Source organism: Diospyros lotus, chromosome 3, assembly GCF_014633365.1.
Source record: "Diospyros lotus cultivar Yz01 chromosome 3, ASM1463336v1, whole genome shotgun sequence".
Taxonomy (NCBI): Eukaryota; Viridiplantae; Streptophyta; class Magnoliopsida; order Ericales; family Ebenaceae; genus Diospyros; species Diospyros lotus.
In genome coordinates, this window is record NC_068340.1 from 19,526,015 (window position 1) to 19,593,242 (window position 67,228).

Here is a 67,228-nt window from a genome sequence, read left to right on the forward strand (position 1 = left end):
TTGATCGCTTATGCCTGTTGCTTACTACTCTATAATAGCGATTGTAAGTTTAAGCGTGACATCGATACCGACATCACGGTCCTCGACACCTCCAAGAGCTTCGGCCCTCACACCAACGAGATCCTCCTCGGCAAGGTCAATTACGCTTCGCTTTCTGTGGTTTTTTTATTTTTGATTGTTTTTTTGGGTTCTAGACGAATCAAATTCGAAATCGGAGCAAGTATGGCGATGGCGAGCTTGGCCAGACGGAAGGCTTCGCATCTCTTCTGCAATTCCTTCTCTTCCGACGTTTTCAAGTACTTCCTCTCTCTCACCTCCTTCTCCAGGGGATTCGTCGCCTCAGGATCTGATGACAACGACGTGGTCGTCGTCGGTGGCGACCCCAGCGGCTACGTCGCCGCCATCAAGGCGGCTCAGCTCAGCCTCAAGACCACCTGTATCAAGAAGCGAGGCGCGTTGGGCAGAACTTGCCTCAATGTTGATTGCATCCCTTCCAAGGTATTATTTGTTTATTTGTGTTCGATTTCTTTGGTTCCAATATGTGCTGTAGTTCTTTTTTTTCTTTTTTGTAGCTGCTTGTCAGATCTGGTGGTTCTATCTCTTAGTTTTATTGACTGGTAGATTTTTTTCGTGCATCTATTTGATTACATGCTTTTAGTCTTTTGGAAGATTCTTGAACTGCGTTATTCCTTTAATTGAAATATGTGTGTGTATTATTCATATGTTCGTTTACAAATCGAGATTATTGTTCATTTGTTTGGCTGCAAATTAGGATTTCCATGTGGGAGACTCCTATTTCGATGCCCAAGTATGTGAATTAATAAATAATGAGTTAGAAATGATATGAGTAATAAGCTCATGGAAATTGATGACATGACAATGATATAGGCATGGAAATTACTCTTGGTCTTGGAAAAAAGAAAAACATAATATCAGCACTTGAACCTTGATACTGAACCCTCGAAAATGAGATCACAACGTGTTATACTAAATGCATTATCTAACTTGACAGCTCACAGCTCATACAAGAAGTAACTGGTGCAAATAGGTCTATAAACCAAAACTTTTAGCTGCCATAGAATAAGTTGCTCTATAGTAATGCATTTTGGTGCAATCAGTTTATTACTAGTAATAAATAGTGGATTGTTGTAGTTAAAGTACTTATTTGTACCCTCAGAGTAAGAAAGGTTTCTCTTTTCATTCCTCTATTGGGTCTCATTTTATTGTGGATTTAAGTGGTCTTGTCATTGATATGCATTACTTGTAAACCATTTTGGTCACTAGTCCAAGGGTAAACTCCTAGGTATTGTGGAAATTACACACGTCTTGGGTTGTACTATCCTTTTATGGTCTTTATAACAAGTTCATCTGATTTTTTTTGCCTGAAGATCTCAAAGTTTTGCTTTATGTAGGAAATATATTAGATCAAATAAGGTCCCATAGTTTATGCGCATGTCATAAACTTGGTTGAATTTAATTGCATTTTATATCCATTGCCTCGACAATTTTCTGGGATGCGTGTCTTGAGGGATGCTAATAACAGTAAAACTACGATACTGTGGAGGGTCTCTGATATAAGTGTTTTTGTATACAATTGTATACAGTTATGAAATTTTGGACATGTTTTATGCAATTTCATAGTTAATGTACATACTTAAATAGATCTATTGTTTTTCAATGCAGATCGAAAAACTATGATATGCAATTTTTGTTGAAGAATGGCATGGTGGTGTCATCAAGGGTTATTTGAGGTCACTTGGACATGTTTTAGTTTAGGGTTGAGTTGTATGTGCTTTTGAATGGTATTGTGTAATGAGACGAGACAAGATCGATCTTTCTAAATGATCAAATGTGTTGTACTTAAATAGATTTATTGTATACAGTTGTTATACTTATTGTGTGTAGCAAGTGAATCTTTTAAAATTGTTGGTGGTTTTTTGTTATACAGGTTATTGATTGTTATATAAGTTATTATTGATTGTTGGTGGTTTTTTGTTATAATTGATTGTTATATAGGTTATTAATTGTTGTTATATAATTTTTAAAAATCTTGTTTCTCAAATTCCCGGCGATTTTTTGGAGTTTTGCCCACGGTTGACCTTTGTCGGTAGTTTCTAAAATTCGCTGGCAAAGTTATTAATTTGCCGGCGGTTAAGTTTTGACTTTTACCGGCAATTTTTTAACCGCTAGCAAATACTTTTCCTAGCGGTTTATAAAACGCCGGTAAAAGTAAAACCTTTACCGGCGGTTTTTTAAAACTGCAAGAAAAAACTATTATTACCGGCGATTTTTATAAACCCCCGGTAAATAGTTTTTTCTGGTTGTTTTCAACCGCCGACAAGCTTTTCCGACGGAGGTATTTCCGACGGTTATTAATACCGCTGGTAAAACTTTTACCAGCGGTTTTTTCACTGTCGGGAAAAAACGAAACTCTTGTAGTGGTAATTGCATGATAGTGAACTTCTTCAATTCTAGACAAGCATCTACCCTTTGATTATCCTTTCCTTTTTTATATTGAATAACATAATTGTACCCATTATCTTTGATAACCAATGTGCCTAGGTTGGAGTGGTGATGCACTATTTGTAACACCCCACTTTTCAAATACACGACGATGCTAAAACAAATTAATACCACACATAGGCGTTATGAAAATCCTTACTAACAGAAGCGAAGGTTCGAACCTAAAAGCTAACTGGTAGCTAAATATCAAGGATTTCGACTATGTATACATATATATTGTTATAAGTACAACCATGGTATACAATCTCATAGTAACGAAAACCCATAATAGTAACCTCTTTTGTTACAACGTCAAATTCTGAGAAATGACAGAAAACCCAACAATTTACAATAACTCTTTTACACAAAATTGTAATACACGAACAACAAAAGGTAAGCTAAGCTTCGACCATCTCTTTTCCTTTTCTCTTACTTGACTCTGGGGTACCTAGCACGTTTGATATACCTGGGACGTTAAATATCTCAGGGGTATGAAACACCAAAGTTAGATAATTACATCTAGATGAGCGATTCAGAAAATGAAAGTTCGTGTATGCAAAAGCAATACGCAACAAGCAAAAATAACAAAAAATCTCCCTTTGTCGCCATCATACCCATCGGTCATCACGTCAAACTCCATCCCTACACTCATGGGCACATGATCGCTCCCCAGGCCCACACTTATGGGCACGATCACCATGATGACCCATGCCTTAGTCCCTCTAGTCACCTCATCAAACTCCTACAAAATACTTGTTAATATGAGCCTTTAATAAACCATATCTAGAGGTATTATTTGTAAACTCGTCTATTTTCCAAAATCCAGTGTGTCGCTCAGGATCTTGGCTAGGGGTTTAATTCCACCAAATAATTAAAATACTTACCCGTACCCATTCTCATCCTACTCACTCATCGGATTCTGTTGACCATCCTCTAACATCGCCATGTGACCTATCATGCTACCATAAAACTCAAAGATTAGCATCACCCCGTACATATCATAAACGCCCCATATTACGTGTCTTATTCTCCATGATCCCAAAAGTAGCCATGTAACCCATCCTGTCATCAATGGACCTCAAAAGTTAGTAATATCAATTAGATGCCATAACCGTCACATACCACTATTTTATCCGTATTTGTACATGTGCATCTCATTTCACTATTTGTATTTGTACACTTATATAGACTCCTTATTTCTCTACTTTATACATAGGTACGTGTACATAACGTCCTATCTGGTTTGTATGTATTTACAAGTCCTTGCTCTTCCAACAAAATTTATTCTTTCTCATTCTCGAACCTGGATGGAGATGTAAGGGCTCATTTTTTGGGTAACTCTATGGGATCCACCATTCTATTGAGCATGTCTCCAATACCCTAGTTTTCCATAATATCTTAATCCACACCTGCCATAAATCTAGGAATCCTCAAAGTTAGTCTAATTAAAATCATAAACTTAAATAAACTTTGATACCAACTAAAACGCCCCTCTCACCGTAGACAAAATACAGGGTGTAAAGAGTATTTTATTGAAGGATCAAACCTATGGAGTATAATTATTTTTATTATTATTTTCTCTTTACATTTTTTTCCTTTTTGGTTAGGAGTCTTTGTCCTGTATTTCCTCTTATAGTTCAAATACAATTCATGGTTCAGATGTAATCCATACATAGTCCAAAAATTGTCCACATGGGCTCCAAATATAATCCATTTGGGGTCCAAATATAAGTCATAACTTCCATTTGTTCACATGAGGTACAATCATGCATTCATATTCAGTCCATATGGGATGATAAATTATCCAATAGTATACCCAAACCAAAGTAGATCCATCTTTCAGTTACATAGCATAAAGAGATAACGGAGGGGAAAGGGAATAGATTTTTAAATAAGAGAAACTTAAGAAATAAATTGATAAGGGCTAGCCACCTCCTTTCCTTTATCTTTGCCCGTGTTTGAGGTACCTGGCACGTTTGAATATGTTGTGGTTAGATATGAACATCTAAGTAAGTGGTCTTGTACTGGTTTCTGGAATATGCATATACAGACATAAAATTTGAAATGCAATATCCATAAAAATTAACACTGAGTTAGTAACCGTAAACCCCATCCGTTCACCATGTCCCACAACCAAATTTAGGCCAAATGATGTCCAACATCACCCATGGTGTGTATTATAACCGTTGGCTCAATATACCAAATTTTAATGCTAAAACAAAGAGATATGCTAGCCAAAAAGAAACATGAGATGCAAATCACCACAAATGATAGTCAAATATGGCCAAGATGCAAGTATGGACAAGAGAACCACTTACCTTTACTGAATGGCTTGACAGAAAGCAGTTAGGACTACCGAATTGCCCTTTTATGTATAAAACCAAGTGTTATTTGAGATGGTTTTTGGATTTTTCTTCCACAAAACACTAGATATTGTTTTATTGTATTTTTCTGTATTTATTTCCAGATTTTCTTACATGTTCAGGCACCCCCACATGCCTCGGGAATGGATCCCACTTGTGGCTCACGCGCTTGGCTGGTCAATGCGTGTACTACACGTGCATCTTCTTCCTCCTACTCCTTCGCCGGGGATCATGAGCGGCTCCAGTTTATTCGAATTTTCTCCTTCGTCCAAACTCTGTTTTGCCTCCCGTTTGAACCTATATCTTCCTCTCTCCCTCCTCTTCAGTTTTTGCTTTCGGACGGAGTTTCCAGTCACCCAATCCAGATTCTGGCCAGATGCAATGTGTTGGTCACTCACCTATATCTCTCTCATTTTAACACCAACTCTCTCTCCGTTTGTTGTAGAATCTTCCTCTCCCTATTGTGGTTCTATTCCTCACACGGGAATCCTTCAAATCAGCCTAGATTTCTCACAGTTTGGACTGGTTTCATGGTTTGTTCTTCATTCTCTAGATTTTTCTTCCATATTTATAAGCAACCTTGACCAATCAGATTTTACCAACATAGAAGACACCTGGGAGGCCACCTAAACCCCTTCATGATGACCTTCTAACCATCTTCCAACTTGGTTATCGCTGGTTCCTTCCTCCGACAAAGATGGTTGCAAGATTTATTCATTTTTACTTTGGTCCTCAACTTTGCATATTTATGATTAATCCCCTAACAGCTTGAATACATTATTTTTTTCCTTCCAATCTCTTTTTCCATGTCCCTATATGTGACGACCCACTCCCACCTACCAAGTGCCACGAGTGGATAATCGACCGAATTCTTCACCTATCAAGCCATTAATGAAGGAATGGACTATGTTTCAATGAGAAACGCCCTAAGTAGGCACTAGACTTCGTCCTTCCTTATTACAAGAAAAACACAATTTAGCAACGAAATTAGTGATGAAAAAAAATTCGACACTAATTAACAACAGGCCAGCAATGGAGTTGTCGTTGCAAAAATTTAGCTATGGATTAATCACAGAAAATGTTGTCGCAAATTTTTTTATAATTTAGCGACGGAAAGACCTGTCACTAAATGTTTTTTAATATTTTTTAAATTTAGCGACGAAAACTCCCGTCACTAAATAATTTTAGGGAATTTAATTTTAATTTAGCGATGGATTTTTCGTCACTAAAAGAAATTAAATTAATTAAATTTTTTAGCAATGGCAAAAATCAGTCACAAAAAATTAAAAAAAATAAAAATTAATATACAAATCTTTTAGCAATGGATTAGTTTCGTCGCTAAAATTAAATTATATTTTTTAGCGACAAAAGAGATCCGTCACTAAAAGATATTAAAATTAAAATTTAATTTTAATTTTTTTAGCGACAGAACTAAAAGATTTGAAAAAAAAATATAAATTAATATTAAAATATTTTAGTGACAGAATAATTTTGTTGCTAAAATTAATTATTTTAAAATTTAATTTTAATTTTTAGGGATGAAAAATTCCGTCACTAAAGTTAATTATTTAATTTCAATTTTTTTAGCTACGAAAAAATTCCGTTCGCTAAAAATGAAAACTTAAAAATTAAATAAATTCCCTTTTGGCAATGAATTTGTTCCGTCACTAAAATAAATTAAAATTTTAAATAAAAAATATATATTAATATGAAAATCTCTCATCTATAAAATAAAAAATTTAAAAATTAAATTATAAATTTTAGCGCTATGATACAAATAATTTATAATAACAAAAATTTAACTAAATTTAAAATTTTTCAGCGACAAAACAGTTTCGTAACTAAAATAAAAGAATATTTGAATTAAAATTTAAATCTTTTAGCGATGGAATAAAATTAAATTTATTTCAAACAACGATGGGTGGATGCGGGTAACTAATTTTGTTAAGTTTTAAATATTTTTTAAATTAAATAACTATAAATAATATATATACATAAAAAATTAATATTTATACTAAATAATAAATATAAAATAATATATATAAATAATTAAAAAACCCTTGAATTCCATACATTGTACTGAATACTACGAATTTCATGTAATTCTATGAAATTCACTCTATATAACTCACCTATATATTTATCATAGTAAACTAACATGCTAAAAACTTGAACTTTCTATTTGATTGGTTGATTAAATAGTGTCACTACAAAGTTAAAAACGAGATAAAATAGTGACGACACTAAATAATATTGTTTCACACTTATATTATAATTATTTTGTATTTAGTGTGTAAATGAGAAGACATTACTTACATTAAATGATAAAAGACCAAACTTCTCATTTTCTAAAAGACATAAATATATTTGAATATATTATATTTTCCTACATCGTTCGTAATCCTATATATTACTTACTCTTCGGAATCTTCACTTAAGCATAGTATTCTTAATTTTACAACCGAACATATTTATAATAATAAATCCAACTTTGTATTGCATATTTTTGGTTGCCTTTATATAATCTAATTTATATTAATTGTCTTACCCGATCATTTAATTGACATGTTATTTGCTATAAGGATAATTGACATCGGATATGACTTCAATAGTGGAGTAGGAAGTGCTCATTAGCGGGTACATATTTTTAATTGTAATATCATACACAAAATTATATATTTAATTAGCTAACTAATTTGTTTACTATGCTACACTCCAATTAATTGTATAATTGAGGTGAATAATTTTTAATAATTTTTTCAATTTTTTTAGTAAAAAATATAAAAGCAAGACTGCAAAGTCTTTTTTGCTACTATATTTTATCTATATTGTTTTACTCATGTGAACAATAATATACAATTTTATTCTTTAATCAATGAAAGGATCTTGAAGTTTATCTCAAAGAGTACTTTTAAAGAGATGATTGTTCATTTTGCTTTCCTCTTAAGAGACTTGTCCGAGAATATAACTTGTTAAAAATAATTTAGTTTAAATAATATATATATAATTTAAAACTATAAATTATTTAGTAAAATAATTTATATAATTATTATTATTTATAACATAAAAACTATTTATCATTTAAAAAATAAAAGATTAATCTTTACCTCCCATTTTATAATTAAGAATAGACTTGCATACTATTGAAAAATATTTTAATTAAAAGCTAATTTTATTCCTTCTTCAGTCATTGTTCTTCAAGTACTCTTAGTGCTTTATTTTTATTACTTTTTTTTTTCTCTTTCTTTATCTGTTATACTTTTTTTTCTAATTAATTTGAAGTCATAAAATCAAATATCTATAAAAGAACTATATTTTAAAATAGTTAAAAAAAGTATATTAATTTTGAAAATTTTATTATTCAGCGACAAGCAATCACCCGTTGCTAATTCTCTTCCATTTGCAACGGGCAACTACAGATGATTGTTGATTTTGTTTTGCTCTTATGAAATATCATAGAAGTGTTAGGGGAGGTGTTTTGATCTAGTTCCTCCACCACCGTACGTTTAGATTCAAGTATATCACACTTTTTTGTTATTAGAAAAATCAAAATACTTTCTTTCTGATTCAAGGAACAACTCTTAAAGATCTTATTTCTTTTTGGAATATACAAGAGCTAGTGAAACAATCAATCTATTGATATTGGAAAAGTTAAAGGAGTCTTCAAATATATCATTTATGGGTCTAATGGAATTCATAGGTATAGAAAGAAGCGCTATGAAATAGAGATTTTTTTTATAGCATATTTTGATTGCTAATACGATATATAAGGATCGCTACTACAAAGAGTATTACACCATTGATCGTGAAATATTGATTACTTGTTGAATCCTGTGAATTGCGTGAAAATAGGATACTCCAAAATTAGGATTTTATTTATAATTTTTATATTATTTTATGTTTATTATTGAGTATAATATATTATTTTTCTATATATATATATATATTATTTATGTAACGCTCCGTTATTATGGTACGGTTATGTTATTATGTTGGGGAATTTTCTCTTATTTAAAATAACACTAATTTAAGGATTTAATTTGGTAGGTTGCAATGAAGGGGTTGGCTAGTCAAGCGAGGTTGAATATTCAAAGTCAAGAGAGAATAGAGCAAGTCAACACAAGGGTAAGTTTGGAAGGTGTAAAGTGGGATAAGAGGGCTTCTAATTAAAAGGGGATTAAGGGGTAAGAACAGAGGATTAAGGGACTTAAGTGGGCTGGATATTTAGCAATTAAATTAAAATAAAATGAGGGAAGTATAAATAGAGATGAATTAAAAAGGGAGAGAAGCATGAGGCGATGGAGAGCTTCAGGAGAAAGAGCTTCTAACTGCTAGGGTTCTTCCTCTTCTTCATTCCCTTCTTCTTGCGGTTGCTAAAGGTCTCAAGGGAGGAATTCAAGGTATGGAACCTATCTATTAGCCTTTCTTTAGCTTAGGATCCAGCTTGTCACCTGTTTTGTAGCTAAGAGGAGCTGGAAATTCCCATTTATGGCAGGTTACGTGAGGAGTTAAAGGTCATAAAAGGCTAAAGGGTGTTAGAAAAGCAATCTAAGGCAAGTTCTAATCCCTACTTATGGTTTTTGACCTGGAATTTCAGTTGTTAGAAAGGATTTCGACCTAAACCCTCTGTTTTTGGAGAAAATCTCTACCTGCTTGTAACATACTTGCTTTTCTTCTTTTAATCTCTTCTTTAACGTTTCCAAGGGGATTTTCTCTCCCCAATTTTGCTTGGGAATGATGCGTTTTTGTTGGGGTAAAGATTAGGCAAGAGTTTGAGCCATCTTGCCTAGGTTTCGTGTGAGGAAAGTAGGGGAGTCGAGTGTTTTGGGGTTCTGTCTGTCAATAGATTGGAAGCAATCTATCGACAGATGCCAAGGCATTTGTCAACTAATAGCCCCCTATTTTGGCTTAAAAGCCTTCTGGAAACTTTGATTCCCTTTTTTCTTCCTAGTGGTTCGAGTTCCCTTGTTCGTAAATGCATCCCATGCATATCATTCATGATTAAGTGAGTGAGCTAGCCTTATACACTTAAAGTGAAGGGATCCTACGCGTGTATCATGTGTATTGTTTCTTTTATTGAGCATGTTTATGAGCATAAAACATGTTATATGTGTGTACATGTCCCATATGGTGCTACACCGTCAAGCTCGGGTGGCTTGAGAGCTGGACTCATTGATTAGTGGTCAATTTTATAAAAATTTTATTATAATTTCATCCTTATTTTGATCTTAAAATGGTTTAAATTGAATATTATTATGCATTTTGTGATTGCATGCAAGTTTAAAAATATTAATATAAAAATATATATAATATAAAAAAATAAATATAATATATATAATATATGGATTAGAAGCCCAACACAAGGAAGGCCCAAATCCCACAAGTTGCTTATATCAAAGCTTACATCATCGCTTACATCAAGTCATGAAGTTTCAAGAACCACACTTTGGCTCGAACTTTTTGAGTAATTAGATTTTTTTTTATTTTTGTATTTTGAAATTAGGTATTTTGTTTTTCTGTTTATTATTAAATTAGATTTTTTTATATTTTTAAATTAGATAATTGAGTGGTCTCCATTGCATCTTGTGGGCTATAAATAGCTCACTTGGTTGCATTTGTAACCATCCAATTTTTCATATAATAAAAGCATAGTTGTGTTCTTAGAATTTCTCTCTCAAATTTTTAACTTTAGTTTTTCTATAGTTTTGTAATTCTTAGAATTTCTCTCTCAATTCTTCAAACTTTAGTTTCCATATAATTGTGTTATGTTATTCTTATTGTCTTTTAATTCTTCCCCGCCTATATGGTCGGTTAAATATTGTCTTTCAATTATACACCACCTATACGGTCGGTTAAATATTGTCTTTAATTATATATCGCCTATATAGTCGGTTAAATATTGTCTTTTAAATACTGTCCTTTGATTCTTGTCATTTAAATTCCTGCCAATTTATTTTCAAATAAAGATGAGTAGTTAAATCCAATCTTTGGTTAAGGTAAAGACAGTGTCCAATGCCATGATTCCCAAAGAAAGCCGCGCTTCAAATGTATAATATTAATCTGATTTAATTCAAGTAGTGTGTGTATAGTGCATCTTTGAGTTTGGATTGGAGCACAAGCCTAACTTAGAATTTTCATGCCACGTATAGAGATTGCTAGACCTAGAAATGTTTTCATACCCAAGCTTAAATGATTAATCTGTATCTATAAAATCTGTCTGTAGAATATAATTCAATTTATGGTAATTTCTTAACTTAAAATTTTCATGCCATGTATAGAGATTGTTTAAACAAGAATTATCATTATCTTCAACTAAAATTATTGACAGATCTACAAAACTTAATTTAGATGAATATTATTGATATTTTCTATTAAATTGGGAATTAATTGGTTTTGACACTAAAATTATCTTGACCCAAACTGCTTAAATTTAGTGTTAGTTTAGTTTTAATTCTTGTCTTTAGATCATCTTAATCACCTCCTAAAATCAAATCTTCTATGATTTTTATTTTCATCCATAAATAATCTCCCTGTGAACTGACTTGGACTCACCAAAATATAAATTTAAAATTGTACTACACGCACACTCGCACACTGGAGAGTATAATCGCCCTACACCTGCTTTAATAAGAGGATTGACGTTAGATGAATTTGGTTGTGGTTTTGATGAATAAATGTGCAGGGTAGTGTAGCAATCAGTTTTTGGCGCCGTTGCCAAGGAGATTAAATTTGGTTGAATTTTGTTGTTGTTTTATAGTTTTAAAAATAATTAAAAAATAATAATTAAAAAAATTATTTTCAAAAAAATATATATAAAATATATATTTGAAAAAAATAATAAAATAATAAAAAAATATAAATTAAAAAATAATTAAAAAATTAAATTAAAAATAATAATAAAAAAATTATTTAGATAACTTTTAGTTATTAAACAATGCAAGAGACTACGGTCAGGTATCATTATTGAAACATTAATTGATTCATTAGCATCATTATCCATTGTTGAATTGTCATTTTCATATTCTCTATGTATTAGTATTTTAGCATGTCTGTGTCTTCTAATGCATTTGGCCATCTCGATCTCAGTGAGGGGAGGTTTTCTTTTAACTAGAGTCAGAGGGATAACTATTATTTGTCAGGCTACATCTCGGATCTTTACACTGATTACCCCAGCTCCTATGACCATTGGAATTATCCTTGAAGCGATGACTCTATGTTTCAATCTCATTAACCTTTTCGTCCACCACCTCACCAATTCGAGTTAGAATAAGGGGTTAAATCTGATCCTTATCAAACTCATGATTTTTAGAGGACACCCTTCAAGAGTTTATGCAAGGTGAAATGAGTTTTAATGCACAAGTGGTCAAACTTCAAGAACAAATCACTAGGGCCATAGGTGACATTTTAGAACAATTGACCGAGTTTACACAAACCTTGAGCATGAGTGACCCTGGCGAGTTTCCAAACCAACCCAATCAAAATTTCGAGGTCAATGTCTTGAGGAAGAATTGTCATTCAATGCACCCATAGGTCAAGAGTTGGTACAATTTACACCCATCCCTAGGAATGATGAACCAATTGAGATACTTGATGACCCTAGGATGGTAAGAGCAATCGTAGAAGAAAAATTGGACCAAAATGATGTGAGAATGAAAGAAGCCTGGGAGAAAGAAGATGATAAAACCTCAGAGCCCAAATGTGAAAATATCATGGGCCTAGCCAAACTTGAGCCTAAATTTATGTCTTTTAAGCTAGTCTATATTATTGGGGATCAAATTAAACCAGCCATGTGTGAGATGTTTGTGCGAATTGATGTGCCATACTATGATATAATAAAACCAACACCTCCGGATGACATATTTTCAAAAGATGTATGTGCATTCATGAGAAAAATCAATTTACATAATTTTGAAGATAACTTTAAAAGTGATGTAATGAATGGGAGTTATTATACGATTAGGTAGGCAACAACTCATTTGATCATTAATTGGAAGAAAAGGAAAAAAAAACTCTAAAAAAAATAAAAATATATAATAAACTAAAATTTGTTTTTTAAAATAAAAAATAAATATATATATATATACAAAAAAAAAAAGAGAAAGAAAAGAGGGAGATAGACTTAACGTTGGTGGCAACCACTTTTCTTGGGTAGTGCAATCACACTGTCCTATAAAGGAAACAACACACTGCTCTATAAAGAAAAAGAAACGCCAAGTCTTGAAAAAGAAACGCCAAACGTTGAAAAAAGGAGAAGCCAGATGTGACCCTACACTCGTGGCACGCCTCGAGCCAAGTGGGGTTATTGGAATGATGACTTCCACTGCCCTATAAGAGACCCCATATCTGCATAAGGCAAGCCGCACTTCTTTGAGCTTAGTCTTCTCTTCTTTTTGTTGTTCTCCGATCAGGTACTCTCGTCCCTTTTGAAAGATTCATAGTTTTGTTTTACTTTCCTCTTACTATAGTTGTGTTTTAAAAAAAAAAATGGATCTTCACCTCTCAAAAATTCGCAACTATTATCCATCTTTCCCACAAAATGATTTGAAAAATATTTATGCCACTAGGTGTGAAAGACTTAGGCTTTTGATGTGAAAAAATATCCCTGAAGATATTCATTGGTTGATTGAAGCAAAAGTTCAATTTCTTGGCGAAACTTCACCTAGTTTTAAGCACTTTCCAGGATTGGGAAAGAGTAGTTTTTCGAAAAAATGAAGAGCAGAAAGATTAAATGGTTGTCACAAATGTGCTCGATAGACTTGTAACACACGATACAAATCTGTGGGGGTTACTTCCATAAATCGAGAAGATAAAATTAGTTTCATAAATGGTGAACTGAGTAAGGAGTCTTTGGGTGATATCCAATTGACTCTTGAGACGCATCCGTGCGGAATAGTGCAACGAGAACTTTTTTCTTTATGGACCCAGTTCAGAAGTGACCACCAACGCTATAGTCTTGGGAATCTGACTATAATTGACCATGTTTGCCAATTTCAAAGAAAATTGGATGGGAAGCTTATCCCCACTTCATAGAAGGTGTTTAAGCCATTTCTGGACGTAAAACCAGAGGAAGATGTGAGCCACAATCACAACTACTTGTGTATACACATGATTTTTGTTTGTGTTCATTTATTATTGAATTTCTATGTAGCTACTTTTGATCCCCAAACCTCTTTAACCAGTTTTACTTTCAAAGCATACATAAAGAACTAACATAAATGGAAGTCCAGCTAGTTCATTGAATTAATATCATATGTGTACTATGTGGCTCTCAACTTGGGAGCGATATTTGTTACACACTTGCAGCAAGCGAACTTAGCCTAAAATTGGGAGAGAAAAAAAAATTAATTTGGTCTATGGAGGGAGAAGTCATGGATTGAATGGATGTGTTTCACAAGCTGCACATCTTGGAAAATCATATGTGGTAGGTGTAATGCCAATCCCTTTGGCTGATCCACAGATTTTCGGGTTTACACGCGGTTAACTTATAAGAACCACTTCTATGTCTAAGCACATGGCTTGTAAGATTTATCAGTCAGATGCCTTCATTGCTTTACTAGGAGATTTTGGTACACTTGAAGAAATCTTTTATATAATCTCCTGGGCCAAGAGCAATCTCCATACCAAACCCATTGGACTTTTAAATGTTAACCATTTTTTTGATGGGTTGCTCTCTTTTCTTGATCAGGTTGTGGAACAAAAGTTTATTTCTCTTTCGACAAGAAAGATTCTCATTTCTGCATCCATCATTGAGAAGCTGCTAGAGAAATTATATGCTTATGTTCAACAACATGATCCTTACGAGCCTTGGATAGACTGGTCTAAGGCAATTGGAAGCAAGTGACAAAAGGGTCTGATTAATTTAGATTTATCCCTGTAAGGCAAGTCTATGATAAGATGGCAAAGTAAGGAGTACTTTTTGTACTCTTAAGACGCATCTCTTTATTTTATGACTTGCATGAATTTTTCTTATTTTGGTGTGGAAAGAAATATATATATATAAGGTATTCTCACTTGTTTGTTGAAGATTTAGTAGTTCACAGTAAACTTATAGACTTGTGGAGTTACAGATATTCCTAACAACCCTATTTTATTACTGTAATTCAAGTTGAGGGGAAGTAAGGTTTATTTATGAATTATCTGGTCCATGTTTAACTGTGAATTTGTAGTTGCATGCTTATAGTTTTGTGTGAATAGTTTATTGTTTATCTCCTCCTATTAAAAATTAAAAAAATTATGTGTGCTTTAAATAATGTTATCCCTAAAACTTTAGAGTTATATACTGATAGCCAGTTGAATTTGCAGTATGAATCATGAATACTTTAATTTCTTATTTGAAAACGTATATGTATAGAATTAGAATAGGTGATTTGCATGCATCGGGTGTTCAATAATTAGAAATTGGTTTATCGGTTATAAAGTCAAAAACAATGGTAATTAGCTGATTAACGCACTGCATGATCCCTCAATAGAAGTGGAGACTATTACCCGAGTGAGTGTTTGAGCCTAATAACCGTTGATTCTGAGTGAAATAACACTTACTCTAAATGCGCTTTATTGTTTATATCATCTATTTAATAGCTTCAAAACATCAATTTGCTTTGAATGTTTAGTATGATTGTAAATGAATTTGGCTAGTTTCAAACTCTAAATTAGTTGACTGAGTAACATCGTTTTGTAGAAACATGATAGGGGGATCAATTTCTTTCAATTTGGGCCTATTAACCTTTTTTTTTTTCTTTATATTAACCTCCATTGTTAGCCCATTTGAGCCATTTTTAAACACAATTTCTTTTCTTACCCTCATCTAAACCATAACCACATGAAGTTTGTCCAAACATAGTGTGTTTTTAGGAATCAGTCTATGTTGGTATTTTCATATAAAAAAAAGGAAAAAAAAAAGTGAAGTTCTCTTAAGCTATTCAGTACAAGTGTTTCAAAATAAATGATGAAGAAAACAATATGTCCACTATGATATTAGTGTAAAAACAAATCCCAACATACCCTCTGCACACTTTACCCTTTTCTTTGACAACCCATATTAACCTCATAGCCCCATTACAACCCAGTCTAGTCCCTCTTAATGCTATAAATCATGTGATCTCAAGATTCGAGTTCGGAGTAAGGAATTCTATTTAAATTCAGAAGATATTCATCTAGGGATTATTCCAGTCATGAAGCTATACCAATTTCTATGTTCTTTCATGAAAATACGTTCTTTATATTTGGGATGACACCGAGTTTAAACTTGTTTTGCATTTACTCTTATAACGGTGCACCCCCTTGTGTGTTACTACAACAAAAACAAGCATTAATGACCAAAAATTAGCGACGACAATAGTTTTGATCGTTAATGTTGTACTATTAACGACTAAATATAAATTCCGTCGTTATAAGATAACTTTTAAAGACAGGCAAAATAAGTCGTCGTTAATAAACCATTTTCCTGTTGTTATTGACTAAAATTTTTAATTCTAACTATGAAATAATAAAAAAAATTATTAAGATTTAAGTACTACTTATAATAATTACTTTATTATAATTATTATAATAATACAATATATCAAACTAATTAATTTATTATAATTATTAGATTTATAATATAATTATATTTTTAAATAAATATTAATTTGATATAATAATATAAATTATTTTATTACAATATTTTAGATTATTAATTCAAATTATTATTTTATTAATTATCATAATAATAAATTATTTTATTTTTATCAATTAAATAATTAATAATATTATTTGTATGCTCTATGTAGTTTGTTGTTGACTGCCTCTGCATCAGGTCTTGTTGACCGTTCTTGGGTAACGGTTGACCGCCTTGATTCACCTGTCGACCGATGTTTAAATTTTTTAACTAACTTATCGATCGATTCAGTGAACCTGTCAACCATTTTGATCGCAAACAACTTGTAACAACTAGTTTTTTAGTGCATTTAATGTAGCTCAACCAACTCCAATGGCTCAATTTTTGGTTTTTCTAGCCATCAACTATAAATACCAGACCAGTAGACCATTTAAGAACGTTAGAGGGATTGAATACTCAACTACCAACTACCAACTACCAAGATCATTCATTGTGCTTTAATTTTTAAATTTCTCTCATTGTCATTGTAAAGGCTTTGTGTATTTATTACTTATTATCATTTCAAGCCTTGTATATTGAGAGAACTTGCAACTAAAGGGGTAAACCCTTAGAAACTCTCATTTTTACTTTTTTGTATTTCTTCACATCTTTGTTAGAAGGCCTACTCATTGAGTAGGAGGTTTGTATTGCCTAGCCTTTTTGCTAGAGGGCCTATCTTGAAGATATATGAAATTATTTTCATATAGTGGATTAATTTTTTAAAATCCTTAGTAAGGAGTTAAGGTAGTGGATTATGCTTAGATCAAGCCGAACCACTATAATTTATTGTGTTCATCTTGCGTTTGTGCTCTTATTCTCATTGTTGTTTTGGGTGCACTATCTTGATATTTCTCATTTACATTATATCTTAATTTGCAACAAAAGACATCTATTTTACACTAAAATTTTAAGATATCCAATTCACCCCCCCTCTTGGTGTGTGCCTTAGCACATTATTCTTATCAAATGAAAGATCATAAACCTCCTTAACCATGTGATCTATCACTTTCACCACATTTAGTAGATGTTCCACTAACATCTGCCCACATATCTACCATATCCATCTTATGGATTATTGCATGCAAGTCACTATCATTTATCATTAGTATCTCATACTAATCAAAGGTAGTAACTCATGTATAAGTCTGTAATCGATTAATCATAGCCCAGTTTAGAGGAATTTGAGGGCTGGGAATACCTTTTTAAGAAATTCTTAATCCGAAAGTTTTTGTCACGTATTCTTAACACTGAAGAATAAAACTATCGTCAGGAAATTTAAGGGCTCATTCATATAATTGATTAGAGAGGTATAAATGAATATATGACCTTAAAATACGAAATCATATTTTATTATATTTGCAAGATATACATCATTAATCCCATAATACAATAACTAGATCCCATCTAAATCTAGTATTAGGGCACTAAAACTAACAACTTAATTGATTAATTAATTAGTTTTTTTACTATTAATTAACTTTAGACATAATTAGGATTAAGAGTGTAACATCCCGCTCGAGCGATAGGAAGGACCGGAACAATTTACCCTGATGGACCTACACGAACTTTCCAGGGGGGTCACCCATCCTTGGATTGCCCCAGGTCAAGCACGTTTAACTTGGGAGTTCTTTGCCAACATTCAGCCCAAAAGGTATCCAGCTGGTGTTGTTTCCTTTCTTACACTATCCTCGATATATACTAACTTCTCTGGGCTCTCGGGGTATTACATTCTCCCCCCCTTAAGCACATGACGTCCCCGTCATGCGACCTTACAACTGGTCCCAGACCTTCTCCCCTTGGGGGCTGCCATCTTAGAAGCCTGCCAGAAGCTGCTCCTTGTACAGGCCCTCAAGCCCCGGCGCCACTCCCCGCCCTCATCGGACCGCCTTCGCCAAGGGTCGGCTCTGATACCATTTGTAACATCCCGCTCGAGCGATAGGAAAGACCGGAACAACTTACCCTGATGGGCCTACACGAACTTCCCAGGGGGGTCACCCATCCCTGGATTACCCCAGGTCAAGCACGCTTAACTTGGGAGTTCTTTGCCAACATTCAGCCCAAAAGGTATCCAGCTGGTGTTGTTTCCTTTCTTACACTATCCTCGATATATACTAACTTTTCTGGGCTCTCGGGGTATTACAAAGAGACTTCTTGGGCCACCTAGATAACTTGAATTAAATCATCTACCGGCCTCTTTAAACTCATTTATAATGAATTACAAACTTTCATCATTATTTTTGAGATTTTATTTTACTTTTGTAGTATAATATATTTTGCTTGGTTTAACCATTTCTCAAAATAGCGACAATGATGGGGTTAATGGTAAGTTGCATATGAAACCAACACGAGATTGAAACCTATCATTTAAAAGTCACCATGTAACGATAAGATGACAACTAGTGACGCCCAGATCCTCAAACAATGAGAATTAACATTTGTCACCCAACATATTATGAATTGTGATGTGTCCAAGGTTTGCATTCATGTGGTACATGCCAAATTGGCTAGGCTTAACCTTGCATACGAATTGGACTAGGCTTGGCCTTTCAAACAAATTGGGCTAAGCTTAGCCTTAATGACCTAATAGGTTGAACCTCGCTAGCTTGGCCTCATGGATTGGCATTATAGTAGCAAAGACTCTCAAAACAATCTCAATGAATGATAAGGCTAATTTAAACCGAAATCCTCTCCTATAACTTAGGGGTTGGATTATGATAACTATAATCGTAAGAGAAATCTCCTAATATTTTTAGCTAAGATAATTGCTTCTAGTCAATAAAAATTGCAATGATATTATCCCCAACAAAGAATTCACCTGGATAAATATAAATAAAGTAGGATCTTTCCAAGCAGTAAGCATTCTCTAGCCTAGCTACTTTTCACATACTCTATCCTAACTCTCTATTTGACTTAGATTTTGGAGTGACTTTTCTAACAAGTTTGGGGGTAGTCCTTATTGACTTTTTCTTGCAGGGTTCATTGACCCAATGGTTACACTTGAACGAGATGTGCTCTACATCATCGATTGTGTTTCTAAAAAGTATATCGGTAGTCAATTCTTTGATAGAATTGAACTTATATGACATACACCAAGAGGGGGGTGAATTGGTATAATTAAAAAAAAATTCTTTTGAGAAGCAAAGATACTTTCAAATGGTGAAGAGTAAATATGGAATTTTATCAATGAACATTCAAAGTCAGTAGAAACAGAAATGCAAAGGAAGCAAGAAAAATATGGAAAGCAGTGAAGACATGTATTTATAGTGGTTCAGCTTTCCAAGCTTAGTCCACTACCTTAGCTATCAACTAAGGATTTTAAAACCAATCTTTACTCTCAAACCCCCTACTCAATACGAGCAGGTCCTCTAGTCCTTGACTAGGGAACTTACAACCTCCCAACTTAATGGGCCCTCTAGCTACCGCTAGGAAAAATACAGAGAATGAAATGGAGATTCTAAGAGTACAACTCTTAGTTACAAGCTCTCTCTTTAAATGTAAGATCGAGGCTTAAAAGTAATATAACAGTAAAATATCAAAGCCTCTTAAATGAACATACAGAGAGAAAAGTTAAAGCTCGATGTAACAGTGAAGGCACGATCGTTCAAGATATTCAATGTGTTTCAGCAGCCTTCAATGCATCTTCAACCACCTATTTATAGTTGATGGTGGGTAAGTTTGAATTTTGGACCGTTGTGGGTGGTTGGGCGAGCATTTAATACGCCAAAAACTAGCCGTTATAAGTTTCTGTGAAACACATAGTCGACAGAGAAAATGGGTTAGTCGACTATTTTATCAAATAAAGCTAAGCATAGTCGACAAACAAAAAGAGATAGTCGATTATCTTTTAATACAAAAAACCCATAGTCGACAGATGCAAGTGAATAGTCGACATATGAGAAAATGTGAAGAAAATTTTGAATTTACAGAACAAAAATAGTCGACAGATGAAAAGCCATAGTCGACTATCCTTACTTGATAGTCGACAGACTAAGAAATAGTCGACAGATGCCTCACATAGTCGACAGATCAAACCAGCATAGTCGACTATCCTTATACATAGTCGACTATCCTTAACAGCATAGTCGACTATTCTAAGGCATAGTCAACAGAATGAAACACATAGTCGACTATCCTTTTGAAAACATAGAAAACTTTAACAAATCCACATTTTGATCTTTTTGAAGGCAAGTTGAGATTATCAAAAATATATTTTTAAAATAAATATCACTCAACCAAACTCAATATTTCTTCTATAGGATTTCATATCTTGCTTCAAAATTCACATATTAAAAGCTATTTTCTCATTTACATAATCCATGCCTTGCTTCATTTTATAAAAATTATTTTCTCATCTATGTAATCCATATTGTAGAGATTGATTTTTATATAGTCATTATCAAAACCATTTTATTATTAAGAGTAAAATATCATTCTTTGCGTCATTAGATTGATTATTTGATTAGTTCTTTACTATTAACAAATTTTGAACATAACTAGGATTAAGAGACATCTTGGGTCACCCAAGTAACTAGGCTTAATTCATCCATGGCCTCTTCTAAACTCATCTTTGATGAATCACAATTTTGTTTTTATTTTAGATATTTTTTTTATCAGAAAGATAAATATGTATAAATATAAACAAACTATACAAGAACGCACTGGGCAACCCCAGGCGAAACAAGGCATGGAGCCAATTACATACGACCCAAAGCTAGAGATTCAAAATGAACTAAAACATAGAGATACATGGTAAATATTACTTTGTATACATATGTTTTGATCCTCCTAATGATGTTTTACTTTGGATATTTGATTCTACGTTTGGAATTCAACTAATTTCATTGGGTTTATCATTTCTCAAAATAGCTACAGAAATGGAAATGATAGTGAGTGAATATAAAATCGACATTGAACAATTAAAAAACTACTACAAAACCACGAAATGACACCAAGTAATTAGAAGTGACCATGAAACCACAGGATGACACCTAGCTACATCTAAATTCTTAAACAATGCACACTAAACAACATCACTTAACACACCAAGAATTGATTATTTAATTCTTTTTTCCATTTATCAATTTTAAAATAATTATGATTTAGAGCCATCTTGTGTACCCAAGTAACTTGGCTTAAATCATCCATAGCCTTTTCTAAAGTCAACTTTGATTATTCACAAACTTTCATCATTATTTATGATATTTCTTTTTACTATTGGAATCCAATAGATTTCACTTGGGTTAACATTGTCTCAAATTACTTACAAAAATGGGGTTGATAGTGAGTTGCATATAAATCTAGCACCTAGTAATTGAAAAGTTATTGAGAAACCATGAGATGACACCTAGCAATTAGAAGTCCATATAAATAGCAGGAGATATATTTAATGGTAAAAAGTCAATATGCCTCATATCAAAATGGGATCAACTACAATTGCAACTGCCTTTAAATCTCAAATCCATTTATGGCAAAAAAGTTTATTTTTTCCTATATTATATGCCATAGTCAAGGTTAATATCTTCTTTTTTTTTTTTGTTGAATACTTGAATTTTCAAAATCTTCCAACTTAGTACTTACCATTAATAGTCTTTAGCCAAACTAACTATTAACTATTAATTTAGTACTTACCATCCATTATATAGGCTCTTGATTGTTTGATGTCAACCGCGGCTATAAACAATTTAGTTGAAAGTTTTCTCAAATTAACAATTAGTTTATCTATTCTGTCGATCGATTTGTTAAAAAATGAAAAAATTATTGATTGATTTCTAGTTATTTGACCTTTTTGTTGTAGAAATTTAAACGACTAATTGTACTTGACCTCTGCAAGTCAAATTTCTCAATCATTTTGACTCTAATGACTATATTTATTGAAAAAGGAAATAAAGACTATAAATAGAAGAAGATTTGAAGCTTAAAGAGAGAGATTGACAAATGTCCTTTGATATCTTGCACAAATTCCTACACTAAATAATATATTAGGTTAAAGGCAATGAGATATAGAAGAGATCTTATCATGCCTCTATATAGTTTTTTATCAACAGATTTTCCACTATCATCTTTGTCGATCTTGATTGATGTACTCATTGGGATATCTATGGATTTAACATCATCGATATTGTATTTATTTAAAAATCTTTAATATATTGGATTGAGAAATGAATATTCCATCTTTTAACTGTTTTACTTGCAATCCTAAAAAGTAATTCAATTCTCCTACCATACTCATTTCAAATTCAACCTGCATGATGGCAAAGAATCACTACAAAAAAACAGGCATTTAGCGGCGATTTTTTTTGCATTTAGCGGCGATTTTTTTTGCATTTAGCGGCAGTTTTTAACCGCCACTAAGTGATTTAGCGGCGGTTTTGAAAACCGCCGCTAAATCAGCCGTCGCGGAGCATTTAGCGACGATTTTGACCAACCGCTGGAATAACCGCCGCTAATCACATTTTTTTGCGACGGTTTTAAAACCGCAGCAAAATTAGTGATTTAGCGACGGTTTATAAAATATATAGCGGCGGTTTTCCAACCGCCGCAAAAATAAAAAAAAAATAAAAATTTTAATTTTAGAAAAAATTAAAAATTTTAATTTTAGCGGCGATTTCTAAAACCGCCGCAAAAATAAAAAAAAAATAAAAATTTTAATTCTAAAACCGCCGCTAAAATTAAAACAAAATTAAAAATTTTAATTTCTTCCACCCGCCCGTGCCGCCCAGCCACGTGGCTGCATGTCCGTGCGCCACGTGGCGAGGCTGGAAATGCCTTCTCTTCCCTAGAGTTTCGATCCCGCAACCTCCACTGTGCGCAACCGTCTGACCTGCCAAGCCCCCTTGTTAAATAACCACATATATAAATTATATACCAAAACAACCACTACTTTCCATAATTATATTTTATATTTTTTAATATAAATTAAAAAACATTAATTAATTTATTATTTTTTGAAAGAGTAAAGGAATAAATTAAAAATAAATTAATTGAATTAAATTAACTAAATTAATTGATTGATTAAAAATAAAAAAATATATATTTTTAAAATTATTAAAATTTTGTTAAATTTATTTTTATTTTTATTTTTTAAATTAAATTTTTAATTAACTAGTGGTGAACCCATGTGATATATGGGAGAGTTTAATTTAAAAATAAAAAAATAAATTTATTATTTTAAATAATTTTAACAAAATTGATAATTATAATTTTTTTTTAATCTTTAATCATGTTGAAAAAATTTAAGTTTACTTAATTATTCACTATTCAATATACTAATGAAAAACACTTTTAATTTAATATACTGTCATTCAATTAATATATTAAAGAATAATTAACATATTAAATAGGTCATTTGAGAAAATACTTATAAATTTTTTTATTATATTATATTTATTTATAAATAAATATTTTCACTTAAAAACGTTCATTATTTTCTATTTATTATATGATAATTATAAATATAAATTAAAACTCTTAAATATGAGTAAGAATAAGTTTTTTCAATAATAACAAAATTTAAAAAAAATTAATTTTGATTTCTTCCATAGTCTTAAAAATGTGATACTTTAAATATTAATTAGCATTGAAAAACCGTAGCATTTGACAACCTTAAATAATTTTTTATGAATTTGTTAAGACATCACATTTTCAAAACTATAATATAATTATTAAAGTAATTAATAATTAATTAATCACTACCTTTAATTTAATGCAAGTTTTTGAGGGAAAAAATTCATCATTGATTGATACTTGGAAAAATACTTTATTTGACTATCATATTTTAATATTATATAAATATACATAGAATAAAGATATAAAAATAATATTTTAAATAAATGAATAATTTTCTATGACTTAATTAATAGTTTAAGTTGTCTATTAATATTTCTCATAAAACTCATGCAAATTTAATACAAAACAATTAGCATTGAAAAACTCATATATTTAAAATTTATTATTAATTTTACAATAATTAGTACATATTAATGTAAATTATGTAAATTATTAATGTAATAAGTACTAAATGCAAATCATTAATGCAAGTTTTGGGGGAAAATTTTATTACTACTTATTATTTCAAAGCAATTGAAAATTTTAAATTATTAATGCAAATTACAAAATATAAATTATTAATACAATAAGTATTAATTGCAAATCATTGATTAATGCAAGTTTTGGGAGGAAATTTCTTTTTTCAAGACTATCCTACTTTTAAATATATAAAGATGAAAATTACAAAATGTAAATTATTAATGCAACAAGTACTAAATGTAAATCATTAATGCAAGTTTTGGGGAAAAATTTTATTACTACTTATTACTTCAAAGCAATTGAAAATTTTAAATTATTAATACAAATTACAAAATGTAAATTATTAATACAATAAGTATTAATTGCAAATCATTAATTAATGCAAGTTTTAGGAGGAAATTTCTTTTTTCAAGACTATCCTACTTTTATATATATAAAGATGCAAATTATAAAATATAAATTATTAATGCAATAAGTACTAAATGCAAATCATTAATGCAAGTTTTGGGAGAAAATTTTATTACTACTTATTACTTCAAAGCAATTGAAAATTTTAAATTATTAATGCAAATTACAAAATGTAAATTATTAATACAATAAGTATTAATTGCAAATCATTAATTAATGCAAGTTTTAGGAGGAAATTTCTTTTTTCAAGACTATCCTATTTTTATATATATAAAGATTTTGTAATTAATTTAAATTAAAATTTTAATTTCTTTTTAAGATTTTATATTTCTTTTTATTAATTTAATTCAATTTAATTTTAATTTTGAATTATTTAATTATTTTTAAATTTAGCTGGGGTTAAAAACCACCGCTAAATTAAAATTTTTAATAAATTTTGCGGTGATTTTTAAAAATCGCCGTTAAATTAAATTATTTAATGAATTTATAAGTTAATTTTAATTTTAAATTATTTAATTATTTTTTAATTTAGTCGCGGTTTTTCAAAACTGCCGTTAAATTAAATTTTTTGATGAATTTTGTGGCGGTTTCGAAAATCGCCGCAAATATTAATTTAATTTTAATTATAAATTATTTAATTATTTTTGAATTTAGCGGCGATTTTTCAAAAACCGCCGTTAAATTAAATTTTTTAATGAATTTTGCGACGGTTTCGAAAACCGCCGCAAATATTAATTTAATTTTAAATTTTAAATTATCTAATTATTTTTAATTTAGCGACGATTTTTTAAAAACCGTCGCAAAATTGAATGTTTTAATGAATTTTGCGACGATTTTTCAAAACCGCCGCAAAATGTTAAAAAAACCGCCGTTAAAATAGTATTTTGGGGCCGTAAAATTTCATTTTTTGCGGCGGTTTCAAAAATCGCCGCAAAAAAACCACCGTTAAAAATTAATTTTTTTGTAGTGAATTCTGTACATAGATGATCATTGGTTAATTCAAAAATAATTTCATCTACATAAATTTGAACTATGAGAATGTCCTTATTATTCTTTTAGATATATAAGCTTATATCCACATTACCTCTTTTGAATTCATTTCTTATTAGGAAATTGTTCAATGTTTCATACAAAGCTCTTGGTGCTTTCTTAAGACCATAAAGTGCCTTGGTGAGTTTGTAAACAAAGTCCTCATGGTATGGATCCTCAAAACCTAGAGGTTGTTTTACATAAACTTCTTCCTTTAAATATTCAGTTAGGAATGCACTTTTGACATCCATTTGATACAACTTGAAACGTTTGTTGCAAGCATAAGCTAGTAACAATCTTACAGCCTCAAGTCTAGCCATGAGTAAGGAGTGAGTTATTTTGGTAATTGATTTGATATTCGACTTTGTGTGTAGATTACAGGATACCTTGCATGGACCCTGGGAAACGAAGTTCTAGGTTGTCGGACTTGAATCTGGGGGCACTAGATTTAATTTGGTATCGTTGGGAGCATGAGTTACTCTTTGTAATGGGAGGAAGGCAACGTGAGGGTGAGCATATTGTAAGTTATCTTAATCGAGTAGACCAAGTATTCCAAGGGTCCTGATGCAAGAAATGAACCTTTTGTTTCACTATAGGGATTTTACCCCTATTGTAGAGTAGTAGGCGGAGATATGGGAACCATGTTGGGTACAGCCTCGTGACTCGACAAGAGTCAAGGTAGAGCTTCCATCTGAAGTTATGGTATGGGGTCTAACCTACCGAGGAAAAGAGTCAGTTGGGCTTAGTTAAAGTGTGAATGATAATGAAGACTTAGCTTATTTGACGAATGAGGCCACGTCCTATGCTGAGAAGGACAAAGGAGAGCACCACTTAGCAAGGATGTGCTCGTACTAGTATGAGGAAGACTGTGTGATGCTAGGTTGGATATTATGGGTGGCACACGTACTTATTTTCATTCTGCTAGCAGTGTGAGTGTGGGTTGTTACTGTATAGTGTATGTATAAATGAATGAAATGGAAGTTTTGTGTTAGTTCAACCCAAACCTACTTGATGGATATCTACTATGTGAATTTTACATATATGTGTGAAGGGATGCGTTGGAGTGTAAAGTCAAATCGTGATTCCTCCTATTGTAATTTCTATTTACATCAATTGATTAGAGTTTCTTAAAAATGAACCTTATGGAAAATCTTTTATGATGCAAATATTCTTGTGCACAATCTATCCACAGCTGCAAAGGTTTTTTAGCTTAATAAAAATGTTTTTATCAAATAACTTTACTGCATCATTCTTTAAATATTTTCATTATTTCAAAATATTTATAAAAGTAATCAAAACATCAAATTCACCCCCTCTTGGGTGATCCTTCAACTTCATTAATCTTCTTGAGCATCATTCTAAATCACCAAAGTTTTTACACTAAAACCTCATCAAGTGCCTAAACTTTTTCAAACTTAATCAAAATTTTAAAATCACCCAATTCACTCCCCCTTTTGGGTATGTGGTGCCATTGCTTACATAATCTAACACGACTATCACTAGCACATTCTTTTCCTTTACTCACAGTCTTAGTCCTTTCCATGGCTAAAATTTGAAGAAGAGTGGTTGAAAGATAAGGAATTACGAGAGAGAGAGAGAGAGAGAGAGAGAGAGAGAGAGAGAGAGAGAGGTCGAACCGAAGCAATTGATCGACTTGCCACTAGAACCCTTTGCATTTATAGCGGCTTACCATCTTACTTCCATTAGCAATCAAAACAGATAGTGGAGGAGTCTTATGCACTTCACATTCCAGGGCCATATATGTGTCTTCATCTAGGAAGTTATGGATGCTTCCACTATCAATGAGTACCACAAATTTCCTCTTCCCTATAATTCCCCTCACCTTCAAGACTTTGCCCGAGGCATAGCCTTGTAGGGCATGCATTAATATTTCTCCATCCTACTCCTCTTCAGCCTACCCTCTCTGTTCCTCTGTTTCTTCCATTTCCATTTCTTCTTCCGCTCTTTGTCCCTCAATTGTGAGCAACATCCTTTTACACTGATGCCCTAGGCCAAATTTTTCCCCACAATGAAAACAGAGGCCCATTTGACTCTTTTGTTCCACGATCTAGGCCTTTGTTAAGGGTAAGGCAGGTAATTTTCTCATTGTTGGGCCATTCTTCTACCATGGTTGATTACTTCCCTTAGTAATTATCCCATTGTTACCATAAGAATTCTCCTCTCTGCTTCCCTTAGGAGATAGTTAGTGCTTCCTTGAAAATGCTTCCAGATCCATCTCATGCAAGCAAGCTTGCTCTGCTACCTACCCAACTAATGTCAAGTATAGCATCTTCACCGTGGGACGAATTTGATCATCCAAACCACTAATGAAACTGGACACAAAGTAAGCTTCGTCTGGAGAAAGGTAGGACAATGATAAGAGATATTTAAGCTCTTCAAATCTTACCTGGTACTCCTCCACTATTCCCTTTTTCTTTAATTTGTTAAACTCTTCTATAACATCATTTTTGGTCTTTTCTCCAAAGTGGATATACAAGCCACTCATGAATTCCGATCAACTCCATTTCACTATTCCTTTGCACCAATTTTGAAACCAAGCATCCACTATATCATCAAGATAGGTTGCAGCCATATTCACCTTTTCTCTTTTTGCCACCCTATATTGATAGAACACCCACTCACATCTCTTAATCCACCATCTAGGCCTATCTCTTTCAAACGCTAGAATATCCATCTGCGATGTTGGGGGGTGTAGAGTGGTTTCCCCTAACTCCCCTGACTAAATTTTCCTCCTTTGCCTCTACTCGATGCCCTATTTCCACCTAGTGTTTGCCCCTCTGTCTATCCCTTGGCGTCATCAGAATTGGTGCTAACGAAGCTCTGGGAGGAAAATCCATTTAAAGGATGACGTTGTGTTACCGCGCAAACATGCTCAAGGAAGCGTTCAATTGCTGGCTCAATCCAACAAATTCTTCCTTAATTCCATTTATTTCCCTGTCCAGATTGGTCGTATTCTTTGACTAGCCCTGCTTGATCTCTTCTTGAGTCTGTCAGATCCTGATCTCCAATGTCTCTAGGTAGTCATCCACTTGTTCTAGGTTCTATCATATCCCAATTTCGATAGCATCCAATCGGGATTCCAATTGCTTTGCCCTAATACCCTCAACCATAACGTAATGCTCTGGCCAAACTGTCGGCTTTGATATCAATTGTCAGATCGAAGATCTAATTAGAGGACTCTTCTAGAATTATGGAAGAGGAAAGAAGAAAGAAAGAAAGAAAGATAGATAGATAGAGAGAGAGAGAGAGAGAGAGGGAGAGAGAAAGTGTGTGTGTGTGTGTGTGAGAGAGAGAGAGAGAGAGGGAGAGAGAAAGTGTGTGTGTGTGTGTGAGAGAGAGAGAGAGAGAGAGAATTGTAGAGGAATGAAAAGGGAAAAGATCTTAGGAATAATCCTCACATGATCCCTATCCTCCCAAAATAGCTTTATTTATAGGTAGCTTACAATCTAGAGAGTTCTAAGTAACTAACTCTCCACTCTTTATGTTAGTAATCCAAGTGGCCATGTGCAACTTAGGTTCTAATTACAATCATACCCCATGCTACCAATTACAGTTGTGCCCTTGGACTGTAACATTACTATTGTTTTCTATTTCTATTTTTTGTGTTTTGTTCCTGTTCAATCACATGTTGATTTTAGGTCACGATTCTAATTTTTAGTTCAGATTATATTTTATTTTATTTGTGGGTCTGGGTTAGGTTTTGATGTCTATCGAATTGCAACTAATTTCAAGGTCTAAAACAAAAGCCTTATGTTAGCCATTTTTGAAACCTAAACTTGTTCATTAAGTGAGGCTTCAAAAAAAAAAAGAAGGAAATCCATAACAAAAGGGAAAATTAAAATTAAAAGCATAGGTAATAAAAAGCCTTTCTCATCCCCTTTTGCGCTTTGTGTTCGTAACCCTAGCGCAAAACCTTAGAGAGAAAGGGAAGGAAAAGACCACTTGATCTTCCTCTCTTTCAACCGCCGACTTCTTTGGTGGCTTTCCTCTCCAGTAATCAATTTGAAAAACCCCACTTTGGCCTTCCTTCTTCGATAAAATGTCATCTCTTTCGCTCTCTTTCTCAAACCCCTCCCCCCAAAACGTGCACCCGCGTGTGTGATTGTCTCAAAATGCAACTCTTCTTCTAATTGCACTCAATTTTGGCAGCAACCCAACTTCACGATTAAATTGTGAGTTGCATGCATAACGACGCGTACATAGTGATTAAACATATTTTTCCTAAAATTATTATTTTTAAAATTAATTCTCAAGGTTATTACTTTTTTTATATATATTTTGAGTTATTTGTATGAAAATTCTAAGGCTACGTTCTCTTTGCATTTATAATTTTTAATTTTAATTTTTAAATTTATTTTCAATTTTCTGTTTTGATAGTTTATTTTTAAAAAATTGAAAACGTGTAATTTTTATCATTTTAAAAAATATTTCTTAAAACAAAAAATTAGAAAACACCTTTACTTTTTAATTTTGGGAAAAATTATTTTATAATATTTTATTTAATAAATTTGATTATTAAATAATAAAATTAACTCTTTTTAATAAAATTTTACTATTAAAATAAAATAATAAATTGATTAATAAATTGTTGACATCTAAATGAAAATTTATATTAAATATTATTATACATACTATGTGTAATATACTTAATAATATACTATATATTATCTTATATTTTTAATTATAATATATATATTATATTTTTTAAATTTTAAAAAGTATATAATTTTTTTTTTAAATTTTTTTTTTTCCTTCTTTCCTTTTCTTCCCTTTTCCTTTTTAGAGATAAAACATGAAAAATGGATTGTGTTTTTCATGTTTTGGACTTAAAAATTATTTTGGTTGAAAACAACCAAAATAACATTTTGTTGTTTTGAATTTCTTTTACAAAAAATTTTCTTGTTTTCAAAAATATATTTTTGAAAATGACAAAGTAAACATATTTTCATTATTTTAGAAAACTTAAAACTAAAGATGACCTGAAAATAAGAAAGAGAACACAACCTAATAGTTTTTAAATGATTTTGGAGGTTTAATATTTTTTCTTAAACACTCCTTTAGTGTCAACATTGTTATTTGAGCTCATGCACTGAATGACTAAAATTTTACCTTCCTGATCAAAGTTTTAAAGTTAAAAACCAATGATTCATCATTCAAATTTTCCACAAATAAGACGTCAAAAATAAATTTTGAGTCTTAATTGACCTCAAGCAAAACTACAACTTGAATGTTACCAAAATCTGTCAAATTAAGGTCAAACAGCCTATTTCTACTTGGTTTTGCATGCTCAGAGTATAATTCGCCTAAAAAAGTATATTTATTTTGCAAATTCAATTGCAGTGGCATATTATAGTCGATGCATTTTCTCAAATAAATAATCTCACCAAACGAGGAGTCATTCTCTTCAATATAGGTTTGGCTCTTAAATTAACCTAACATGGATTATTTACTAAAATAATAACAATTCATTAAATAGTTACTAAAATAGTATCCAAACTAAAGTAGCATCCAAGCCATCTCAACACCAGCCACACCATCCAGCGGGGCCAAGCACAAAAGCGGCAGTTCTATGCCCACTCTTAAATAATTTTCTAAGTGTTGTGTTAAAAGTAGTCGGTTAAAATCGAAGACAATTTGCGTACCGAATTATCAAAGTGGAAAGTTGTCGAGCATTTGAAACCATAACTAGTACTCTTAAGTAATCAAAAGAAGTGAGGAATGTCACTCGTCGTGTCAACTTGAGTTATGTTTTGAAATCCATCAGGTCGCGTCTAATTTCACGGACTAAGTTGAGATCGATCATCAATGGGTTTAATTTAAATTTGAAAATAATTAATTTACATCTAAGCAAGCATAAATGAGAAAACTTAAATGTCAAAAAAGATGTGTTTGCTGCAAAACACCAGCTTATAATTCCAAGTGACGAAAAGTGGTTGTGTCATGGCACAACATCTCCATTATATAGAAGCTGATCAACAATATTTACAATTTCTTTATTGTCCCAAATCGTTCCTCAATTGCCATTATCTTTCCAGCAATCATCCATAATAATAATAATAAAAACAAAACAAAAATCTGCTACCAAAAAAATGTAAAAAATTTCATAACTCGGCAAAATTCCCAAGCTGCAAATTTTACAAAGGAGAGATGCTCAAAGCAAACAAAATCCATATGCTAAATCTCATCTGGATCTTCATCTAGATCAAAATAGTCTTCGTCTAGATCTTCTTCTGGATTTGAATAATAGACTTCTGCCAAAGGAGATAGGCGTCTAAATCTCATCACCTCATGCAAGAACTTCAAAGCTTCGTGACCAAACAACTCATTTGTCCCAATAACTATCTTCTCTAGGGCAGGCGATTTCCCTAATAAAAGTTTAATGAACTCCAATTCAGCCCTTGTGCCCCAAACTTCTCGCATTTCCACTTCCTTAAGCTGATTAAAAGAAATATCAGCCAACCATCCTTCCACGGCTATAAAATTTGCAACATTGTTCACATGCTCAATTTCATCCACAAGTACCTAAAAAGAAGGAACTATAGTTTGAGACAACCTAAAGATTGAAAAGGTATATTACAAACAAACACAAGAAACATAACTTTGCATTATTTACCCCAATTTTAAGTTTCTCCAACTGTGGAGAGCTTCTAATTAAGCAGAAAATACTCGAGACCTCAAACATGCGCTGAAAACTTATAAAATTCAACTCAAGAATCTTGAGATTACTCAATGTATTTGGAAGCCTTTCCGGTACACCACCTGCAGAAATCAACTGGCAAAACAAAAGAAAATAAGAAGAGAAGTGTGGCATGCTGACCACTCCCCCAAACAAGGAATTAACTAAAAGAATAACATGATTAAAATAAGATTAGGATTACCTCGAGACAACCATAGTCCACCCCCAGAAACTCCAAAGCAGGCAGACCAGAAAATAACGTGACCCAGTTGGATAAATCTTCCCCCTCATACCTTTGAGAAGGAAACATTTCATATAAAAGAAGAGAAATTCTTGCAAGTTTCGGGGTATTTTTGAAAGATAATGAACGGAATTTGCCATCAAAAACTAAGGATGTAAGTTTTGGGGCAGAAATTTCAAGGTTACTGAAACTGAAGATTTTGCAACTTCCAAGTTTCAGCTTTTCAAGTCTTGGGCAACTTGAGATCAATGTAGAAAGGACCTTGGAAGTAATGGCAACATCCTGAAACTCTAAGGAAAGAAGCATGCTAAATCCTCCAAATCTAGGAGGAGGATTAAATGTACAAAAACGGAGTTCCAAATGTTTAAGCTGAAGACATGAAAAAAATGAAGATGGCAATTTATATGCTTGACCTCTCTGAATAAGAAGGCTGAGTTCTTGGATATCATCGTTCGACACAAAATGAATCAAATGATCTATCTCAAAACAACTTTTCAGTGCGAACAAGGATAGTTTGAACTTGACTATTGGACCACGATGATGCAGCAAAACTTGATACATAGCCATGAGAAGCTCATTTTTAGTAGCTGTCCTAGCTTTCCGGCAGAAATCATTATCAAATACAAGCTGGGGAAGCCTCTCCCAGCTATATCTCCATTTCTTTGACAAAATACTAGTCCTCACTGCATCCTCCATTGGCAAGCACATTAGAATTTTTTCTTTCACATCTGCAGGAAGGTGACTGATTATGTCTGAACTTGATCCCTCCATTTTCTTTATACAACCAATCTACAAGTTACTAGCTATTCTGTCAAGGCTTTTATAGAATTTCCTGGAACAAAATTAGAAGAAAATCAAGAAGTAGCCCATTGTGATATATCCTTTTATAACGTCATTACTAACCCAAATCTAAATCAGTATAAAGAAAAAGATAAAAGTATCATAGCAAGATTCTCAAAACCAGTTTCAGATGTCAGGGCCCAGAAATTTGGTTACTATTTATTTGTCAACGTTTTGAGACACCAAGAACAATTTGAGGTATTATTCAACATGTAGACTTCATAAGAATCATGTGAAAATTTTGAATTATTTTTTTCATTATGACAAAAAAAGGTCTTGGTGGTCCAGCCCACATTCTGTAATATGTCCCCACCCTTCCCTGATGCTTGCAAAGAGAGGAGTCTCATACACTTAGAATCCAGTTTATTTGATTTCACATTTTTTGCCTTTCTGGTCAAAGTTCTAAAGTTAAAAATCAATGACTGGGTATTCATTTTTTCACAAATAAAATATCAAAGCTCAATTTTCAGTTTTAACTTCAGCCCAATCTCAATGCTGTATCGTTTTGATTAATGAGCCAAGGGTAATCTCTTTGATACAAACATGGTTAGGATTGAAGTACAAACATGCTCAGCAACGTTTGACTCAACCTCAAGCTAAGCTACACTTTGAAGTTTACCAAAAACAGCCAAGCTGAGGCCAAACATCCTGTTTCTGCTTGGTTTGGCACGATCACAGTAAAGTTAGCCTAAAAAACTATATTTGTTCCTCAAATTCAGTTACAGTGGCATATTATGGTTAATACATTTGCTCAAATAAATAATCTCACTAAAGGAAGAGCCATTCTCTTTGCTACTGTTCTGGCTCTTAAATTAGGTAAAAATAGGTTGTTTACTAAAATAAGACTAATTTATTAAATTATTACCAGAACAACATCCAAATTAAACTAGCAACCAAGCCTGATATCAATAGCTATCCAGCTGCAAAATGTTATCTTTATTCTTGAAACAAATTTTAGATGTTAGTTTTATAAAATTATATTGCTTTTTTCGATTGAGATATAAAAATCTAAGATGATTTATTAGTTTGGGATTTTAACTAATTTCCCCAATGGGGCTTATTGCATTTGATACTCAACTTGGAAACTCCATTGTTCATGTCTCCTTGAATTGTGATTTTCTACAATACCAGGGATGAGAGAACTTGCTCAAAAAATGGTGCATGCAAGGAAGAACTTAAATATTCCTCAAAAATTTTTCTTGTAAAGTTGGCACTCAAATTACAAGTTGCAACAAACGTGGAAAATAGCTTTTTCTACAATAAATATCACCAAAACTTCACTGAACAACTGAATGGGAGACAATTGGATATATGATTGCAAGTCACATATGCTGAAAGGGACACATTTGACACTATTGAAAATAAAGCTATCATACAATGGTTCAAAAACAAGAGATGTCAGAGTAACTGAGTAATATTATAAATATGTACTGTTTTTTTTTTTGTATTTTTATTCTTTTTTTGTATTGTTTTTGTAAAAAGCATTTATCAGTGTACTTCCGCCCCCACTAAACAGATTTTCTGGGTCTGCCACTCATTGCAACCATGTGTTGATCATTTTTTTATTTGTTATTCTTTTTGTGGCTTTCCTTGTTATCTATACACAGACTTGATAATAGTTTCATTTCATTTTTTTTTTTCTTCAATTTAAAGTCGCTTGTTCAACCGGCGGTTTCAACTAAAGAACATTGGTCCAACTAGTGGTTTTCAACATTCCCTTTGGTTGAACCAGCAATTCTATGCCTTAACATGTTGTGGCTACGTTGGTGGTGATTTGGATGCTTGATTAGGAAATATTTTCTTTTGGATGCTATTTTGGTATTATTAAAATAATATTATTTTGTAGAAAATTTGCTTTGTATAGGACTCAATCTCACACCAATTCATCACGATGGAAGCCAGAATCATGAGTCTGTTAGCAAACCAAATTCAACAAACAAACAATTAATACTAGAAAGAGTGGTCCTACGTACAGCAGGGTTTGTGCTCAAATGGCAGATTTTTCTATACTTTTTCCCTCTGTATATAGCTTCTTCTCCTTCAGCTTCTACAGCATTTCTTCTCCTTCGTCTTCTCTTTTATTTGGTGTTTTAGTTTCAAGTGTGGGATTATTTAGGCAGGGGTAACATCATCTTCAGGGGTGATGTTGGTATTGGGTTGTGGAAAAGACAAGAGATTAGTGGTTAAGAAATACTGTTGTATGTGGTGAGACTAGTGCACAAGTTCAGAACTATTGGGTCGTTGAAAGACATTATGAGGAAGAGGGGAAATTTTGATAATCTTGTTTTGTTCAAAGTGGGAAGGGTGAGGGTGAGTGATCTACAACGTTGGCAACAACCTCTAAAGACATACAAGAGGCATCCTAAAATTAGCTCTAAGGCCCAAACACTAGTTTGGAATGTCTTGGTAGGAGAAGGGTCCTCGTAGGAACTTTATCAAGCTTACTTTTGATGTTTTATGCATGAAGGATAGTTTTGTTATTCTACAAATGTCTCCTAGGGGATTTGTTTTTGAGAACTCCAATTATGTTTTAGGTTTTTAATTTATAATGTCATGTGTTTTATTTATAGCCTTTTCCTAGTTTTAGTTTTGATTAGTTTTCTACAGGAATAGAATTTCCTAATCCTTGTACGAATAAAATTACTAGAACTCTAAATACCATTGTAATCTCTTTTTTCATTAGTGGATAGCTCAAGTACAGTCGTTTCCTCTAAAGCATGGATGCTTTCTTTGAATTGTGTGATGCAATTCTAACCTTTGGTGTAATGCCAGGGGTGGACCTAGGATTTTTTAGCTAGGGGGGCTTCAAAAAAATGTTTCAATCGTGAGCTTCACCAATAAGAGGAAAACAATAAGGAAAAATGGGAGTTTAAGAGCTTTACATGCATATTTAACATAATTCGTTAACTTAAAAAGAGAAAACAAAAAATAAAAAAAATTACCAAAAAAGTGCAATACAAATAGCTTATAAAATTACTTAAAGCCGCAACCTGCTCATGCATTATCCTTAGGATAACCCCAAGGAGAGACATATAAGAAAATGCATCAATAAAGCATGCGGCTAAAATCATTTTAACATATATGAGAATATTAATAAATAAGACATACTAAAAGATAATCCTACCAAGATTCCTTGACTAAAGCAACCTCCATATATCTTATCAAGATAGACTTAACATATCTTTAACCAATATTCTACATAAGAATACAAAACATATTAATAAGTCTAATAGAATATAATATAAGAGGATATTAAAGTTTTGGCATAAATGCAATCATCTTCAAAACATCCATAACATAAAACTCAACAAAGTTCACACAACTGGCTCACAAAAATGCATTTGATTACATACAATTTTTCACATCTCACAATCAAAAAACACAAACCTCCTTGAAGAAATATGGCCAAACACTCCTTAGCTTCAAGAAAGACATCATTTTTCTTTTGCTTTCATCAATATAGTACAAATGATCATTCAACAAGCTTAGCCTTCTCCTTAGAAGTACAAACTTCATTACTTTACACGTTCAATATGCTAACATGAGCAATGAAGCTCAATAACAGTTTTAAAGACATTATTTTAACATGAACATAACACCACAAAACATACTTGAATGCAAGAGAATGAATAACTATAGCATATGCATGCTTAAAGATGAACAAAAGCCATTTCACCCCTAGGCTTTCAAGCTAAGGAGGAGGGGGGGGGGGGGGGGGGCTGGGCTTGGCTTCTCTTGGGCTTGGGCTGCTGGGGGGTTTGAAAAGAAAAATTATTATTTTTTAAGCCACAAAATCCATTTCTTAAAAAAATTGGGTGGGCTCCTGCCCACCCCTGGGTAATGCCCACAAAATCCTAGGGTACAATGCCTGGATGATATTTCTCTCTTCCCTAATCTTTCAATTAGTTTCGTATTTTGTAACATTACTTCCAGCCCTGTCCTCAGCACCCAAATTGCATTCTTTTAGCCATATTTTACCTCTAAATTTCCTAACAACCTGTTGCATACCTAAACCATAACTTTTTCGATAATTTTCATCAGTCATTCCGACCCTAAATAAGTGTCTAATTAATCAGTATTCTAAGAATACCAGATCAGTCCTACATCAGTGACATTCCTGTAAGCATGAAGCTGTGAGTGGCCTTTTCCATATTTGTTTAGAACTACTGCAATGTGTCAAATCCTTGATCTGACAATTAGAATTCTCAATTGCTGAGAAGAATTGAGAAAGAGGGAATTGGGAAATTAGGGGGGAGAGACGAGAGAAAAGAAAGGGAGAGAGAATTCAAAAATGAGAGGAAAGAGAATTGAGAGGGAAACTGATTTTCAATTTCATTCAACATGTGGGTCTAGGCGTAGATTAGAGGTATTTATACTGATCTATAAACTAGTTTCGGGGCTGAAAACAGTTATCCCTTGCCCACTTGGCCTTACAATTTGCCATAGGACATGCTAGAATATTCCTCCCCTCCCCTTAAGACATTTCTTGTCCTCAAGACATGTGTAGCAAGCTGGCTGAGTTGGGAAATTGCTGGAGAAGATCTGGCAAATACTCCCATGTATTGTTATCTTCATGGAGGGACAACCACTTAACTAGAACCTAGGTGAGAGGGACCCCATGTTTGTGGATCACCCTTTTGTCTAGAATAGCAACAGGGACTGCCTCTTCCATTTCTTCTCTTATGATAGGCGGAAACGTAGGGGTGGACCTTTGATGGTTTTCTTGAGAAGAGAAACGTGGAACACGGGATGAATCTGTGACTCTTCTGGTAGTTGCAACTTGTAGGCCACTGTCCCTATCTTCTCCAATATAGGAAATGGGCCATAGTACTTAGGGCTCAGCTTGGGGATGGGTTGATGGGTCAAGGCCTTGAGATGTTGTTGGCTAAGCTTCAAATAAACATCCTCCCCGACTAAGAATTCCCTCACTCCTTCTCGTGTCAGCCAATTGCTTCATCTTATTTTGTGCCCTAGCCAACTCTACCTTTACCATCCTAATAATATCTTGTCTTTGCTGCAAATATGTTCCAACCACAACCACTGTAGATTGTCCCCCAATTGCCGGTAATAGCCTTGGCTTATAGTCATAGAGAGTCTCAAATGGGGTCATCTTGAACGAGCTGTGGAAGCTTGAATTATACCACCATTGAGCTACTGCTAGCCACTTATGCCACCCCTTGGCTATAAAAAAACTGAAGCACCTCGAGTAAGATTCTAAACACTGATTGGCCATCTGTTCCAGAGTTATATGCAATAGACATCAGTAGCTTAGTGCCTAATGATCTCATCAATTCTTTCCAAAATAGGCTGGTAAATATTTTGTCCCTGTCTGATACTATAGATTGAGGAATTCCATGTATCTTCACTACATTATCCATGAATGTCCTAGACACTTCTTGTGCTGTCAACGGGTGGGAAATGTAAAACATGACAGATGGAAAATGTAAAATATGACAGATCTCTATGAGTTTTTGTCCCACCAAACTCAGGAGTGGGACTGGCAATGAACCTTTCTTAGCCCTTTGACCCTAAGGAACAAATAAGCCTTTGCTCAACCCTGGAATAAAATTCAGAAATATCCCGTCTATCATACCTGGATTTTTCTTTTTTTGAAATATGCATTTAACGTCGGAAAAATACTGCAATGTATTCTGAGCTAAATATTATAAAATTCAACAATGTAATCCATGCAAACAAAATTAGCATTACACACTTAAAAACTTCCCTAGAAAGTCCAATAAGTGAATCCCTGACTCGAGATGTCTACAATAAAACTTCCGCTGTTGAACTAAAATGGTAAGAATAAGCTCGCAGCCCAATGCACGACAAGACTGGCAGTACTATAATAAGTGAGAACATAAAACCTTTCTTGAATAATAAATCAACATCATTTCATTCTAAACAAGTTTCCTAATGCATCCATGATCATCTGAAACAATCTCAAATAAATTTTTCTCAACTCTAATACTCAAATATTTTTTTTATGGTAGCCACTGATGCTAACCCAGTTAGGGTAATGTGCAGTTGATGATGAATCTTTTTTTAAAGTAATTCTCTCTCACGTAAATCTTTTTCGTTTCAAGAAATTCTTTCCCAAATAACATTTTTCAGGTAACTCTTTTTTCAAGACATTCTTTTTCAAGTAACACTACTTCAAGAAATTCTTTAAGTCATACTTTCTCAAATAAATTCCCTTTTCAAGTAACTCAATAATTCTTCCTCAAATTACTCTTTTTCAATAAATTCTTCTACCAATACTTTTTCAAACAACTCATCTTCGGAAATTCCTTCTCAAGTAACACTTTTTCAATAATTCTTGGTCAAATAACACTTCTTCACGAAATTCTTACTCAAGTAACTTTCTTCAAGAATTCTTCCTCAAGTAACACTTCTCTGGTGCTTTCTTAAGTAATAACAAAACCTCATAGCATCTTCCTTGATATTTCTTAAATCGTGGGGAACTAATATGATAGACTTTCTTCATCTCTTAATTTTAGTATCTTTCTGTTTGGGTGATTGTAGGCCCAATGGATTCACATTGTACTTCGGGTCAGCTACAGATGGTACTTGGAACTATTCCCTAAGCTGATTTGATTAAGATTACCATATCATGACAGCAATAGGAATTTCTTAACCACTGAGAACAAAAGATAATCCTCGAGCTACCAGAAAGGATGGTGCTTTCCCAGTCTCTCATAAAGCAGCTTTCATTTTACTTCAAGTAATAGCATTGGAGAGGTAAGATTTCTTGGCATGGCACATGGTAAAGTAAATTTCACATTCCATCGAGTATCGCAGTGCATGTGAAGCATGGCACAAAATCATGCATGGGATTTGTTTCTCAGAAGCATACATATTCCGAAGCAAAAGCATTCACCTGTTCTCTTTCTCAGCACGTCCTATGCGTTGCCTCTTTCGCTTTTTCTTGACCTGATACACATAAATGTTCATAAATCAGTAACTGTCTAAATTAGGCCTAACCTGAGACCTAAAAGCTTAAGTTTTAGCTAAATTAGACCTAAAACCAACAAATTCATCCCTTCACTATTTTCAGTTCACCAATTTAATATTGTTTTTCTTTTCAATTTTTAGTCTGTTTTCTTTTTTCTTATTTCATCTATCCACCCCCCCCCCCCCCTTCCCGTTCAATTTCTGCTACTATTGTTTTCTATTTCTATTTTCTGTACCTCGTTTCTGTTCGATTAGATTTTCATTCTGGGTTATGTTTCTTATATCTGTCGGGTCGCGTCTAATTACAGGGACTAAAATAAAAGCCCTGTGTTTGTCATTTCTGAAACCTAAAAATATTTGTTGAGTGAGGGCTGGAAGAAAGAAGGAAATCATTAAGAGAAGGGAAAAGTAGAATAAAAGGCAAAGGTAACGAAAAGCCCTTTCTCATCCCCCTCTGTGGTCGTAACCCTAGCGCAAAATCTCAGAGAAGTGGGAAGAGAAAGATCACCTGATCGTCCTCTCCTTCAACCGGCAACTTCTTTGGTGGCTTCCCTCTCCGGTGATCAGTCCCCTCTCTGGCTTTCCTTCTTCGATAGACCCTCTTCTCTCTGTCGCTGCACACAATCTCTATTTGGTTTCTTTATTTAGTTGGAGCGAGACGTCTCCAAATGCAACACTCTCTCTCTATTTAATTTCTCTTCAATTTGGGTTCCTTGCTCTTCGCTTTGGCGGCAGCACGCAATTAAAGCGACTTTTTGCCAAAATTACCATATTTTTCACTTTACCATCTTTCGAGAATATTTCCTAAAATACCATTTTTAGGCAATGCCACAAGTGGCTTTAGCGTATAACTCTTTAAAATCATTTTTAGCTAAACAATTAAGCAAAATTCATTCAAATACTAGCACACACAATGAAAGTTAAAATGGCTCGTATCACTAAGTAACTATTATTTATTTTATTTTGTTGTACAAGGCCCTATTAATTCTCTCCATTTTATGAGTATCAATAATTGAATGAGTCTCATATTCCGGAGAATATAATAGCCTTCAATTTGATCTTGGTTAAATTACATTCAAACTCCCTATATTTTGGGTTACTTGCACATAAACCCCCATGGTTTAAAAATGCTTTTGATGGCTCTTGTGATTTTTTTATTTTTTCTCACAGCACCACCTCAGTTAGTAACACTATTACTTATATATTTTAATCAATAATTAACTTACCTTGAAACTAAATAATAAATAAATATTTAAATAATTAAAATAAAGTGATGGTCAGCTGGAATCATTGTTGCTAGTTCCAAAACTATTGTTCTAACTAAAAATTTTAAGTTTTGTTCTCTTTACTTTTCAATTTTTAGTTTTGAGTTTTGAATTCATTTTTAATTTTTGTTTTGATAGTTTGTTTTGAGAAAATTGAAAATGCGTTTTCTTTGTCATTTTAAAAAATTATTTCTCAAAACAGAAAATTAAAAAATGCGCTCTTTAAAATTTTGAAAATAATATTTTAATAATATTTTATTCAATAAATTTCATTATTTAATAAATTAGAAATATTTAATGTTAATATATTATTAAAAATATATATTTTAAAGTTAATGAATTTTGTAATATTTTTTTCTATTACAATAATAAAATATGAATAAATAAATGTGTTTTGAGTTTTGAGTTTATTTTGAATGAAAACACTCAAAACAATTTTTTGTTGTTTTGAGTTTTCTTTATAATTTTTTTTTTTCAAAAATACATTTTTAAAAATAGCAAAGAGAACGCGTTTTCATTATTTTAAAAAAATAAAAATTAAAAATGACTTCAAAACAGTAAAGAGAATGCAATCTTATATTTTGTCAAAAATGACATTTTTTTCACGGTTAATTGATTGAAACCAATTACTTTCAATTTGGTATAATCAAGAATCAATTGATTAGGTTGAAGTCGACCCAATGAGTATCAACCTTACATTTATTTTTGGCTAATTTGCAATTGAACCCCGTGTTGGGTTATTTGTACATGACCCCTTGTGATTTAAAAATGCTTTGGCAGGTTTTGTGGTTTAATTTTATTTTCTCAAACATCTTTTTCTTTAGTAACTTCATTGCTTGTACCTTAATTAATCTAAATTAAATTAATTAAAAATTGACTAAGTTAAATTGAAACTAAACAACAAACAAAAATTAAAAAGAAAAAGCAATACCAGGTTGGAACCATTGTTTCTAGCTATTGAAAAAGATTGTTCCAACTAAACAACCCATTATTTTTGGAAGAATCACTAGAAACAATAGGTTTTCTAGAGTTGATTTCCAAAAACCATGGATATAGTCTGGGAAATCAATTGGAACTAATGGTTTCAATCTGATATAGTCTGGAACTAATTATATTAAGTTGAAATCAACCATTGATGGATTTGATTTAGATTTGGAACCAATCAGTTTGAGATTACAAAATCCAAATTTTGACCTTGGAATGTTTGCGAAATGATGGATTTTGAAGGGGGGTCTGGATTAGTCGTTTCTAGAAATTGGAAGTAGAGAGGCAAAGAAAGAAGAAAAATGGCGATAAAATCTAGTAGAACAAGGGAATGATGATGGAAATGTGTAAAGGAGATTAGGTTTTCTCAGTAGTGAAATTAATCAATGATGGTGGTGGATTGCAAATGTTGGGTCTTCATTTTCTTCGTTGTTGTTGTGACTTGTTCTCTCTTTCTCTCTCCTCTTTCTAGGTCCTATAAAGGAACCTATTGTTAATGGGTTTCATCCAATTTTAATAATTCTTTTTTTAAATTTTTGTTTTGTTTTTGTATTTTAATATTAGTTAAATTTACCTTAGGTCAATAATGCTTAATTAAAACTGTTTGTGATTGAAATAAGATGGCTCACCATTGTTGTATCCATGCAACAATTAAAACTTGTTTGTCTTTGGGAAGCTCAAGGAATGCTCGATAAGGCTTAGTGAGCATGAAGTAAGTGAACAAGAGCGAGGCCTTAGGAAATCCTCTGAGGAGTTGACCTGAAGAAGTATTCAAGAAAGAAGAGGCTTGAAAGGTATTCGGGGTACACCCTTTAGGGACTTCTACATAACAGATAAGCCTTCGATGCTTTGGAAGGAAAAATGATGATTGCTAAAAATTCTTTGGCGTAAGTGAAGTTGAAGTCTTCAAGGTTCGTGGAAGGTCTTCGAAAGGTAGGATGTAAAATCCCTAGAGCTTCTCAGTGTCGGCATAAACAAACAAAGAGCGGAAGGACCCACAAGTATTTACATATAGCCAAACCTTCTCGAGACGCAAACAATCACAATGATTACACACGTGCCACCTTCCACGTTCTCTAGGAAAAGTCATTCGAGCCTTCCAAGACAAGAAGACACCCCGAAGCCTTTCCGATGACCCCAACATCTCCCATACCAAATAGTTAGCACTCTTTAGGAAAGCTCCCCCACTTTTTTCCAAGAGAAAATGGAAGGCGACATGTGTATAATAATTGCAACAATTTGTCTCCCAAGAAGGTTTGGCTATAAATATCGGTGGGTCCTTTCACTCTTCGTGAAATAAAATTGATTATTGAAAGAAATCTTCTGTATATGTTTTTCCAATGTAATACCCCGAGAGCCCAGAGAAGTTAGTATATATCGAGGATAGTGTAAGGAAGGAAACAACACCAGCTGGATACCTTTTGGGCTGAATGTTGGCAAAGAACTCCCAAGTTAAGCGTGATTGACCTGGGGTAATCCAGGGATGGGTGACCCCCCTGGGAAGTTCGTGTAGGCCCATCAGGATAAGTTGTTCCGGATCTTCTTATCGCTCGTGCGGGATGTTACAGGTGGTATCAGAGCCGACCTCCGAGCCTCTGAGCGCGGTGGTGGGGCAAACTTCAGCAAGGATGCTGAGTCCCTATGGGGGGTGCGTGTAGGCACCTTAGGCGAATCCCACATCGGCCATGCAAAGAGGGGAGATCTGGGACCGATTGTAAGGTCACATGACGAGGACGTCATGTGCTCAAGGGGGGGAGAATGTAATACCCCGAGAGCCTAGAGAAGTTAGTATATATCGAGGATAATGTAAGGAAGGAAACAACACCAGCTGGATACCTTTTGGGCTGAATGTTGGCAAAGAACTCCCAACTTAAGCGTGCTTGACCTGGGGTAATCCAGGGATGGGTGACCCCCCTGGGAAGTTTGTGTAGGCCCATCAGGATAAGTTGTTCCGGATCTTCCTATCGCTCGAATGGGATGTTACATCATAGACTCTATAAAGCCGATACATATATATAGACTCTAGACTTTAGCAACTAATTAAGGAGAAGAATCAGGAAAATCTAGTTTCCTTAGAATAATTGATCCTATAAAATGATACATTATTCCTTACTAAAATAACTGATTCTATTCAAATAATCTTGCAAATCTTCATTCTTTCCCATAATACTCCCCCTCAAGTTGGAACGTGTATGTCAAGAACACCAAACTTGTTGAGGAAGGAATGAAACATTGATGAACCCAGTGGCTTAGTGAACAAATCAGCAAGCTGGCAGGTTGATGGAACATGAGCAGTTATAATTGCACCTGATTGAATTCGTTCTCAAACAACATGACAATCAATCTCTATATGCTTGGTGCCTTCGTGATAAACTGGATTGGCAGCAATGTGGAGTGCTGCTTGACTATCACAGAATAACTTGGTCGGTTGTGTGTGGTTTACTCGCAAGTCATTCAATAAATACTTGAGCCACGTAAGCTCACACATAATGGAAGCCATGGCTCGATATTCTGATTCCGCTGAAAACCTTGACATTGTCACTTGTTTCTTTGTTTTCCATGAAATAAGAGCTCCTCTAAGAAAGATGCAATAACCAGTCACAGATCGCCTCGTGATTGGACATCGAGCCCAATCTGCGTCACAAAAACCTTTTAGAATTAAATTTCCTCTGGCTGGAAAATATAATCCTTGCCTAGATGTGCCTTTAAGATATCGCAAGAGATGATGGACAGTATCTAGGTGGGGTTTTCTTGGTTCTTGCATAAACTGGCTTAAAATATGAACTGAATAACTTATTTCTGGTCTTGTAATGGTAAGATAGATTAGTCTTCCGACTTACCTTCTATAAGTGGATGGATTTTTCAATAGATCTCCTACTATGGGGATGATTTAATATTTTCTTCCATAGGAGTTCACAATGGTTTAGCCCTAAGTAAACCCACTTCATCCAGGATATTAAGAGTGTACTTTCATTGGGATATTGAAATACCATTAGTTGAACGTGCCACTTCAATACCAAGGAAATATCGTAATTAGCCAAGGTCCTTGATGCAAAATTTGGTGTGAAGAAACTTTTTAAGATCAACAATTGCATTCTCATCATTGCCAATTATGACCATGTCGTCTACATATATAAGCATGACTATGAAAGAATTACCAATAACCTTTATGAAAAGAGAATAATCAGCCTTAGATTGATGGAAACCATATTGCTGAATGTGTTCAGAAAATTTGTGAAACCAGCTACGAGAGGCTTGTTTAAGTCCATATAGTGACTTATTAAGTCGGCATACCATAGGTGTCTCCCCTTGTCGATGAAAACCAGGAGGTAGTTGCATATAGACTTCCTCAAGTAAGTCACCATGGAGGAAAGCATTTTGAACATCCATTTGATGAAGTGACCAATTGCGAACTGCAGCTACAGCAAGTAAGCAACGAACTATAGTTAATTTGGCAACGAGAGCAAATGTCTCCTTGTAGTCAATCCCTTCACATTGAGTAAAGCCTTTGGCCACCAATCGGGCTTTGTGTCGCTGAACTGTGCCATCAAAGTTATGTTTAATCTTGTACACCCATTTGCATCCAATTGAACGATGACCAGAAGCAAGTGATGTGAAGTGTTGTTTTGTTCAAGAGCATGTAATTCTGCAGCCATTGCATCCCACCAATTTGAATCTAAGACTGCTTCTTCATAAGTTACAGGTACCACAAGTGTAGTAATGGCACAAACAAAATTTTGATATTTTGGGGAAAGTTGTGCATGAGAGATATATCGAGGTGAAGGATGACGCGTACCTGACAAAGAAGGAGACTGGCTAGGAGCAACCAAGGTTGTGTGATAAAGTTGATAATTTTGGAGTTTGACATTTGGTTGTTTGGTGCAATCAAAACAACGAGTAACTGGTAATGGAGGCACAATAGTATTAGGGGTGGACTCATTTGTGATAGGTATTGGTGATGGAGGTAATGTTGGGGAAAGGGGCGAATGGTCATTCACTTGTGGGTTGTTTATCTCTGTTGTGATTGGTTCTTCTGAGATGCATGGTAAGGGTAGGACCACCTCATCACATTGTTCTTCCTATGGGTTAGCATGGAATGGAAAAATGTGTTCAAGAAAGACAACATCTCGTGAAGAAAAAAATTTGTTAGTTGTAAGATCATAAACCTGATAACTTTTTTGACCAAATGGATAACCAACAAATATGCAACGTCGGGCTCTTTGATCAAATTTGTGTGTAGGTAGAAGGTTGGTGGCATAGCAAAGGCATCCAAAGGTTCAAAGGTGGTTATATGTAGGTGGCTTGTTGTGGAGAAGTTGATATGGCGATTTGTAAGAAAGAAGAGGTGTGGGTAAGCGATTGATTAAATAACAAGTCATCTGAAGAATTTTTGCCCAAAATTTCAATGGTAAGTTCGCTTAGAAACGAAGAGCCCTTCCCATATTTAAAAGATGGTGATGTTTCCTCTCAATTACCCCGTTTTGCTGTGAAGTTGAAGCACATGAGTAATGATAATTTATCTCTTTGGAGTCTAGATATTGTTTCATAGAGAAAATTTCAGTACCATTATTAGTTCGAAGAGTCTTAATGTGGGAATTGAATTGTCTTTCCACCCAAGAAATAAATGATGGCAATATCCCTTGTGTTTCAGATTTAAAGCTCATTAGGTGTATCCAGGTATATCGAGTATAATCATCAACAATTGTTAAGAAATAACAAGGCCCAAAATGAGATTTTATTCAATGTGGTTCCCATATATCACAATGTATCAAATCAAAAGGTGATTGAGAAGAAATTGAACTAGATGAAAAAGGTAAATGAGTTTGCTTAGCTAGAGGAAAAATTTCATAGACATGTTGAGAATCAAAATAAATTTCAGGATTGAGTTTTGTAAGAGTTTGAAGAAGACCGGATGATGGATGCCTAAGACGTTGATGCCAAAGATTAGAATTTTTGTGAATAGCGTAGGCCAAAGCTGGATTTTGATCTTGTACCAGGTAGTAGAGACCATTATGTTGCTTGCCTGGGCCAATCGTCTTCCTCATAGTAGCGTCCTACACAACACAAAAATCAGAAAAGAATGTCACTGTACATTTCAATGCTTGTGTTAGATTACTAACTGATAGTAAATTAACTCGAAATTGTGGAACTTTGAGAACTCCATCCAACTTGATATGTGGCATGATATGCAATGAACCAGTGGACTCAATATGTGTCTAACCACCATTTGATGTGCTAATGGTGGTTATCATGGGCAAACTTTTAGGGTTTAATAGCTCAACTGAGGAAGTAACATGATCTGTGGCTCCACTATCGATGATCCAACAAAGATTTGAGTGTGATGCAACTGGAGCAGTTTGGAATAATATACCTGTTGTATTTGCAAAATGTTGTGAATTACCATCATTGCTTTTCCGAATCATGGCCATTAATTGGTTATATTCATTAGTTGTGAGTCTTAGACCATCATCTGTTGGAATGAATTTTGCTCATGTCTCCAATGTCTTGTTCATGTCCATATTTACATTATTTGCTCTTGTGTGGCGTTGATTGGGAGGCTTCACATTCTTCCCATGCAACTTGTGACCAACTGGAAATCCATGTAGATAGTAGCATTTCTCAATGGTATGATAATCCTGATCGCAATAAGAACAATGTTCTAGTGTCTTCGTCTTTTAAACCTGATGCACTTCAGTTGTTTTGGTGTTCTGATTAGTAAGCATGGCATGGTGGTGAATGTTTCCACGATTGAGAGAGACTTCAGCCTGCTTCTCCTATTGAAGGATAAGTGAGTAAACTTGGCATGTATCTAGCAAAGATTGGATCATTAATATCTGTCGACGAGCATTAGCATAACTATCGTTCAATCCCATAAGAAACAACATAACTTTCTCTTTCTCATCCCATTTCTTGAGTTTCTCCAACCCACCACAAGAGCATGTCGGCGTCCCATGATAAGATGAAAGTTCATCCTAAAAAACTTTAAGTTTTGTGTAGTAGACCAAAACCGACTATTGTTATAATTCCCAAGAAATTGGGATTAATTGGGAATAAGTGTTTTATTAGAAAAATGAAATTTTGGGGAAGGGATTAATTGGGAATAAGTGTTTTATTAGAAAAATGAAATTTTGGGGAAGATTGGTATTTGAATATCCCAAAAAATTGATTGAAGCAACTACAAAGAGTGCCCTGAAGCTGAGATATCTAAGGAAAATAATATGGCATTAACAAGCATCTCGAGAAATGATTTTTAGCATAAAAAAAAATCGGATCATAGACAATTTTTGGTACAGCTTCGGATTGGGCTGAGAAACCGAATTGTCCTAAGGGATTTCCAAAAATTCAACGAAACCCTCAAAGAAATCAAATTGGGCCTGGTAATCAACCCTTAAGTTGTTTTGGGGTTAAACAATGGGGTTTTGCAAGCAAAGCATAAGTTCGGGCCAAAGTATAATTTTTGAAATTACCTCGAGGGAGGTTGAAATGACGTATTTTCTAGAACTGTGGGGGTCAAATGAGAAGTTTAGAATGTAAGGGTCTTAATAGTAATGTTGGAAAACTCAGAGACTTTGTGGAAAGGGCTGAAATGACATTTCAAAAATTTAAGGGGTGGAAGTGTAATTTTCAAAAAGGGCAGTCATGGCTGACCAACATCCAATCGCCGAAATTGGCCATGGGAGACCCGAGGAAGTGGCTAGGAGGCCTCGGGGCATGGCCAAGACAAGTTTCTTGGACAAGAAACGGCAAAAAACATGTAGAAATCAGGCCAACTTTTGGCCGAAAGTTTGGCCACTGAGATAGCAAAGTTGGAGCTCTTTCGGTTGGTTTTGGATGGATCTAAGGCTTGGGGAGACCTTAATGGCCTTGGTTGAAGCGAGATCCATCATTTAAGGGTGGTGGACCGCCGAGCCAAGTCTTTGGGTGGTCCGTTGATGGCCTTTCAGCCATTCTTTCTAGCCTCAAGATGGTCCATCGTGATCGATTGGGCGAGGCGAGCAATGTGGTGGAGTCATCCAACAATGCTGGTGTGTCGGCACCGGAGAAGATGACCGACGCATGGCAAGCTCACGTTGGTCATCATGCACAAGCGCGTGGGGATTCTCCTTGGGGCGCGTGCAGGCAAGTGGAAGCTTGGAAAATTTTGAAAAAAATCCCAAAAATGCTAGAAAAATTATTTTCTCGAGGGATGTGTAAAAAGTTTTGGTGTTTGCCTTCTCAATTTTTGTAATGACCAGCCTCGTTTTGTGTGAAAATGAAGCTTTAAGGTATGTTATGGAATTTTCATTTGAAGTTCTTAGAATATAATGAATTGTTGTGAAAAAAAAATGGAGAAAATAGTTTAAGAGGTATTTATTTGGAATTTTAGAAGGAAAAATGGGAGAAAATGAAGGAAAATGTGAAAATATTGAGGTATTGAGATATTTTGTGATTAAATATGATTTATGGAATTATTGTGCTTGAATAATAGTGATTTGTGCAACTTTTGAAATTTGGCACGAAAATCGAGGTCGGACACACAAATCGAGGCGAAGTGCGTTTTTTGAGGTATTCTGAACTTTATGCTAAAGGTGAGTGGTTTTATCCCAAGAGCTTATATATGACATGTTTGCTTCATTATGCATGATATTTATTAAAGTTATGATCATCTTGTCATATTGCATGGAATGTTGTGATTTGCATGGCACGATATTATTGGCATATTGATATACATGCATAGAATTGGGATGTGGCCCTAATAGTGTAGTCGTAATTCTCCAAGGGCAATTGATGGAACAACGTTAGGATTATCCTGCCGAAAGTGTCGGGAATTTGCTTAGGGTTCTGTGTAGGGCTTGTGAGCCAGGGAAGTTACACTAGGGCATGTGATTGTTCATGTTATTACATCATGCATTCATGTATCATGTTTCCAAAACCCTCACTAGAAGATTCATCTTCTAATTGGATTATGCGCCTGGAACATTCAAACATTCCAGTTAGGATTTGCAACTATGGCAAGAAGATGATTGAGATGCAATGGCACGTGATGATGTGGCTGATGGGTCAGACGAGTTGTTCCGGTATATGCTCCTTCGTGAGGATTCAGGATATGTTTTTAGTCATGTTTAAAAGATTGTAATATATTGATGATCATATATAATTGTTACGATTTAATGTATTTTTGAGGCATCATTAAATTGTATCTAAGGTGCCTAGTTGTTATTTTGAGAAATGAGTTACCATGTATTTAAGTATTTGATGATATGATGGCATATATTCTTGTGTTATGATTAAAGAAAATTTGGTTATGTACCATATCAGGTTTCAATTATTGTTTTCGCATTTATGATGATTACCTGTCTCAACTTATTGATTCTTATTTTGGTATGTTGAGAAGGTAGAACGGGATTGTCAGAAAATGTTCATATTGAGCTTATGTTGAAAAAAAAATATTCTTGAAATTCCTAAGTTATTTAATGCTCAGAAAAGCGGGGCGTTATTGTTGGTATCAGAGCTTAATTGGAGTCAAAAACCCTACTTGACAATTTAGGGGTTGTGGACTTAGAGCAAACGTTTAATTAGAGACTTAAGGGTATCAAATACAATTAGAACCAATTAGTAGACACCCCAAGTAGAGGCTTAGAGGAAAAAAGATTAATGGTTTGTAGAACGAAATCCTTACTTTGAGATTGGGGATTGTCGGTTGAAGTCTTAGAGGTTTTGGATTTAAGTATGGTGTAGTGGAAGTGCATGTCTAGGAAAGTTTTGGCTAAGGAAAAACATGGTATTTAAGTGTGTTCGTTTGTGACCCACCTCTCTTTCCTAGGAATTTACCTGTTATACTATTCACATACCGACACTATTCTAGAATACGGTTACAATTCGTAGTGAATAGTGGAAGCCTGAAAGAAGCTAGTACAAGCAAAACGATTAGTCTGATATGACATGGCCTAGCTAATGAGTTAGAATAGAATGATAAGTATTTTCGAGGATCAATTAGGGTCTCGAAAATAAGATGTATAAATCAGGGATCCAACAGATTGGGTCAAACGATAGGCCAAAGATGGCCAAGTAATGGCACGTGAGTTGCCTAAATTGATGAGATGATAGTGGTGCAATCGATCTGACTCGCAAAGATAGGATAAGGAACCCTAGTAACGTGATGGCACTAATGGTTCGATGTTCGCAGTGACAGATTTGGATCTAGGGACCCACATGCAGAGGGCTAAGGGATGGCTTACGGTAAGGTACGAGAGGCCTGTCGACAAAAGCATCATAGCAGACTGCCTGGGAGATGATCAGATGCTAAAGATCTGGGGCAACACAGTAGGGTTTGTACCTTGTGTGGGGTCCAAGTTCCTATGGTCTAGGATGCAAGGCGTACCACTAGCTTGTTGATCAAGACTGGGAGCCTAGGGAATCGACCCAATGTAAAATGGATTGTATTGAGGAGACACGACCTAAGGAAGAAGAAGCATGTAATGTCTTGAATGCAGACTATGTGTCCTATTTAAAGAATTGTATTTAGGTTCATGATCATCTTATGAATTAGTAATGAGACGAGCGTTGCGAGGCTCGAATAATAGATTAACCTCGGTGTCTAGTATGACAATACTGAGATCATGAGATGGTCGTGTTTGCAATTGCCTCAAAGAAAAAGTTGGGTGGCATAAAGGAGAAGCTACCTGATGTGTGAAATGAACATGGTAGAATTGATATATATAGGCGCTACCAATGAGGTGATGAAATCACTGACAACAATGAAGGCCTAGAATGAGTGTTCTTATGAAAGGAGTTAGACTCGTGGCAGCGACAACGAATGATAGTTCTTGGAGGACTACGACGAGATCATGCAGTATCATCTGAGGCGTACCCATGTGAGGGTCGAGACGCTTGGTATAGGAGTAAGCCTACTATGTGATCAGGTGCTGGCTAACAGTAAAAGTAGTGCCTAGGAGGAACTAATTTGATGGTCGTGTGCCGGTAGTCACCTGGATCCGAAGAACGAAGTACGAGAAGTAGTAGATTCTCGGTAAATGAGATTTCAGGTAGTGGAGCATGGCTAGTCAAAAAAAACCTTGACGATGAGTTGTGAGATGGAAATCTCGGTTCAAGGTAGGGTTCGGGTATCGAAAATGCAAAGAGTTGCTTGATAGGTCGTAGCAACACAAAAAGGAATGATAAGGAGACCGAGTCAACAGAGGCTGTGACTACGGGCTTGAGGATTCAAAAGTTTGTGAGAAGGGACATGTGAATGGGCTATGTCTTGTGCAACCACATGGGGACTAGAATTATTATTTGAGGATTAAGGTATCCTTAGGCAAAGAGTCCTTGGGAGTTTTTAAGGTTCAATTATTCGCGAGTTTCCAGAAGATGATTGGGACCAAATATCGTGATCTGATTCAGGATTTTCGGAGATAAATAGGGTTAGGATTCCTGAGGAATTTCCTAAAGGTGATTTTAAGGGCCATTGAGGATCTAAGATGAAACTTCAGAATTTTCAAAAGAAATCCAGCGAGGATTGGAGAACCATAGGTGACGTGAGTACCTACTTACTCTAGTTGGAAGTAAAGTTATGGATTATCGTCTTAAAAATTGTGAGAATCTTTGACGTGATTGAGAGAATCGAGTAATGAGAAATGTGCTAGGATAATGGGTTGCAGTAGAAGAAGCTGCATACCCAAATTGATTAAAGATTCGAGACTTTTGATTTTGGAGAATGTAACTCTTGTATGGCTAGGCGGTTAATCTAGGTAGCCTGGTAGGCAAATTGGAGATGTATAGCTAGACAATCATGAAAGTAATGTCAGGAAGTTGTGAAATTAAGGAGCCTGTTGTTATGCGGTACAGATACTTGCGGTTAGTGAAAAGCCGTAAGAAAATTGAAGTAGTGAGGAAAATACCATGAGGTATTCTCAGAAGATTTATCAAGATTATTTCTTAATAATGAAATCCAAATTTACCAAAGATAGCTTGAGGATATTGGATGCTTAGCTATGTGTGACTTGATTGAGGACGTAAATTATCAGGTGATAATTAAGAGCTGATATTTTATCTTGATTTGATGAATTATTAAACAACTACAAGAGGCTGAGATATTTTATGATCAATATACAATCGAGGGTAAGACAAGGGAATGAGACGGTAAAGTACCCAAAACATAATATTCATTCCATATGTTCAATACAGTTACAAGAGATCAAGCCATATAGTTGCTCAAAAAAAAAAAGAAAAAAAAAGGCAAACCATAGAACTGATAATGTTGTTGATGCTCAGTGACAACGATGGTTGCCAAATATGACGGGTCCTAGCTCATCGATATCGTCTGGGAGTGGGCACTAGCTACTGCTAGTTTCGCTGGGGTAAAGTAAAAGAGTAGTCTCTGGAAACTAGGAAGTGGGACGTTCTCTGGTATGATGGGAAGTTCAGAGCTCTAGTTTGGGTTTTGATCAGATTATGGAAGAGACCAACTTGGAACAGGTTGGGGATGTGCAAAATAGGATGCGAAGAGTAAATCCTACAATAGAGCCCGATATGTAATATCCCAAGAGCCTAAAGAAGGGTAGTATATATCGAAAATAAGTAAGGAAAGAAACAACACCAGCTGGATACCTTTTGGACTGAATGTAGGCAAAGAACTCCGGGGTTAAGCGTGCTTGAGCTAGGGTAGCTCAAGGATGGGTGACCCCCTGAGAAGTTCGCGTAGGCCCATCAAGGTAAGTTGTTCCGGTCCTTCCTATCGCTCGATGTGAGATGTTACGGGTGGTATCAGAGCCGACCCCGAGCCTCTGAGCATAGTGGTGGGGCAAACCTCAACTAGGACATTGAGTCCCTAAGGGGAGGTGCATACAAGCACCTTAGGCAAATCCCACATCAACCATGCAACGGGGGGAGATCTGGGACTAGTTGTAAGGTCGCATGACGAGGACGTCATGTGCTTAAGGGGGGAGAATGTAATACCTTAAGAGCCTAGAGAATGATAGTATATATCGAGGATAAGTAAGGAAGGAAACAACACTAGCTGGATACCTTTTGAGCTGAATGTAGGCAAAGAACTCCAAGGTTAAGCGTGCTTGAACTAGGGTAGCTCAAGGATGGGTGACCCTCTGGGAACTTCTTGTAGGCCCATTAGGGTAAGTTGTTCTGGTCCTTCCTATCGCTCAGTACGAGATGTTACACGATAAGCTTGCAAACCACTAACCTGTTGTTGGAGGACAAAGATATGGAATACACATCCATAGACGAGATCCTGAAGCCGGGCTTGAGCTTCAATGAAGAGTGTATCGGCAACCCCAAACCGGTCACCTAACGGAAGCTGGGCCAGGAGTTTAGAGGCATTTCTAGCACCTAAAACATAATGGATGACAGCAAAATGAATAGCACCTTCCACATGACTAAAGTAAGGGGCAAAGATGCACTGTGGAATGCATCCTTTATTCAAGACTATGCAGGCCCCATATCAACACCGGATTCTTAGCATGATAGATCTGAGTTCTGGCTAAATCTAAACAAATCATGTATCCGTTAGATCTAATGGGTCGAATAAGGTATGTGTTGAACCTAAATCAAGTCGAGTCGGGTCAACCTAGATCTGGTTTTAGAGTTGCCAGCAACAGGTAGCGACATTGATGGTTGACAGAGGCGACGATGGTCGCGATGATGGCCGAGGAAGCCAGGCAGTGGCTGGTGGCTGCGAAAAGAAGCAGGCGCAGGTGGAGGTGTGGCCGAATCTGAGGAGCTGGTGAAAGATAGTAGCTGGAGAAAGGGAGCAATCGATGGCGATCGGTGGCGGGGGAGATCATAAGGCGGCGGTGGCCGACGATCGCACGGCTGTTGGAGGTGACCGGAGGTGGTTGCAGCCAGTTATAGCTGTGGGGCTACTATGTGCTCAGGAGGTCAAGGCCGTAGAGGCATCGGTTGGCGGTGGAGATCGAGGGCCCGATGAAGTCAGCCGGAGGCGAATGCACTGGCTGAGGCGGAGGCCAGGGGTGGGCGGGCAATGCGCGGGTAGTGGGCGTTCACGGAGAAGAAGACCAGAGGAAGAAGGAAGAAGAAGAAGAAGAAAGAGAAGAAGAAGAGAAGAAGGAAGAGGAAAGAAAAAGAAAAAGAAAGAAAAAAGAAAGGAAAAAGAAAAAGAAACAAAAAGAAAAATGTAGAATTTTTTTTATGGAAAAACGTGTTTTATTATTTCAGAGATTTTGGCAAGAAAAAAAAAATTATCTGGACACGTGAAAGTTGAGTTCGGGGCTTTTCGGGTATTTATAGTCCCGACCCTATGTTTCGTAACATGGAGCAACGTAGGGTTCGAAATAAAATTCTATGGAAATCAGGTTTTGAAATAGAATGTTGTGGTGTTTTCGAAAGAAGATGCTTGGCAAACTGTTGTCAGAGGGTCAGGATGAGACACTCTGAAAAAGTTATCCATGACGGGACTCGTGACAAAAGCCAAATGAGAATGATCTACTAGATGCAGTGAGAGTTTGTGATAACTCAAAGGATCAGGTTGCGTGATAGTGCAACATAAACAAATGATTACATGTGGATTACACCAAGGCACAAAGTGGACTACTCGATGTATGACTTGGAGCTGGCAACTAGGGTATGTGCTCTAGAGGTTATGAAAGCATTACCGGTATGGTGAGACATTTGATGTGCTCACAAACCATGAAGAGCCTAAGGTATGTGTTCTCGTAGAAGGAACTGAACATGAGGCGGCGATGGTGGATGGAGTTCCTTGAGAGCTACGACTACACTACTTCGTATCACCTGGGGCGTGGCAGAGAGGTGCCTGATGCTTTGAGTAGGAATATGTGTACAGTAACTGGGTGGATAGCTGTGAGTGGTAGTTGTTAGAGGCTTTTAGCCTGCTGACTATGAGTGTAATGCCGAAGGGATCGTCTGTTTTTATCACTAGCCTGACAGTTTAGCTGGATCTGGTGAATGAGATACAAAAGGCATATGTGGTTAACAAATGAATTTGTCTATGGATAATGATCATGGCCAGTCCAAGGGTTCTAATTACTGAGATGCGAGTTGGCATTCTTAAGTGTCGGGGTAGGATGTGCGTGCCTAAAATGTTAGGGAATGTGTGGTCACTTGTAAAGGACCACAACAGTAATTTTTGCGGATAAACAAGGCATGCTCGTTGGCATGGGATGTGTAATGAATACGAACTCAGGGTGTTTGTTAAGGATCAAATCGATATGTGATCGAGGTGTTCAGGTAATAAGCTGAGTTTTGTCTTAATTACTTGATTGGTCAAATGTAAATTTCAAGGACGAAATTTCTTTAAAGAGGGGTGAATGTAATACCCAAGAAATTGGGATTAATTGAGAATAATTATTTTATTAGAAAAATGAAATTTCGGAGAAGATTAGTATCTGAATAGCCCAAAAAATTGATCGAAGCAACTGTAGGGAATACCCTGGAGCTGAGATATCTGAGGAAAATGATATGGCATTGACAAGCATCTTGAGAAATGATTTTTAGCATCAAGAAAAATCGGATCAGAGACAATTTTTGGTACAACTTTGGATTGGGCTGAGAAATCGAATTGTCCCAAGGGACTTCCGAAATGTCAACAAAACCCTCAAAGAAGTCAAATTAGGCTTGGTAATCAACCCTTACGTGGTTTCGAGGTGAAACAAGGAGGTTTTGCAAGCAAAGGATAAGTCTGGGCCAAAGTGTAATTTTTGAAATTACCAGAGAGAGGTCGAAATGACCTATTTTCTGGAACTTCGGGGGTCAAATGAGAAGTTTAGAATGTAAGGGTCTCAACAATAATGTTGAAAAACTCAGGGACTTTGTGAAAAGGGCCGAAATGACATTTCAAAAATTTAAGGGTGGAAATGTAATTTTCAAAAAGCGCAGCCATGGTCGACCAACATCTAATCGTCAAAATCGGCCATGGGAGACCCTAGGAATTGGTTGAGGGGCCTCGGGACAAGGCCAAGACAAGCTTCTTGGCCGAGAAATGGCCAAAAACACGTCAGAATCAGGCCAACTTTCGGCCGAAAGTTTGGCTATTGCGATAGAAAATTTGGAGCTCTTTTAGTGGGTTTTGGATGGATCTAAGGCTTGGGGAGACCTTAATGGTCTTAGTTGAAGCAAGATCCATCGTTTAAGGGTTCGGATTTGTGTATTAATAGAGATCCAAAGTGGTAAAAAATTTCAGAATTTTAAGCTTCAAATTAAGGGTGTTATCGAACAAATTGAGGCACCAAACCATAGGGCTTTTGTTACCCATGGCTCGAGGATGATTTTTGTGCATTTTGAGGCATTTTGGAAGAGGTTTGAAGGTTGTTCGAAGGTTGCCAGAGAATGGTGGCGGACCATAGGGCCGAGTCTTTAGGCGGCCCGTTGACAACCTTCTGGCCATTCTTTCTACCCTCAAGATGGTCCATCGTGATTGACTAGGTGAGGTGAGCAAGGTGGTGGAGTCATCCAGCAACGCCGGTGTGCCAGCGCTAGAGAAGATGATTGGCCCGTGGCAAGCACGAGTTGGTCATCACGCACAGGGATTCTCCTTGGGGCGTGTGCGGGGGCGTGGAAGCTTGGAAAATTTTGGAAAAAAATCCCAAAAATTCTAGAAAAATGTTTTCTCGAGGGTTCAATAAAAAGTTTTGGTGTTTACCTTCTTGATTTCTCGGTTTTCGCAATGACTGGTCTCGTTTTGCTTGTAAATGAAGCTTTGAGGTATGTTATGGAATTTTCATTTGAAGTTCTTAGAATATAATGAATTGTTGTGGAAAAAAATTGGAGAAAACAGTTTAAGAGGTATTTATTTGGAATTTTAGAAAGAAGATAGAGAGAAAATAAAGGAAAATGTGAAAATATTGAGGTATTGAGATATTTTGTGATTAAATATGATTTATGGGATTATTGTGCTCGAGTAATAGTGATTTGTGCAACTTTTGAAATTTGGCACGAAAATCAAGGTCAGACACACAAATCGAGCCGAAGCGCATTTTTTGAGGTATTCTGAACTTCGTGCTAAAGGTGAGTGATTTTATTCCAAGAGCTTATATATGACATGTTTGCTTCATTATGCATGATATTTATTAAAGTTATGATTATCTTGTCATATTGCATGGAATGTCGTGATTTGCATGGCACGATATTATTGGCATATTGATATACGTGCATAGGATTGGGATGTCACCTTGATAGTGTAATAGTAATCCCCAAGGGCAATTGATGGAACAACATTAGAATTATCCCGCCGAAGGTGTCGGGAATCTGCCTAGGGTTCTGTGCGGGGCTTGTGGGCCAGGAAAGTTACACTAGGGCATGTGATTGTTCATGTTATTGCATCATGCATTCATGTATCATATTTCCAAAACCCTCACTAGAAGTTTCATCTTCAAATTGGGTTATGCCCCTAGAACATTCAAACGTTCCAGTTAGGATTTGCAGCTATGGCAAGGGGATGATTGAGATGTAACGGCACGTGCTGATGTGGCCAATGGGTTCGACAAGTTGTTCCGGTATATACTCCTTCGTGAGGATTCAGGATATATTTTTAGTCATGTTTAAAAGATTGTACTATATTGATGATTATGTATAAATGTTACGGTTTAATGTATTTTTAAGGCATCATTAAATTGTATCTGAGGTGCTTAGTTGTTATTTAGAGAAATGAGTATCCATGTATTTAAGTATTTGATGATACGATGGTACAGATTCTTGTGTTATGATTAAAGCAAATTCGGTTATGTACCATATCAGGTTTTGATTGTTGCTTTAACATTTATGATGATTACCTGTTTTAATTTATTGATTCTTATTTTGGTATGCTGAGAAGGCAGTATGGAATTGTCGGGAAATGTTTATATTGATTTTATGTTGAAAAAAAAAATATTCCCAAAATTCCTAAGTTATTTAACGCTCTGAAAAAGCGGGGTGTTACAGTTGTCCCTTCCTATGTTCAATGATGTCCCGTTTGATCTCAAAAATTCTTGAATCGTTCCCTTGGGAGAAATGCTCTTGTAGGTCCGCCTAGATTTCTACTGCAGTTTCTGCATAAACCACACTATTTGCTATGTCTGAATGGATAAAGTTTAATAACCATGTTGTTACAATGTTTCCAAGAGGGAAAACTTTCATCTATTGAAGGAGGTGGTTTGATTGAATCTATGACAAATCCAATCTTGTTCTTATCACTTAAGCTAATTCACATAGCCCGACTCCATGTGCTATAGTTGTTGCCTTCAAGCACCTTGGAGACGAGTATCATACCCGGGAAGTCCGAGTGGTGTAGTGAGTAAGAGTTTGAGGCTTTTATGATGGCCTTAGACGTTGTTAATCCTTTGCTTCCTTGTTCTGTCATGGTAACGACTGTAATAGAGGGTTAGGTTGCAGAAGCGTTTAGAAATTTTTAGAGTCACCAACGTTCTGATACCATGAAAGAAAACTGATTATTGAAAGAAATCTTCTGTATATGTTTTTCTAAGGATACAAATCATAGACTCTGTAAAGTTGATACATATAACAGACTCTAGACTCTAGCAACTAATTGAGGAGAAGAACTAGGAAAATCTAGTTTCCTTATAATAACTGATCCTATACAACGATACATTATTCCTTACTAAAATAACTAATTCTATTCAAATAATCTTGCAAATCTTCATTCTTTCCCATAATACTTTGTCTATTTGTACCAACATTGCGAAGCTCTAGCAATTTGACATCCTGCCTTCCAAAGACCTTCTACGAACCTCGAAGACTTTACCTTTACTTACGTGAAGACTCTTCCGTAATCATCATTTTTCCTTCCAAAGCACCAAAGGCTTATTTGTTACATAGAAGTCCCCAAAGGGTGTACCCCAAAGATACCGAGGGCCATTTTCGAAGGGTTCCAAAAGACTCTATAGAAGACCCTTCCAAAAACACACAAAGACTTTAGCAATTGCAAAGGTAAATCATGATGCCTCCTCGTGTCAGATTTGTTCATAGATCTCAAGGTGAAGCGACTCAGGCACTTGAGAGTGAGGTGGTGGTGTTGGTAGGGTGTGAGCGTTTAATGTTAGGAGATAGCTGAAGGAAATCCCGTAGGTGGTATGGGTAAAATTAAAAATTTTACATGTATCAAATACACACAATAGAATTAATCATACATAAACCATACGTAGTTTGGGTATTTAAACAACAATATATTCATCATGTGAATATAAATACACACATACCTGCAGCCCGATGTAGGGTTGGTACATAAACTATTTTTGTACTAAGACCGCTCCACCTCATGTTGCGGTGATCTTAGTTAGTCCACACCTAGTACGTTTCAGGTACTATTTTGATTACCTCTTCCTGAGCTAGACACAGAAGCTCCTAGTACTCACATCTCAAATTTTTTCTCGTGTGACCCTCATGCGTGTTAATTTCTCTGGTAGCAGAATAACAAAGGAAGTAGAAGAAAAAGACTCAAAGAGTGAAGCAGTAAACTCTCTACTTATCCAATTTAATTATGCCCTAGAAACATCCATCGCCTTCCCAGCCAAGCTTCCCAATTTCAGGACACGTGGCATTCCAATTTGGACGACAATTAGGACTAAAAGTTAACACTTGCCTTGGCGAAAATCAACTTTTGATGCCCCTAAAAGTCAATTTTTGCCATAGCAAAGTCAACTTTCCAGGCCTCCTAATTAACTTTTAACCAACCAATCCCTGAGACGTTTTGGGCACAAAATGCCAATACCAAACATGACACTATATGGTGTGTGACTTTCTAGGTTCATTACCCACTAGCAATCAGATAGCACCAAAATGCCTTTTCGGTACCGGCCAACACTTTGACCCATCACCGGAATCTCTCCATATCCCGATGACGATCTGAGAGTTCATGAATAGCGCTTAGCTATGGTTTAAGACAGTATAAGTGGCAGTGAATTCTCATTTCAAGTGAATCTTTTATGGCTAACAATTACCGTGTGCTATAATCCTTCAATCAGCTAACATCCTGAATAAGCGAGAGCCACGGAGTGATAAACTCACAAACTTAGTAATTATGTGTCTAACCTCGTCAATGTGACTAGACGACACCTCATGAAACTTCTTTCTTGATATTTAATCTACTCTTTTCAGGGACTGTCTTGTCATACTAACAATAGATCACATAGGACGTTCATCCTATCAAATACTAACGAGGGTGACAAATCCTATCCCCAACACTTGTCTCCATATACCAGCAATACGAAAGCACATAGATAAACTTCTCCACTTCAAAAAGAATGAACTGTTGGGTGGGAAGAACATATCCTCAAGAAGAATTGTTGTTTGGGAAGAAAATTTTTCTATTTCCCCTCCCCCCCCGGCAAACTAAGTGGCACAAGAATTTTGAATCCAAAAGTCTAACATAAGTGATGTGTGGTTTGTAGATAGCGGCTACTCCAATCATATGTCAAGCGCATAAGAGAAATGTAACACCTCGATTATTTTCTCACACTACATCAATACAAAATTTCATGCTTAAACCACATAGAGGCGTTAGGGAAATCCTTTACAACAGAAATGAAAGATCGAAACAGAGAAGCTAGGTAGCTAGGATTTCCAACTATGGTACCTTTAGTACGAATACAAAGGACTTTCACACACACACACACACACACACACACACACGTGCATCTTTTAACACGGGTATCATGACTACAAACTACAGTACAACACACCTTATGTTAAGACTTTGGATACACGCAGTATATCAACCCACTAATCTATGGTACTACCATGGCATCTCTCGTACATCATTTGTAATACAACTATAGGACACCCACACACCTCTTACAAACTTCGGTATCCTAGCTGCTATTTACAATACATCATTTGGATTACACGAGTACACATTAAAATCAAAAACTCTATCCTAGTCAAGCACCACCACTTTGCCCCTTGCTTGAATTGGAACCTAGGGTACCTGGCATGTTTGAATATGCCGATATGAGATATGAAACATCTCAGTGAATGGTTCAGAAAAGAAAGTACGTGTGTGCAAATGCAATATGCAGTATGTTATGGAAATCTCCCCCTATCGCCATCATCCCCACCAGTCATCATGTCAAGCTCTAGCCCCACACTCATGGGCACATGATCGTTCCTCAGCCCCACCACTAACACGATCACCATGATGACCCATCAACTAGTAACAAATGCCATAATGCATGCAAAAATAGAAAGAATATGGTTAGAACAAGGGAAACAGGAGATGTAAGTCACAAACCACACACAAATGAAACCAAAGATGATCAAGATGAAGCAAGACACATGCAAGAGCCACTCAACTTGTTGTTTTACCTTTGAAAGCACTGTTCACAGTAAAAGGGTCTAGGTTTTCTACAGAAAACACAAGTTTTCATAAACCAAACACCAACTTTTTTTACATAATCATATTCTATTTATTCTAATTTATTTTTTTAGAAAATTTTAGAACAAAAGGAGCAGCCACAAGCCCTAAGAAGATGAGCCATGCGCCTACATGCACAGGTAGAACCGGCCCGTGCAATGCACGTGCCAGTCATCTTTTCCAACAATGACGTGACAGTCTCTCAGCATTTCAGCCTATTCTCCCTTGTTTTAGATTCAATTCGACCCTCGTTTGTTCCTATGGATTCCTCTCTCTCCTCTCTACCGGATTATAAGCTTAAACTAAACTTACCTTACTATTTTTTGGTAGTTTCAACCCAGATTCCGATGAAGCTTTAAATTTTTTGGTGAAGCCCGTTGCTCCCTCATTTTTTCACTAATTTCACTCTTTCTTCTTCCAAAATTTTCCCCTCACTCTCAAGAACATATCCCTCACCTCTAACCCTGTCAATTTGGCCTAATTTTGGCTCAAATTCCAATGATATGTTTTGGGTTAAACTTGAGGCCTATTTGTAGAGTTTTTCAGCCAATCCCGTATCACCACCTCGAGGTTATTAATGAGGCTTCATCATGACTTCAAATGGCCAATAGTTTTCTTCCACATGCCTTGCCACCTATGTGCCTTAATTTGTGAACCTCATCATGACTTCCAACGATCTATTTAGCTAGTTCGTTTCTCTAGCAATCTCATTATGGGTTTTCAAAAATCATACCTCGGCCCAAAGTTTTATACTATTATACTTTAGCCCGAGCCTTTGTGTTATCTCACTTTGATATGAATTTTTCAAAGATTGCACCTTACCCTGGACTTTTTGGAAACTGCACTTTTACCCTAGTTCAAAAACTGCACTTTTATCTCAAGATTTTCATAATCCTTTGGGGAATGTCTTATATCCTCAGACATATGATTTTATAAAATTCTCGGGTATTACATTATACCCCCCCTTAAAAAAAATTTCGTCTTCAAAATTTCACCTCATGACTTCCATATAGTCAAAAATGGGTTAGTATTCTTCCCCCATTTTCCCTTCCTCATAATCACAATATCTCCATAACACCTTTGCAAGAGATATCGTCTTATTTCTCAAACCTCATATATTAGGGTAATACAAGGGTGGGTGGCATACCTAGCCTGGTATGCCTCATCCTGTATGGTTAGTCCTAGTCCTTTGACTTTAGGTACATAAATTTTGATTTAGAAAATATTCCATCTGAGAACTGAAATCTTGGTCATCAATTCATGACCTTACCCTCGAGTCTTCTAAAGTAGCTTGTTGGATTTGTTCCAACAGATGAGAGTGAATCTTCAAGCCAATGATGTAAACAAACGTTTCCTTAGGAATCACATCAACTGTCAACTAGTTAAAAGCCTCCACCAGTCACCACTCTCGGGCCATTAGATTGGCTACCCGAGCAGGTTCATCCCTGCCTAATGCATTAGCCACAACATTTACCCTCCTGAGATGGTACTGGATCGTACAATCGCAATCCTTTAAAAATTCCATCCACCATCGCTGCCTCATATTCAAATCTTTCTAAGAAAACAGGTACCTCAGGCTTCCATAATCCGCAAAGACCTTGAATCTTTCCTTATAGAAATAGTGTCGCCAAAGTTTTAGGCAACCACAACTGCTGCCAACTCTAAATCATAGGCGATAAAATGTTGCTCACAATTTTCAATCATTGAAACCCATACGTTTTCATGAGGACACACCCTTAGCCTAGTTTTGGAAGCATTCCCATAGACCGTGAGTTCACTTGTTCCATGAGGCATTGCAAAAATAGAAGCATAGGTGAGCTTCCCTTCAATTTATTAAAGTCATGCTCAACTGCCTCATTCTGCACAAACTTGGCTTCTTTTGCGTTAATTGGGTAAGTGGCAAAGTAACACTAGAAAATTTTCAACATATTTTATGTAATAACTTGCTAGACCCATAAAACTTCATACCTCGGTTGCTGCTTCCAACCTTATATTGCCTTGACTTTCGAAAGACTTATGACTAACCTGGTTTTCATTATAACATAATTTAGAAAGGTTACCTGAGTTAGATAAAACTTGCATTTTGAAAACTTAGAGTAAGGTTTATATTCCTGCAGTACCCTTAGAACAAATCCTTAGTTGTTGCTTATGTTTTTCTCCCTACTGACTGCGTAAATCAAAATATACTCAATAAATATAATTACATATTAATTCCAATATGGGTTAAACACCCTATTTATAAAATCCATAAATGCTACAAGTGTGTTGGTTAATTCAAATGGCATCTCCAGATACTCATAATATCCGTAATGGGATCTAGAAGCAGTTTTTGCTACATCTTCCTTTTAACTCTCAATTGGCAATACCCTAAACTCAAATCAATTTTTGAGAATATCTTCAATTGAATTCCTTAAAGTCACAAACCCTCAACAGATCATTTTCACATTCAGAGTTATATTTAACACATGTTGGCCAATATCATTCCTCAAACTATAAATAAATTATCATAATCCCCAAATTTTTTGAATATTTACAGATTCTTCCTCATTCACAAATAATAAATCATCTTAAACACTATAATTCCACAAAACCATTCTGAATGGAATACCACTTCCTCTTTTATAGTTCAAAATTCTGACTGCACTTAACCTTGTGCTATTAATTCAAACAAACACATAAAAACAAACAAACAAAGAAAACAAGCATACAGGCACAAGGCATTTATACTCGCTAGTGTACGAGTATGCGTTATAGCACAAATTTATTTACTGGATGGGTGTCGAAGTCAATTCACCGAGACATCTTCACTAAAACGAAAATAAAAGCAGCAAAAAAATTTTATGTGTTGAATGGGTTTATCAAACCAATTCAACTGATTTCAGGAAAAAAAGGAAATTGAATGTACAACTGAAAACAAAATTTCTTGGATCAAGACAATTTTAGTGCCAATCCAAATATTTCCCAAGACTCACAAAGAATGGCATCATCAGGTTAAATTAATTTTAAGATATTTTCTATTTACTACATTTCGAGATGATGATGGTTCTAATTCTAGTAACCAACATACATGGCAAGTCGACTCTAACTTAAGCAACCATCATAAACTGAAATGTATATAAAGTACACTTAAGCTTGGGGATGATGAGATTTCCAGGTTAGGCAACCCGCATACATGGCATAAAGGTTCTGGATTAGGCATATATCTCAATCTAAACTCAAGTGTTTTGGTAAAAATCTAAAAATTAATTTAACCGCCTCAACTTTTAATGAAGTTCAGCTAACTCAGGAAATTTTGGCATCGGACACTGTCCTTGCCTTGGCCCGAGAATTATTAGCCACACATCTTCATTATTTAATACAGAAAATTAAAGTGCGGGTAAAATAAAATACAAAAAAGTAAATTACAGTATTTAAATGACAGAATTTAATTGACAAAAATTAAAATTGCATGTATTTAAGTGCTGGGAATTAAATGACAGTAATTAAAATATAGAAATTAAATGTTGGAATTTAAAGTACTGAAATTAAAAATACAGAATGTAAATTACAGTATTGAAATAGACAAAAATTAAATGACAGAATGTAAGCAACAATGAAAAATAAAAATGGAAACAGTAATCTTAATACAAATATTAACGGTAGAAAATAAAAACAAAAGTAACAACGTTGTAGAACTAAAATTAAGTGAACTGCACAACAATTAACCGAACAGAAATTAGAGTAATATTGTGCTCGCCATTCTTCTCCTCCCTCATTGACGCCCCCAATCCTAAGTACCCACAAAGAACATGATTAATCATCTTAGTTGCCCAATTTACTACTTGGTATTCCATTTCCCTCCAAATTATAAGTTGACTTACCATGTCATCATTTTTTAGTAAAAATTCATCGGCTCAAAAGTCATCTTGTCAGATTGCTAAGGCATTTCTCTCATTCCGACCATAAAAAATTTAATTTCCCCGAGCTACTAACTC

At 35.1% G+C, this 67,228-nt stretch overlaps 1 protein-coding gene across 1 annotated transcript; it reads right to left on the reverse strand.

The window, feature by feature from the left end:
• Positions 1 to 31,903: 31,903 nt before the first annotated feature.
• On the reverse strand, positions 31,904 to 41,371 carry LOC127797743 (F-box/FBD/LRR-repeat protein At1g13570-like). Its single transcript, XM_052330881.1, has 5 exons — positions 41,200 to 41,371; positions 40,618 to 40,670; positions 32,862 to 33,732; positions 32,597 to 32,755; positions 31,904 to 32,505 (listed from the first exon to the last, which is right to left on the reverse strand). Exons 3-5 carry the CDS (start codon positions 33,669 to 33,671, stop codon positions 32,158 to 32,160), a joined length of 1,317 nt encoding a protein of 438 aa, XP_052186841.1. The 5' UTR covers positions 33,672 to 33,732; positions 40,618 to 40,670; positions 41,200 to 41,371; the 3' UTR covers positions 31,904 to 32,157.
• Between the last annotated feature and the right edge of the window lie 25,857 nt (positions 41,372 to 67,228).

Bases quoted from the DNA above. Each gene is read 5' to 3' on its own strand.
- LOC127797743 (XM_052330881.1), bottom strand. From the start codon at position 33,671: ATGGAGGGATCAAGTTCAGACATAATCAGTCACCTTCCTGCAGATGTG. The intron at 32,756-32,861 runs GTAATCCTAATC...TTGTTTTGCCAG, and splicing joins TGGACTATGGTTGTCTCGAG to TTGATTTCTGCAGGTGGTGT. The intron at 32,506-32,596 runs GTAAATAATGCA...CCTTCTTTTTAG, and splicing joins TGGAGAAACTTAAAATTGGG to GTACTTGTGGATGAAATTGA.